General features: G+C 41.2%; 5 protein-coding genes across 12 annotated transcripts in view; 2 read left to right on the top strand and 3 right to left on the bottom strand.

The window, feature by feature from the left end:
* Nucleotides 1–4,550: 4,550 nt before the first annotated feature.
* Nucleotides 4,551–16,847, bottom strand: LOC108278072 (zinc finger protein 239). Of its 3 annotated transcripts, XM_053687418.1 has the most exons (4): nt 14,922–15,266; nt 9,509–9,718; nt 9,324–9,418; nt 4,551–6,404 (listed from the first exon to the last, which is right to left on the bottom strand). In XM_053687418.1, exons 3-4 carry the CDS (start codon nt 9,390–9,392, stop codon nt 5,649–5,651), a joined length of 825 nt encoding a protein of 274 aa, XP_053543393.1. In that variant the 5' UTR covers nt 9,393–9,418; nt 9,509–9,718; nt 14,922–15,266; the 3' UTR covers nt 4,551–5,648. The 3 variants fall into 3 exon arrangements, 2 of the variants coding, with proteins under 2 accessions (XP_053543393.1, XP_053543392.1); XM_053687417.1 differs by lacking the exons at nt 4,551–6,404; nt 9,324–9,418; nt 9,509–9,718 and adding an exon at nt 10,185–11,367 and having other exon boundaries at nt 14,922–15,329; XR_008398233.1 differs by lacking the exons at nt 4,551–6,404; nt 9,324–9,418; nt 9,509–9,718 and adding an exon at nt 12,998–13,479 and having other exon boundaries at nt 14,922–16,847.
* A 2,325-nt stretch (nt 16,848–19,172) lies between these two features.
* tmem59 (transmembrane protein 59) lies at nt 19,173–28,028 on the bottom strand. The gene is made up of 8 exons (XM_017491201.3): nt 27,793–28,028; nt 27,380–27,485; nt 27,197–27,291; nt 26,169–26,321; nt 24,673–24,748; nt 24,248–24,374; nt 23,200–23,317; nt 19,173–19,981 (listed from the first exon to the last, which is right to left on the bottom strand). The coding sequence occupies exons 1-8, from the start codon at nt 27,934–27,936 to the stop codon at nt 19,829–19,831; spliced, it is 972 nt and encodes a 323-aa protein (XP_017346690.1). The 5' UTR covers nt 27,937–28,028; the 3' UTR covers nt 19,173–19,828.
* A 1,252-nt stretch (nt 28,029–29,280) lies between these two features.
* Nucleotides 29,281–42,245, bottom strand: u2surp (U2 snRNP-associated SURP domain containing). The gene is made up of 25 exons (XM_017491125.3): nt 42,095–42,245; nt 41,229–41,327; nt 40,630–40,741; nt 40,241–40,362; nt 40,081–40,148; nt 39,862–39,950; nt 39,696–39,778; nt 37,959–38,124; nt 37,172–37,383; nt 36,473–36,516; nt 34,962–35,066; nt 34,668–34,734; nt 34,424–34,596; nt 34,174–34,336; nt 33,900–33,979; nt 33,730–33,817; nt 33,362–33,493; nt 32,688–32,868; nt 32,221–32,298; nt 32,066–32,129; nt 31,384–31,537; nt 31,196–31,306; nt 30,567–30,688; nt 30,312–30,479; nt 29,281–29,712 (listed from the first exon to the last, which is right to left on the bottom strand). The coding sequence occupies exons 1-25, from the start codon at nt 42,137–42,139 to the stop codon at nt 29,574–29,576; spliced, it is 2,865 nt and encodes a 954-aa protein (XP_017346614.1). The 5' UTR covers nt 42,140–42,245; the 3' UTR covers nt 29,281–29,573.
* Nucleotides 42,246–51,337: 9,092 nt separating this feature from the next.
* ttpa (tocopherol (alpha) transfer protein) lies at nt 51,338–58,487 on the top strand. 3 transcript variants are annotated; one of them, XM_047161302.2, is made up of 5 exons: nt 51,338–51,599; nt 55,450–55,603; nt 55,786–55,979; nt 56,220–56,237; nt 57,646–58,487. In XM_047161302.2, the coding sequence occupies exons 1-5, from the start codon at nt 51,360–51,362 to the stop codon at nt 57,838–57,840; spliced, it is 801 nt and encodes a 266-aa protein (XP_047017258.1). In that variant the 5' UTR covers nt 51,338–51,359; the 3' UTR covers nt 57,841–58,487. The 3 variants fall into 3 exon arrangements, with proteins under 3 accessions (XP_047017258.1, XP_017346675.1, XP_017346674.2); XM_017491186.3 differs by lacking the exon at nt 56,220–56,237 and adding an exon at nt 56,238–56,330 and having other exon boundaries at nt 51,340–51,599; XM_017491185.3 differs by having other exon boundaries at nt 51,343–51,599; nt 56,220–56,330.
* A 7,913-nt stretch (nt 58,488–66,400) lies between these two features.
* Nucleotides 66,401–72,089, top strand: part of asph (aspartate beta-hydroxylase) — a 21,743-nt gene continuing 16,054 nt past the window's right edge. For 2 of the 4 annotated variants that reach the window (XM_047161298.2, XM_047161297.2), the window contains exon 1: nt 71,965–72,089. This exon is cut by the window's right edge and continues 136 nt beyond it. In XM_047161298.2, the coding sequence (XP_047017254.2) occupies nt 72,072–72,089 (18 nt within the window). In that variant the 5' untranslated portion in view covers nt 71,965–72,071. Of the gene's footprint in view, nt 66,625–71,964 lie in introns of those variants that run through there. The other 2 variants (XM_017491206.3, XM_053687142.1) reach the window with 2 other exon arrangements.

Genomic DNA, 72,089 nt, shown 5'->3' with positions numbered 1-72,089 from the left:
AAGAATTTAACAATCAATAAAAAGGAAAGTGCAGTAATCCCCTTTATCTAGAGATCACACAATGTTGTTTAAGACCTTCAAAGCAGCTGTTGTAGTGCTATGTAATTTATGAAACCCTGATTGATTATTAGATAAGACTTTGTCTGCATTCTGATAACATGTCAACTGTTCACTGATAAGACTTTCTAAAATTTTTCAAAGGACACAAAGCTTTGAAATTGGGCTGTAATTAACTAATGTAATGGCATCTCCCCCGTTTAATAAAGGAACAACAAAAGCTGATTTCCAGATTTCCGGTATGACACCAGTGTCTAATGAAAGATTTAAAAAGATAAGTTAAAGAGATTAAATAATATAAGCTGCTAATTTAAAAAACACAGATTCCACACAATCAGCCTGGTGATTTGTTTATATCAAGCAGTTTGAGTGCTCTGTAAACATCAGAACTCTTAATCTGTTCAAAACTGAACTCCTCATATTCGTGATTGTGTTCGGCAGTCCAGAAAATCCGGGGCCGTCCTGCAGGATCTTTTGGAGGAGGCCTGCTTCACTGAAACACCCACTGTGCCATTCACCACCTATTATGACCAGGCAAACTGGGTGACCTCCTCCCCTAATTTCCTGCCTAAGACCAACTATGTGGTCTCCTCTGCCGATCTCCAGACAGAGGTCAACATGGCGACCTCCTCCTCAGAACTCCAACCTGGGACCCACGAGGTGGTCTCACCCGCAGAGCTCCAGTTGGAGGTCAGAGTGGCAACCTCATCCCCAGAGCTCCAGCACGAGACCCAATAAGTAGTCTCACCTGCTCATCTCCAGCCGGAGGTCAATGTGGCAACCTCATCTCCAGAGCGCCAGCATGAGACCCACGAGGCGGTCTCATCCCCAGAGCTCCGGCATGAGACCCATGACACGGTCTCATCCCCAGAGCTCAATCATGAGACCCGAGAAGTGGTCTCACCTGCCGATCTGCAACCGGAGGTCAATGTAGCGACTTCCTCTGCAGAGCTCCAACCTGAGACCCACGAGGCGGTCTCATCTCCAGAGCTCCAGCATAAAGTCAAGTTCCTGTCCGAGGTCAAAGAGGTGACCTCCTAAGCCAAGTTCCTGTCCGAGGTCAAAGAGGCGACCTCCAAAGCCAAGTTCCTGTCCAAGGTCGAAGAGGCGACCTCCAAAGCCAAGTTCCTGTCCGAGATCGAAGAGACGACCTCCAAAGCCAAGTTCCTGTCTGAGGTCGACGAGACAGCCTCTCACGGCAAGTTCTGGTCTGAGGACGACAAAGCGACCTTCCACGGCAAATTCCGGTCTGAGATCAACAATATGACCTTCCACGCCAAGTTCCGGTCTGAGATCGACGATGTGACCTTCCATGCTATGTTCCAGTCTAAGATCGACAATGTGACCTTCTACACCAAGTTCCAGTCTGAAACAGGGTTCCTCTCCCGCCTGAAGCCAACGTCACGACCAACCAGGTTCTCCTCACACCTGAAACCAACGTCACAACCAAGCAGGTTCTGCTCACGCCTGAAGCTGACGTCATGACCAAGCAGGTTCTGCTCACACCTGAAGCCGACGTCACGACCAAGCAGGTTCTGTTCACACCTGAAGCCGACATCACGACCAAGCAGGTTCTGCTCACACCTGAAGCAGACATCATGACCAAGCAGGTTCTGCTCACGTCTGAAGCCAACGTCACGACGAACCTGTTTCGGCTCAACCTGACGCCGATGTCATTACCAACTAAGATCTGCTAACGACCGAGTCTGCTGACACAGGCAATCAAGTTATCTTCACGCCCAAGTCTGCTGACACGGACAACCAGGTTCTGCTCACGCTTGAATCTGTTGACACAGCCAACCAAGTTCACCCTGCAGAGTTGATGGAGAACGATGCTCGGCTGAGAACGCCACTTTGCTTTCCTGCCCCGCCGCAGAGGATGGCACTCTGCCTTCCTGCTCAACTGAGGACGCTGCTGAGTCTACCGGTTCAGCTGAAGTCATTATGCCCAGACAGCTAGGATCACCAGGGGAGGGGAGTATGTTCTGGCGCCCTTGGGGGGTGTTCTGTCACGAATTCCCCACGAGCTAGCGCTGTAGCATGCAGCGTATTCGGAAACTCGAAGCGCGAGCCCGACATGTGAGCTCTCAGTGAACGCGCGCTTTTGGGTCTTCAGTGACATAGACTTTGTTTACTTTTGACATGTGCTTTTTTTTATATTTTATGTCCTGTCTCGGCACCTTTGTTGTCATTGGTTGTTTCCCATAGGTGTGTTATCATTGTTCTCAGTTGTCTTGTGTTTCACCCTGATTACGTTTGTCATTTAAACCCCTCATGTCTCTTTGCACTTCGCAAAGTATTGAGTGTTACCACCATACCAAACGTTTGTACCCTGTTCCTCATTTTGATTCATGTTCTTTGATCTTGTTTCTCGTTCTCGATCCTAGCCTTGCCCAATTTATGCCTGTTTGCCAATCGCCTGATGTTTCAATTCTTCTCAATTTTATTACTCTAAATTTGTTCATAATTTCCCACATAGGAAAAGAAAGGAAAGCAACACAGGGCTATAAGATAAGTTGCTATGCATGTTGTAGCCAGTATGAAGGAGCAGACAGACACATCATATATTAAATCTATGGGAATTGATGGGGTTCCAGTTCAGTGTCCAGGTGTACCCCCACTCCATGTTAAAGTAAATCAACTGATGATTATTCACCTTTTAATTTACTAGGCCTTGATCTGATGCATAAATTGAACATGTCACTCAAATTTAATGATGGGCTTTGAGTGTTCCCAGTTTCCAAATTTGACAGCGATGGTGGCATCCCTCATCCTGAACTCGCTAATATACCAGGCACATTATGGACAGGACAGGTAACATGTACACCGTATCAAGCTAAAGTAAAAAACTGTCATCCTGTGTTTTGTAAACAATACCCTCCGTCCTCAGAAAAGGAGGAAGGGATACACCCAGTTATTCAAGCATCATTACAGCAAGGTTTGATTGACTGATGACACACACACTCTCTGACTCTGCTTATGCCCATGGAGTATGTCATCAGTTTGGAGCTGTTTGGAAGCAAAGAGGTTTTAGACAAAGTAATGGAACACCACTTTAACATACTGAACAAATAGTTTAATTGATTTCTGCCATGATGATTGTACCTAATGCACTTCTCACTGTACTCATTTCAGATGCACATGGCTATATCAGGCATTAGTCGTTAACTGATCGCAGGTTGCGTTCGGAACGTAAGCCTCAAGGAGAGTGTTGAGGTAGGGAGGTGCTGTTCCAGAAAAGTTCTTGTATGTGAGCATCGAGGCCTTGAATTTGATGCGGGCAGCTACAGGAAGCCAGTGGAGGGAGATGAAGAGGGGTGTGACGTGAGTTCTTTTGGGCTGGTTGAAAACGAAGCGTTCTGCTGCATTCTGTATCATCTGAAGGGGTTTGATGGAGCTGGCTGGGAGGCCTGAGAATAATGAGTTGCAGTAGTTCAGTTTTGAGATGAGAGCCTGGACTAGTAGCGGTGTAGCCTTTTTGGTGATATACTGTAGGGTCTGATATTCTTTACGTTGCTCAGAAATTAACATACAGGCTCGTGCAGTTGTTGATATGTGGTCTGCAAAAGTCAAGTTGTCATTGAAAGTCACCCCAAGGTTTCTGGCTGTTCTGGTTGGGTTGAATGTAGCTGAGCCAAGCCGAAGGGTGAGGTTGGGACTGATTGAGGGGCAGGCAGGGTTCCCTCATCCAGTTTGAGATATCAGACAGGCAGGCAGAGATTCGTACAGAGATGAAGGGATCATGGAAGGACAAATAGAGCTGGATGTCATCAGCATAGCAGTGATATGAGAAGCCATGAGATTCAATCACAGGCCCCAGAGATGTAGTATAAATAGAAAAGAGCAGTGAACCCAGAGCTGACCCCAGGGAACCCCAGTTGTGAGTTGCTGGTTTCAGACACTCTTTCCCTCCATAATACCTGGAAGGATCTGTCTGGGAGATAGGATTCCACACAGCGCAGAGCCGTTCCGGTGATGACTAGGCTGGTGAAAGTTGACAGGAGGATCTGAGGATTCACGGTGTGAACAGCAGAAGAGAGGTTGAGTAGGATGAGCACAGATAATCTTGAGGTTGATCTTGCTAAGGCTTCAGTGACGGAAAGCAGAACAGTCTCCGTGGAGTGACTGTTTTTGAAGGCAGACTGCTTGGATTCCAGGAGATTGTTATGTGTGAGAAAAGTGGAGAGTTGATTAAAAACAGATCTTTCAAGGATTTTGGACAGAAAAGGTCTGTAGTTGTCAACTGCAGCAGGGTTAAGTGTGCTTTTTTTAAGCAGCGGGGTAACCCAGCCCTGCTTAAACGAGGTAGGGAATGTGCCGGTGGAGAGGGAGGTGTTAAAGATGTGTGTGAGTACAGGTAGTAGCGTGGGAGAGATGGACTGAAGAAGATGAGAAGGGAAAGGGTCTAAAGGAGAGGTTGTAGGATGGCTAGAGAGGAGTTTTGAGACATCAGTCTCTGAGAGAGGGGATGATGAGGACAGTTCAGAGTTACATGGAGGAAGAGCCTGTGGAGTAATAAAAATATCCCACAGGTAAACTTTATTCAAGTTGGAGAAACATGAAGGATGATTAATATGCATGAGCTTATCCGTGAGTGTCAAAGCAAAGCATCTGAAAATTTATAAATGTAACATTTCACACATTTAAAAGAAAATTACACAACTATGATTGTATTGTCTCATTTGTAAGTCACTTTGGATAAAAGCATCTGCTAAATGAATAAATGTAATGTATGAGAAAACCCATTTATGATTTGCATTGTGGAGAATTTTTGTTGATTAATAATGCACCAAGTTTATACTTTTCTTATTATACATGTGATTTACTAAAGTGAAGGAGTCATCAAACCCAGACCCCTGATTACCAGTACTCGCTAAATGCTCTATTCACTGTATATCCACGATTGTGATTGATCCTGCAGTAAAAATTCTAAGACTTGCAAGTCATACAAATATTATCTTACTTCTTAAAGGAACATATATACACAACAAAATCCATTTCTTTATCTTACTGTGTAAGTGTGTACTGTTCCATCAGAGGATGTTCAAAAGGCATATATATGGGTGAGGTGGTCAGGCATCCCCATACTTTTGGCCATACAGTATAGTTAGCTGTAGTTAAATAAACGCTGCAAAGATGAAGCAACTTGGACAAGAACTATCTCTTCAAATTGCCTTTGAACACAACCATCTTCTGTTGGCTTGGAAAGGTGTCCAGTTCGATAGTACGCACAACATGACATTTTATAAAGCAAATTCTAGCTATTTAAAATCATTTAATATGAAGAGTGTTTTGTTAGAGGGAGATATCAGAGTCATGTGTCTCACTCAGAGGTCTGGATTAGTTGATTAAAGTGGGCATTCCCACTGGTTAAATGTGTATTCCATGCTTGGAATTGTATCGTTTGTGGAAAAACAGAAACAACATAAAATCATGAATTCTGCTCAAACCCAGAGAGTAAGCACTAAAGTACCATGCAACAGAATACTACAGTCCATGACAAATAATACATTATAGTTTTATGCCGGAATGTCTCTTTACCTCCCTTTAAAAACATGCATCTTATCTTGACAAATTCACATTTCAAGGTCTCATGGCTTCACGTTAGAGCACTTGTGTGTCCTTAATGAACTTGAATGAGTATAGCTCCGCCCACATTGTCCACATAAGTACGGCTTCTCTCCTGTGTGAATGCGCTCGTGATGATTGAGATGACTCTGACGAGTAAAACTCTTCCCACACTGTCCACAGAAATACGGCCTCTGTCCTGTGTGAATGTGCTTGTGTTGATGGAGATGACTCTGATGAGTAAACCTCTTCCCACACTGTCCACAGTGATACGGCTTCTCTCCTGTGTGGATACGCTCATGTATTTGGAGACTACTCTGACAAGTAAAACTCTTCCCACACTGTCCACAGTGATACGGCTTCTCTCCTGTGTGGATACGCTCGTGTATTTGGAGACTACTCTGACAAGTAAAACTCTTCCCACAATGTCCGCAGTGATACGACTTCTCTCCTGTGTGAATGACCTCGTGTCGATGGAGATTACTCGGACAAGTAAAACTTGTCCCACATTGTCCACAGTGATACGGCTTCTCTCCTGTGTGAATGCGCTCATGTATTTGGAGATTACTCTGACGAGTAAAACTCTTCCCACATTGTGAGCAGTGATACGGCTTCTCTCCTGTGTGAATACCCTCGTGTCGATGGAGATTACTCAGACAAGTAAAACTTGTCCCACATTGTGAGCAGTGATAGGGCTTCTCTCCTGTGTGAATGTGCTCGTGTCGTTGGAGATGATGACGTTTTGTAAAACTCTTCCCACACTGTGTGCAGTGGTAAATCTGGAAAACACAAAATTATTCAAGATGCTTAAATTTTAGATTTTGTCTCCATGTGTTTATGGAGTTGTTTTTGGAAATGTCTCCTACAATACTGTAATACGGCTTGACCACCCAATCACCCACCTTTAATGGCTGTAACAGATTTTAATTTTAGATTTGTAATGTATTCCATTGATTGCAGCTCAATTTTACTAATACCAAAACCACTGTGACTGATCATTTTATAAGAGCCAGGATGAACAAGAAAATTAACCTAACTTACATATAATTTCTCATCACTAATCACACAAAAATAGTTCATGTAGATCTTCATAGATTTATAAAATTCAGAGACTAGCTATACAAAGATGACCTTGCTCTGGATGTCAGTGTTTTTTCAAGCTGAAGCACTGAATGTGTTTAGACTTCGTAAAATCTACATGGAACTTTGTGTATTTCCAAACACAATGGATTACAGCATTATTGTAATCCACACACATTCTCTGTTAAAAAATAATCTTGACTATCATTCAGGTGTGAAGTTATAGCTCATGGCACATGCATGCTTCTTAAAATTCCATTAATTCCATCCCTGGGGACTTGTATGGTAGTCGCTAGGCCTGTGTGATATAATCAGTTTGTACAGGATTTCGGGGAGTTTCTTGTCACTGTTACGGCCAATAATGCTTGATTTTGCTGAGGCTTTTTGAAAAAAATTGCAATGCAACCTGCAGAGTTTTTTATGCTTCTTTTGCGGATAATTGCATAACTGGTGAAATTGTTGTGCACGGTCTTTCATATGGAGGTTTGTAAGTAAATAAGATCTTTTAGCTGTACTCATGTTCTATGCATGTTACACGAAGAGGGCTTTGACTGAATGCACATTTTGATGATGTCACTTGATGGACCTTGGCCAAAATCTGCTGTAAGCTCCTCAGAATATTGGAGTGTGCTTGATTTTGCTTTAATTTGCATTAATTGGAGGAACTGTATAATGATGTTATCATCACTACATGTGAGGGTGGGGGTTATGGTTGTAAGTGTGTGAGGAAGGGTATGGGGGCACAGAGAATTGACTTTTTAATTCTGCTGGCTCATACATTATTCTTTTGTTTTGGTCTGTAGAAGTAAAATGGACTGGGACAAAATGGCACCCATTAAACAGCACTCTTTTCCGGCCCAACTTTATGAAGAGAAAAGACCTGAAAATACGGATATTACCCAAAAGTGGCAGAAAGTTTACAGCACTCTGGCTCTGGAGCTCTCAGAGAACAGATTACAAACTTCTGTTCAACACAGTGAAAATGTTGTATCACCCCACACTGTCGTGGATTATTATTCGGAAACCCAAGTCTATAACACTAGAATTGTATTAAACTTGTTTTATAGCTGTTGCTGAAACAACACTCGGTACGTTTACATGGACAACAATAATCCAATATTAACCCGATTAAGACGATACTCTGATTAAGAAGCTAGCATGTAAACAGCGATTGTTGAGGACCTTAATAAGGCTAAAGTCATACTCGAAGTAAACACAAATCGAATTAAGACATGGATTATTCCTGTTTTAGTCACATCAGTGACGTGCATTACAGATGCAGATACAGTACACAGATACAGGTGTACACACCTTAATCATACTATTAATGTCATGTGAGAGGTTTCACCGCATTATTTGGAATATTTTAATCAAAGTATAATTCACTCATGTATAACCAAAGTATAAGGTGTGAGAGTATCAACAAGTTATAATCAATGAAATGAGTTAGTCCACTAAAACATATGCTTAAAGAGTATAACCAAATGTTACTCAGTATACTGGTACCCGTTCATGCTGGGAATGTATGTAATCTTTTAGGAATGTAATCTTCTTTAAAGAGAGAGCTGGCTGTACCACTCAACCATTAAAAACAACGTAAGGATGGAGGCCCAAGTTTTAGAATTAATGGTGGAGCACAGCCAAGGTCTGAATAAATAAAAAAAGAGGAAAAAACCCCACCTGATGAGATCAGTGTTTTAGAATTGCATAAACATGTATCAAGGATAAGTAAGGGAGCTGATCTGCAGACCTGCTCAGCTTTATTGTTTGAACAATAAAGTCTATCTTTTGACATCAAAACCCAGAGACTCATGCAGTGCTTTTTGTTGAAGAAGATTCCATGACACTATCTAACAAGTGGAGAAAGTGCTACTCATTACCATCTAATGAACTTTATTTAGCTAGCTAACAGTTAGCAGGCTTGTTCTTTGGTTTGCTAATCTGCCAATTGCTTGCTTTTCCACTGCAGTTTAGTGCCGCCTCAGCATGGGTGCCACCTTCCACTCGCCTTCACGCAGGAATAACGTTGAATTATGAAAATCCTTTACAAATACTCGGTGAGGCCGTATTCAAAACGTCTGTACTGTTCACTGAACACGGAGCCTATTAAGGATGTAAAGTAACGGCGTTCTAGAACCTACGTAGTGCTCTATATGAATAAGGTAGATTCAGCCGTGACAGGAGCGACTTGGATAAACGTCTGTTTGGAAATCGGTAACAAGCGAGATGTAAAAATCTAAGACAGAAAGCTTTGTTGTAATTTTATGTGTAATGAGATAAATTATACATAATTTTCAATGAATAGAATATTACCATATGCAAAGTATGTATTAAATGACACGCATTTATTCAGATGCAATACAGAGCCACTCGCCATGGTGTGCGCGTGGCTCACAATTAGGATCGGCTTGGCTTGCTTTGAACCTCGACCGAGATGGTATTAAAAAAAAGTACCAGGTACTATCCACAGTGGAAAACCCCCAAAAAGCAAGCAGAGTCAAGCCAAGCCGTACCGTGCAGCAGAAAAGTGCCATAACTGGTGACGTCATCAGAACGTACTGTGTAGTTCTCAGAGTTTAAAAATTAAAAGAGAATTCAGACACATGACTAAACTTTACCTTTGAACCAGTAGCAGCAGGAGTCTGTGGAGATTTTCCTAAAGAGCGCCGTGTGGACTCGGATTTCATTACTAGAGGTGTAAAGAATCAGGACACTGGAAGAAAAATACAGGGATTCATGACTCCAGAATCTCCGCTAACCTGTTAACTGAGCAGCTCAGGTGGGAAGTTTCAGGTGAACTCACCTTTAGTGATGTTACGCAGAGTATCAGAGCTTCGAAACCCGTGTGGAGAAGGAAGCTCCGTGACCAAGTGTTTGTTGGTTTCCTGTAATGGCGTCGTCAGTGGCAACGTGAAGTTTTCAACTTCAGCCTCTTCACTCTTAAGCCGTGTCCGAAATCGATCACTCGTTCACTATCCACTCTTCACTATATAGCGAATGACAGTTGATTCCACTATATGGGGAAGAAGTGAAGGAAAATGAGTGAGTGAATTTGGACGCTGACGTAAATAAAGTGCATCAGCGAGCACTCCCTCATGGACATTATTATTGTTATTGTATCATAAAAGAGTAAAGTTCATTTTCTCCCTGTTCATTTGTCACATTTATTGTATTAGTTGATATAGAGAACAAAAAACATCTGCTGGTCATGTTTCTTTATTATTATGCTGATTTATTAAATCAGACAATGGTGACAATGGTTGAGGTGGTGGTGTGATTATAGCTAAAGTATCATAATAATAATAATAATAATAATAATCATAATAATTATATATATATATATATATATATATATATATATACACATACACACACACACACACACACACACACACACACACACAGTGAGGGAAAGAAGTATTTGATCCCCTGCTGATTTTGTACGTTTGCCCACTGACAAAGAAATGATCATTCTATAATTTTAATGGTAGATTTATTTGAACAGTGAGAGACAGAATAACAACAAGAAAATCCAGAAAAAAAAACGCATGTCAAAAATGTTATAAATTGATTTGTATTTTAATGAGGGAAATAAGTATTTGACCCCTCTGCAAAACATGACTTAGTACTTGGTGGCAAAACCCTTGTTGGCAATCACAGAGGTCAGATGTTTCTTGTAGTTGGCCACCAGATTTGCACACATCTCAGGAGGGATTTTGTCCCACTCCTCTTTGCAGATCTTCTCCAAGTCATTAAGGTTTCGAGACTGACATTTGGCAACTCAAACCTTCAGCTCCCTCCACAGATTTTCTATGGGATTAAGGTCTGGAGACTGGCTAGGCCACTCCAGGACCTTAATGTGCTTCTTCTTGAGCCACTCCTTTGTTTCCTTGGCCGTGTGTTTTGGGTCATTGTCATGCTGGAATACCCATCCACGACCCATTTTCAATGCCCTGGCTGAGGGAAGGAGATTCTCACCCAAGATTTGACAGTACATGGCCCCGTCCATCGTCCCTTTGATGCGGTGAAGTTGTCCTGTCCCCTTAGCAGAAAAACACCCCCAAAGCATAATGTTTCCACCTCCATTTTTGACGGTGGGGATGGTGTTCCAGGGGTCATAGGCAGCATTCCTCCTCCTCCAAACACGGCGAGTTGAGTTGATGCCAAAGAGCTCCATTTTGGTCTCATCTGACCACAACACTTTCACCCAGTTGTCCTCTGAATCATTCAGATGTTCATTGGCAAACTTCAGACAGGCATGTATATGTGCTTTCTTGAGCAGGGGGATCTTGCGGGGGCTGCAGGATTTCAGTATTTCACGGCGTAGTGTGTTACCAGTTGTTTTCTTGGTGACTACGGTGCCAGCTGCCTTGAGATCATTGACAAGATCCTCCCGTGTAGTTCTGGGCTGATTCCTCACTGTTCTCATGATCATTGCAGCTCCACGAGGTGAGATCTTGCATGGAGCCCCAGGCCGAGGGAGAATGACAGTTCTTTTGTGTTTCTTCCATTTGCGAATAATCGCACCAACTGTTGTCACCTTCTCACCAAGCTGCTTGGCAATGGTCTTGTAGCCCATTCCAGACGTGTGTAGGTCTACAATCTTGTCTCTGACATCCTTGGAGAGCTCTTTGGTCTTGGCCATGGTGGAGAGTTTGGAATCTGAGAGTTTGGTGCCAGGCAGATAAAACACACAGCGCACAGGGTCATACTACAAAATAAGTCCACATGTGTCAGCTATATTAAAGGATGGCAGTTGATCAGCTTATTTAAAGAGGTAATTAAATGGATACATTCATCATAGGTATTTGATAGCACAGAGACACACAAACAGAAACTATAACCCAGTATTCCCCGTATCCAAGTTGTCTTAATAGCAGTTCATAATATAAGAGTACATGATATAAGAGAATTTCCTTTCAGGTAGAATCCTCTTGACTAAAACTGAGGAAATATCCAAACTTATATATTTATCTCAAACCTTGTATATGGCCCCAAAATTAGATAAATCTGTGAAATCAGTTTTATTTAAATGTATATGGAAAAATAACACACACTATTTGCATAAATTCCAGGTGGTTAAAGAGTATGAACGTGGAGGCTTGAAAGTCATTGGTCTTGGTGCATTCAGAATAAAATGGCTTAGAGAATGTTTAATAAAGACAAATTCAATATGGTACCATATTCCAAATAATATATTTTTTTTAAATCAGCAGTCTTGATTTGGTGTTAAAATGCGATTCAGATATTTTAAATTCCTCTGAAGGTATCAAATTTTCATAAACAAGTAATGTTATTTTGGAAAATGATATTTATCCATAGTTTCCCCCTCATAACACCACTCTTTGGAACAACAGGACAGTAGTGGCTAAGAGAAAGTCTCTGTTTAAAAGCGACTGGTATAACAACGTAATTATTTTTATTCATGATGTTAGATGCTAATGTCTATTGTTTATCTCAGAGATTTCACTAATAAATAGAGTTAAAATTCCAACAAAGGGCTATGATAATATATGCAATGCTGTGCCCAGTGGACTCTTAAGAATAATACAAAGCAGTTTTTCTGATCCTTTAGCTAGGCCTGTAATTTCCCTTCCTTCTTTAAAAACATGTAATGTTGATCTTTTTGACAGTAAGTGTAATATTAAACTTCTCTACAAAGAATTTAAGCACACCATCACTGGTAAGTACCAATGTTATTTTCTGGGAGATGTTGAAACTCCAGTAAGGAATAAAGCATTTACCTTTATTTTAAATACTCAGGTGCTCTGAAGGTTAAGGAGACCCATTACAAAATCATGTTTAGGATTTACCCTGTTAGTGAATTTCTACGGAACAGATTTCATTTCGGAGTGGATCCTTGTAGTTTTTGTTTCTTTTCCTGAAACACTTGATCAGCTATTCTTTTACAGCGAAGTTGCTTCTAAATTTTGGTTTGATATAAATAGCTGGTTGTCTATTAAAATGGAGTCAACTCCCCCATGCTGTTTTACAAGATATTCTTTTCTTTAAAGTTGACTTAAATCCACTTTTTTCTGATGTTGTGAACTTTGTTTTATTGTTGATTAAATATCATATTCATACTTGTCAATGGAAAAAATGTAAGCCTGCCTTTAATATTTTTCTATGTGAGGTGGTGAAACTGTTTCGGAATTTTAAATGTCTCAGAAAACAAAGCAGAAAGACGGAAAAAAATCTCTCCATCTCAATATCTGCTACTTTAAAATAGGTTTCTTTGATCCCTGTATAATTAATTTTTTTCATATTCAATTAAGAACCAAATACCAGAAGATTTAAAAATGGCTTATTTTATTATTCATTCACAAATCCAAAAAAACAAAGGAAAAAAAACTGTCATGCACAAGTAAAAAATAAAATAAGAAATTAGAAAATGGGTCTAATGTCAGGTTTCACTTTAACATTTTATTTGTTTCGGTTGGCTGTGTCCTGGAAGTTATTTATTTCTTCAGGTGTTTTGCACTGTTAGCCCAGATTTCATATCTACCTAACAATTTAATATATTACATATATACAATGTATGTTTTAAATACAATATATTACACATTAATATATAACATACTTAAATTATTTAAGTTTGAGTGCATTACTAAAATATTTAAGTAGTCTACTAACTTGTAGACATATTTCAATGTGTGAATAATTTTAAGTTAAATGGATTAACGTTATTAAGTTTTTGTCCGGGCCACGCCTCCCCACTGGTCAGCTGTTGCAGAGTCAGGGGAAGTCATTTTCTCTCGTGGTGAATTCGAGGATCTGTTGATGAGCAGTTAGAAAGTATGTTTTAGTCAGTTTTTATTGTTTCTATTTTCCATTGAGAGGCTGTTTTTGAGTAATAAAAATAGAGTTGAAATAATTTTGGACGTGTTCTCCCGCTTGAACCTGAACCAGGCGAGTTCAGGGGACATTTTTTCATCTGTTCATTTTAAGTCTGAAAAATATTGATTGAAACCGGATTACGGATGTTTTCTCCCGCTTGAACCCCTGCCAGGTGAGTTTGGCAGACAGATATTTTCCTTTCTGTTCATTTTTAACAGTGAAAAACATTGTTTTAAACAATTTTGGACATTTTCTCCCTCTTGCTTCTCCCGGTGAGTTCAGCAGACATTTTTTCTTCAATCTGTTCCTTTCTCTGTTGGGATGTACCTGTCAAGGACTCTTACAGTCAAGCTCCAGTGGGGATCCTCTGCTTCAATCAGAAAGTCCTCAGCTAAACCCATTCAAAGTGAGCGTGGTCTTGAAGGGAGTGTGGTGATGGATGAACTGGCCGACCTGCCTCAGGCCTTCTGTGTTCTTTTCTGACTGATGTATGCCCTGTACCTGGACTATCCTAAGTGTATGAAAAACTTGTCATAGTTTCCACTTTATTCAGCAGGTAATGCTCAACCTGGGAGGTCACCTGGCACCCAAAATTCAATCTTTGAAAAATCAGCTAACAGTAAAATGGGCCTCCGGATTGTTCCACTACTGTTCCACTAGCAAGTGGTTCATTTGTAATGTTGAAGTGCATCTTTTACAATACTGATACTGACTTTTGTGGTTTGATTCAATTCTTATTTACAATGTTCCTATTTTATAGAAATGTATTTTATTTATAAATACAGTGGTACAATACTGATGTCTAGTGAACATTTCATGTGAATAGCCTCGTTGGAAATATATTTACTGAAAACGAATGTTGATGCGTCCAATACTTATTTCCCTCACTGTGTGTGTATAATTATTTATACACACAAACACATTTTTTTCAGCTACTGAATGACTAAGTCGTTCCCTTCAAATGCTATAGAAGTTAGAAACATGTACACCAATGTCGTATGTAACTTTAGAGACGGTCCCTTAATTTGCGCATATCGAACATCAAGAAGACTTTAAACCAGTCTTGTGGACTTTTGTTTCTTGTTCTCTATTTCTTTTGTTCTGGCTGTTGTGTCTTGTGGTGTATATTCAATTCCATCAATACTCACTTTTATTACTCTTCACTAACCCAAACTAAAGGTTAGAACATGATACATCTTTTATATAGATTTATAAACTGTGGTGTAACTGTGTGCACATGCTATGTAGACCTGGGGAGCGGGGGACGCTTTAGAGTGTAACACAGCTAAGCGCTATCAGCTATGAGCTAAATAAACCAGCACAGGAGAATTGATTTGGATTATTATTGTTATTATTAGCATTTCATTTTATTTACTTACCTAACGGTTTCCACAGAGTCCCTCACTTCCGGTCTGGTGAGTTCGGGATGTTAAAGGGCTCCGTGAAGTGATCTCGGTTTGAACAGAACCGGATTTAACAGAGTGTGCGTTTGGTTCTTTATCTGCCACCTCGACCCATTCTCTCTCTCTCTCTCTCTCTCTCTCTCTCTCTCTCTCTCACACACACACACACACACACACACAGAGACAGAGAGAGAGAGAGAGAGAGAGAGCAGTTGAGCGTGTAGGAATGAAGCGCATGCGCAGTGTGCTTTAAACCAGTGCCGCCATGTTGGATTCGCCCAGCGCCGTTGAAAAAGAGAGTTGCGACACGCTTTGATCTCGCCGTAACGCAGTCACGTGGTTCATATAGCTCTCAATAGTTACAAATAAGTCCGCGCCTTCGACCTGTTTGAATGGGTTTAAGCGGGACAGTGTCGCGACACTTGGTACACGGTCACCTAGTTCCAAAACTAGTCAAACCAACAGAGGTCTTTGACAGAATAATAATCATAAACACAGTAGATGAGAGAAACAAAACTCACTTTTATTGTCCAATACTAGCAGCCACCATTAGCTGAAACAGGCAAAGTGGTAACAGTATTAACTTGGAGCAATCTGTTTATGGTTTTGAACAAGTGTCTGGGATTATTTAGAATGTTTACAATAGCCTGAGAGAAGTAAGATGATCTTTCAGTCTCCATTAGTACTCGGTAATCACCCAGTAGATCCTTCCACGCTTCATAGTAGACATTCAGTCTGGTAAGGCACCATTTACACTCCACTTTCTGACAAGCAGCCCTTCCAGAGCGCAGAGTGTCATTATACCAGGGAGCAGAGCAGGTGAATGTGACCTTACGTGACCTTAGAGGAGCAAAAGAGCAGAATTTAACTGCAAAACTTTCTCCTCCAGCGGTGAGGGATGAAGATCGCTTAAGGTGGAAACAACAGAATTGGAGAAAACTGTCTGATCAATAGACTTCCACTTCCGGAAGGTTAATGTTCGGTAGGCTCACTTGGATGATACAGTTCCAAGTTAAAAAGACAGCTGAATGGTCAGACAGTCCAATGTCAACAGATGAAAACTGAGATACAAACGAGCCGATTGCGATCACGAGATCCAGCGTATGGCCCTTGTTATTAGTCGGGTCAGTTACAAACTGTGTGAAGCTAAAACAATCAATTAGCGACAGAAATTCCTTAACCGCCACAGAGTCACTACAGTCCACATGAATGTTAAAATCTCCCACAATTACAATTCTGTCAAACTTCATTCTCAACATTGACAGGAAGTCAGCAAACTCTGACATAAAAGCTGCATGTGTCTTAGCCTTAGGTGGTTTATAGACTGTAGCGATGATGGTAGATAGAGGAGCAGAAATACTCAAGACCAGGCATTCAAAATGATGAAAACTGGGGAACGGACACAGCGCTTATATTGAACTTCAGGTTATAAACCACAATAATGCCTCCGCCTCTGCCAGATAGCCTCGGGAGATGTAATACTCCAAAGCCCGCTGGAGTGATCTGGTTAAACAGGAGTCCATCATTTACTTTATGCCAGTTTTCGGTTAAAAACAACAAGTCCAGCTTTTTATCTGTAAGAAAGTCCGACAAAAGCAGCGCCTTGTTATTCACGGACCGAGCATTGAATAATGCGGCATAAGCCAGGCTCTGAAGCGGAGACGACAGTGATTTAATCTCCACGCAGGGAACTGATATTAAATTACTGTGATCAATACCAGTATGGAGCAGTTTGTTGGTCTTACATCGACAGGTAGGGACAAAGATGTTAGGAGAGGATGAGACGGCAGAACTGCGTCTCAAACCCAGATGGATATATGGTTTAGGATGTAGCAATCCAGCGTTTAGACAGAGTTTGTAAGAGTCTTTGGCTAGAAAATAAGAGCTCTGTTTTAAAGACAGAAGCTGGCGTAGGGTGTGTACCTTAATGATAATGATACTTTATTTGTGACATATACATTAAAGCACAGTGAAATTCTTTTCTTCACATACCCCAGCATGTCAGGAAGTTGGGGTCATCTATGATACATCACCCCCTGGAGCAGAGAGGGTTAAGGGCCTTGCTCAAGGGCCCAACAGTGGCAGCTTGGCAGTACTGCTTGAACCCCGGACCTTCCGATCAGTAACCCAGAGCCTAACCGCCAAGCCACCACAGCCCCCATGGTCATTGAGTGCACACTCACAAGGCCAAGGCGTTGATACTCCGAAGCACACTGTGAGCACCAAGTCGTACAGTCCTCACATGCAGCGAGGCGATGATTCCCCGTTGCACGCAGCGGGTTATCCCAGGTGGAACACAGAAGTAAAAACAGCAGTCCAAAGTACATAAAATGGCACCACCGCATCGCAATCATAGGGGCACTGAAAACAATATAACTAAAATAACTCGCTGTTATTTAAAACAATATGACTTAAAATAACAAACGAAAACAAACAAAACGGTGACAGGTGCGGCAGCAAAACGCACCAGCGGACATCCAGATAATCAATAACCGATGTTCTAGTAACTCAAAGTAAGATGAGGAACCTTGGAGTCATTTTTGATATCATCCTGTTAAGCATCCTTTTTTCCCCACCTCAGAAATATAGCTAGACTGCACCCTATGCTAAACTTCTCTGTAGCTGAAAAGCAGATAAACTAATTTGTTGTCACTCAGATAGATTGCTGTAACGCTGTTTTAGCCGGAGTTTCTAAATCCACACTTAATAAGCTCTAATATGTTCAAATCTCTACCTCCAGGATCCTGACTGGGACCAGGACATGCAAGCATATTACTCCTGTTCTGGAGTCCTTGCACTGGCTCCCGGTCAGGTTCCCTGCCGATTATAAGATTATGATGCTGACACACAAAGCATTACATGGCTTGCTCCATGCAGACAAAGAGGCTGTGCTCCCCAGTCTCAGAAATATTGAGAGAAAACTCGCAAAGAATCCAGAGCAGGTTAAAACCTACTGCTCTGAAATTCGAAAGCTTGAATCTGCAAGCGAAATTGTCAAGATATCACCGGAGGAGCCAGACAAGACCACAGACTCCTGGTTTATCCTGCATCATATGGTGCATCTTAACGGGAAGGCCAGAATAGTCTTCAATTGTTCCCTTCCAGCACCACGATCAGAGCTTGAATGAACAACTCCTTCTTGGACCGACACTGGGGTCATCTTTACTAGGTGTCATTTTGGATGAGCAGGTGACGTAGTTCTTGTTTTCGAATCGTACTGGGAGCTTCATGCTTGTGTCTGTGTTTAAATTACACGGTTCCTTTCTCTTTCATTAATAATTTTGCGCTATCGTTCTCTTTTCTTGTAGTTTCACTTTCCCTTCTGCCGTATTTTCATTTGTTCAAAGAACGTTTTTGTTTTTTTCACTAAAGACAGCAAGCGGAGTCTATAAACGTCAGATCCATCTAAATAATATCAACTTATCTTTGACTAAGGTACGTTAAACACCCAGTAGTTCTCCCAAACGACACCAGCTCTCTGTTCCCACGTCTATCTGTCAATGAATTAGCAGCTTTCTGACGGACAGGCAGCAAATTGTGAGACTGGGGAAATTCACTTCCTGCACCTGTACAATCAGCACTGGTTCCTCCCAGACATGTCCCCTCCCCACTACTGGGAAAGGGTTGGGAAAGCTTAACTGGGTTTCAGACTCAAACATGATTACTCAATCTCCATGATCATAGGAGACAGTTTGTTACTTTCTCACCCCAGTTCAGCTTAAAGATAGTCATTCATGATTTACAGAACCCCTGTTCAAACTTGGAATATGGGAGGCGTGCATTGTAGCACCTTTTCTGTCAGTGTAAATACAGTCTTCTCTACTAGGAAATGAGCCACATATCCCGAGCAACCAGACAGAAAGAGGTTACAATAGTCCAACCTGGGTTAATATCAAAGTAAGTTTTTGTATCATGTAATATAACCTGTATAGCAATGAAAAAGGCTATTTATCATATCTACATGAGTTTCAAATAAGCAACTAGAGTAAAATAGCAGTTTCTCAGGAAGAATTTAAACATCCCAAGTCACATCACAAAAAAAAAAAACTCAGGAAACATGCAGTAGTGTAAAACATTATTGTTTCAAGAGCTCCATAACCTGAAAAGTTTGGTGGCTGTGAGGAGGATCGATGCCCTTTCAGCCCTCTAGTCTCCGAGCTGTTAATCTGCACATACCTAATCACATGTCCACACAGTATACAATAACACACACACACATTTATTGCATGGTTTTATATCACTGTTTATTGTAATCATTTTAAAAAGTCAAACCCAACCTTGAAAATCTTTCACCTTTTTAAATCGCTTCTCTTATATTTATGATTAATGATTATATTGAGACGATCTGGCAACCTGTATGGAGCTTAGTAAAAGGTCATAACTGAGCACAGTATCGAACAGACATCGATTTAGTTTCATTGTTAGCTCTTTCCCACAGACACAGTCCCGCTTCCTCATTTCATATTGTAAAGGAGTCTGACAAAATTGCTAACATGGTTTTCCCACACAGTTATCTATAAACATGCACTGCTCTTTTTAAACACTTTGGCCAGATCACTTTCGGTGGAAAAGAGAAACAAACCTAGAACCTGAACCTACAAGCTGTAAATCATACGCCTCTGTACCTGAACTACACCTCATGAAGAAAAAATACAAACGGAAAACTTACAGCAGTGCACCACCCGGTGGCCATTTTAATATCCTCTAAAATCACAACGTACACACACACACACACACACACACACACTTAAAAGCATAATGTGCCAAAGAAATAGTTCCCATTAACTAAAGAATGTGTAAATTTAAGACATGAAGCAAACACTGCCTCTAATGCACTCTCTCTAAACCCAAAACATTTACACTTCGGCCAGCTCGCGCCGAGTTTAAACACTGGTCAGATCCACTTTCAGCTTATGTGGAAGTGCTTCAGCCTCACCCTCCTTCACCAAAGAGCTGACAATCAGCAGAGAGGATTGTGGGTATGGCTTCAGGTTCTGCTCCTTCATGTACTCCATGTCTCCATAAATACTCAGCTTCTGTAGGGATAACACACACACACACACACACACACACACACAGAGTGTAATTTCAATCCTGAATAAAAACAATTATAAGATCAACATTATTGCAAGATTCTTTATGGTGCTGAGGTTCAGTATTAAAGGAAAAGTTCAGCTAATGCTCATGAGATATACTGGTATCAACATATTGCACAGAAACAAGACTAAGTCCTTAACAGCAGTGAAATGGTAATAGTGCACTTAGAAATAGTGATACATGCTGAAATGTGACAAACGTGTGAAGACACTCCACGAGAGTCATTGAGCCGTCAGTGAGGTGACCAGTGTGTGGAAGGTACTGGAGGTACGAGTGAATTACAGTTTATTCAGGATCCTGATGGCCTGCAAATAGAAAGTGTTCGTCAGCCTGCTGGTTCTGGATCAAGTGCTGCAGTACCGTTGGCCTGATGGCGGTCTGATAGACAGTGTGTGTGCAGGGTGACTGTGGTCTGAGGAGATTTTGTGAGCCTTCTTCAGATATTGTGTGTGGAAAATATTCTGCAAGGCTTGGAGTTTTTTCTCTGTAAGGTCTTGCGGTCTTAGAGGGAGCACCTGCCAACCCAGAGAGTCATGCACCCATAAGGTCGGTGACGAGCAGATTTCACCACTATCTTGGTGTGAAGGGACCCGGTCAGGTCATGGTTGAGGTGCACACAGAGGAACTTGATACTCCGAACTCTTTCCGCAGCAGCCCCACTGATGTCCACGATCATCTCCTTAGTTTTGCTGATGTTGAGACAGAGGTTGCAGTCATTGCACCACTCTGATAACGCTCTGACCTCATCTCTGCATGCTGTCTCATCTCCATCCGTGGTGGGGTCATCAGCAAACTTGAAAATGATGTAGAAGCTATACTTGATTACACAGTCGTGAGTGAACAGGGAGTACTGCAGGGGCTGAGAACACATCTCTGTGGAGCTCCTGTGTTCAGAGACAGTGTGGAGAAGATGAGTCACAGATTTTCACCACCTTGGGTCTGCTCATGAGAAAGTCCAGAATCCAAGTGCACAGATGAGTGTTCAATCCCAAGTCCTTGAGCTTTGTGACAAGTTTGGCTGGAATGATGGTGTTGAAGGCAGAGCTGAAGTTGATGAACAGTATTCCCACATAGGTTTTTTTTCCTATCCAGTTGTGAGAGTGCACTGTGTATCACCCGTGCTATGACATCATTTGTCCATCTGTTTTTACGGTCTGCAAATTGGAGAGGGTCCACGGGGGCCGGAAGGGAGGAACAGATGTGGTTTTGACTAGCCACTCGAAGCTATTCATGAGTGTAGAGGTCAGAGCCACAGAGCAGTAATCATTCAGACATCTTAGGGAAAGGTTCAATGGTGGTCTGCTTAAAGCACGTGGGAATCACAGACAGTCTAAGAGAGAGATTAAAGATATCTGTGAAAACCGCTGATAGCTGGCTGGCACATGCTTTGAGGACATGGCCATGGACGCAATCAGGACCTGACGCCTTGCATGGGTTGATCGTCCTGAAGATCTGATCACATCTGGTACATACATGGATAATGCGCAGCTGTTGCAGTCCACCGGTAGTTTCACTGCAGGGAAGGTGTTGCTTGCCTCAAACACAGCAGAGACGGTGTTCAGCTCATCAGGTAGTGACGCAAATAGTCCCACACCGCAGATTTTCCCACCTTTGTAGTCTGTGATGGAGCGCAAACCATTCCATACGCGCTTGATGACAGAACCTTGTCTCTGTAGCCACTCTTCGCAGTCCTGATGTCCCACTGAAGATCATACTTAGCTTTCCGGTACGCCACCAGGTCCCCGGAGCTGTAGTCTGAAGTTCAAGCTCTAAGTTTGGCCCTGACTTCAGCATTAACCCAAGGTCTTTGGTTCATGAAGGATTTGGTACAGATTTTTGGAATTATATTTTCAGTGCACATACTGATGTAATCAGAAGGATGGAGGTGTGACCAGCTTTACCGAAGGTAGGGTGAGGGAGGGGTTTGTAGAAGTCCGTGAGTGCAGTGTAGCAGTGATCCAGCGTCTGCTCAGCTTGAGTAGGAAAATAATGTGTTGGATTTATTTGGGCAGAACTTTTTTGTTGAAATTCCCAGCAACACTAAAAACAGCGTCTGGATGAGAGTTCGCTAGACCATTAATAGTCACATACAAAATGTCCAATGCACTTCCTTCGTGTGTCTAAAGCGAGATCTAAATCAGTGTTAGAATGACCGAACTGAATTCGCAGGGGAGGAAAAAAGATCAGACTTTAACTGTAATGAATTAGACATCATGAGAGCAGTGTTCAGCAACAACTGAAACATCTGTTCCCCAACAAGAGTTCAGCAAAGCACAAACCCAGCCACCTCTGCTGTTACCAGAGTGTGGTGTCCTGTCTTGGAGATGAGTGGTGAAATCAGGCGGTGTGACTCCATAGCTTCCAGCCAGGTTTCAGTGAAGGCTAAAACACAGCAGTTCCTGATGTCGAGTTGGAACTTCATTCGATCATTAAGTTCATCCATTTTTTTGACCAGCGACTGGACATTTGCGAGTAAGATACTTGGAAGAGGGGTATTGAAGCACCTTTTCTGAGTTCTGCACATAATCCCAGCACATCTGCCTCTTTTTTGCACTTCTTTCTCCTACACTGACGCGAGTGTAAACGAAGAGATCCACAGCAAAGGGGCCGCTGCCACTCAAACTCACATGCCAGTCACTCTCAAAGTCTGTTTTGAGCGATGATCTGATGTCCAGTAGTGTTTGCAGAATATATTGTATGATCGAGGAAGAGATATTTACAAAAAGATGTAGAGTTTGGCTGGAGCTCTCTCCAGTGCAGTAATCCTGCGGCACACCAGAACCGCAGCACATTTATATACACAACCATATTTAGGTACGATGTTGCCTATGTGCGACATTTATGAGCAGCCATATTTATGTGCAACTGTGTGTGTGTGACGTCTCCGAATGACGTTCATGTTTGAGGTTGTTTATGTGCTGTTTATTTGTGACATTGTGCAACATTTGTGAGAAATTTTGGGTTAGGACTGTCTTTGTGCACAGTTGTCTGTGTGTGCGATGTTTGTGTGTATCATTTGCCTTCATGTGAAGTTGTTTATCTGCAACATTTATGAGATTAGAGTTTAGGGATTCAGGGTTAGGTTTGTGTACCTCAGCAGGGACTGGTTAGCGATTAGAGGTTAGGTTTTAGGAGATTAGGCGTTAAGTTTATGTACCTCAGCAGGGACGTACTGATCCGCAGCAGTGGCCATCGTAGCACAGCAGATCCAAATTAGAACCAGAACCGACAGAACCAGAGTAGTGGTCAAAATCCAGCCAGGCAGCCATGAGCTCCTAAAAACACACACAGACACAAACATGCTTAAACGGTAATAATGTTAGCTCTTAATGTATGAAAAACTTTTGTTACACTTCAGAATCAATAAATTAATAAAATTCAGCACTGACTTACTGACTTTTTTTTTTCATAAAGAAAAATCTCCAAGAATCTCAAGAACTAATTGTCTTTGAACACAGCTCTCCGTGCCCTCCACAAATGCTGATTAAAGCTCTATTATGCAAAGAACATGTGAACATGATCCAGAAGGGCCGCCATCTTCTCAGGCCCAAAGCTCATTTAAAATGTTCTGAGGCAAAGTGCAAAACTGTTCTGAGGTCAGACGAATTGAAATCTGAAATTCTTTTTGGAAACTATGGACTATGCGTCCTCGAAACTAAAGAGGACTAAAGAGGAGAGGGAGCATCCGGATTTTTTTATCAGCGCTCTGTTCAAAAGCCTGCGGCTCTGATGGTATGGGGTGCATTAGTGCCTATGGAATGGCCGGCTTGCACATCTGGAAACGCACCATCAATGCTGAAAGGTATATACAGGTTTTAGAGCAACTCAGCAATAAGAAATTCCACAACACCTTTATTTTCTGCAGAGAGAAGCTCAATCTTAATATCTGTGATGTTAAACATTGGGTCAACGCTGACAGCATCACAGTCCAAAGAGCTAGAAGATGGCGAGGTTCCAGCAGAAGAAGCAGGCCTTTGTGGCGGAGCCGACACACTACCACATCCTACTACATCGTAAACCAAGCCGGAAATACCGGTTACATAACTCTATAAACTTTAAATACACAAATAAATCTGTCCAAACTCCGCCTTCAGACTTTAGGCAATGCCCTCTACCTGAGTGTGTTTGTCTCAGTGACTTTTTTCTCTTTGTTTCCCATATTTATAGCAAACTGTGTCCTATATGTTTCTTGATCTGAAACACACCTGGAGAGACAGCTGAAGAAGTTGTAGTCATCCTGTGAACTGCTTTGATCCTGGGCCACAACACCAAATCTCTCCTGGCCGAAGCTCCTACTGTATTCTCTGTAAAGCGGCTCGTTAATCTCAGGATCTGTAATAGTGAAACAACATGCAGCTTTAAATCAGATGTGTGACCACATTATTATTATTATTATTATTATTATTAATATTAATAATAATAATATTACTATTACTGTAAACTCAGGAACAGGGGTGCAGTGAAAGACAGTGCGTTCGATAATGTTTATAATCTCATTACATTCTCAGGCATGTGACGGCATTTTTACAATTTCTGATGGAAATGAATGTACATGCAAGTGAAACAGAATGGGGAGGGGGTGTGGGGAAAATGCAGGTAGAATAGGCTTTTTATGATGAGTTATTTGTACCTGAACTCTGAGGCTCCTCCTTCAGCTCCTCCCCCTGCAGGTCAAACTGAGACACGAACTGAACCTGTGGCCCTGTCTGTAAACACAACATGAATAAATGTCATTACTAAAGAGAGCCACATCTCACTGGTATTCCCTTTATGTAAAGAAACGAGTTTAACTTTTGATTAAAGTTGTTAAGTGACACTGGGCTTTTGAGAGTGATTAAATTAATAAACTCAGGATAAAGTTTATTGTAATTGTGACCTTGGGTTATGAGAGAGCCATGTGTGTTAATAATAATGATAACATCACGTTACATTACAGCACAGTGAAATTCTATTCTTCGCATAGCCCAGCATGCCAGGAAGTTGAATGTTCATTCTAAACTTATTATATAACAAGAAAACATTGACTTTAAGCAACCTTAAAGTATAAAACACTCCTATAATCTGTGTGCTTACATGTAATCAGTTTTGTTGCACGAATGTAGCAGCAGTTTAAATCTCTAAAAGGTGTCTATGATTTCAATAATGTGCATCTACATTAATCTACACTACAGCGCCCCCTACTGGTCATGAGGTGAGTCACTGTGAAATGCCTGAAACTGTCTGGAAGTCCATCCTGTTTTTTTAAAGTGAAGTTACTTACTACAGTAAAACAATTGTCATTTCTCCTACCTCCTCTGTGGGATTTTCAATGCTGTGTTTGCGCCTAACCAAGTCTTATAAAGTCTTATAAAGTTGTGTAATACAGGAGGATAATCATGTACTTCTGAGTTGTTTGGGATAAGTGTCTGAATCTGTTTATTGGCCTGGTATCCAGCAAAAAAGGATGTTGAAATTTTGTCCCTGTAAATAATCCCCTTTAGCTAGGACGCTGGTAATTATGGGATAATCGGTCTCTAAGGATTCGAGTGCTCGGAGGGAGGATTTTCAGTCTGTATGCTGTGTGCTCTCTATCTGCTCTAGGCTAGGAGTAAAGCCTCGGCTGCGGAAATTGAGTTTTGTTCAGGAATACAAATAACGAGTCACTGTTGTCCGAACGCTACTGCTCCAGACACACTAATGTCCCTCCTAGACCCGTGTGTATATACGGGTTTATGAAGTGGGGAAACGGCATCTTATGTCTAAGAACTGTTGTTTATATTCATTTGGGTGGGTCACCATCTTCTTATGTTGGGTCAGGTCCATTGTGTTTGGTTTCTTTATATTCCAGGGTGGTACAGGGCATGTATGTGTGTGTGCTAGGATGTCCAAGTTAATATCCCTGTTCTTGAGATGGGGTTTTATGTGGATCCCAAAAGGACCAACAGGTTTTGAAAGTAATATGAAAATAAAGTAATTAGTAATGAATTAGTTCTGAATTTTTTATTTATTTATTTTTTTTTTTTTTACATGCAGTAATCAAAATTACAATTTGAGCGTAGTAATTAGTAATCTGTAGTGGATTACTTTTTTTGAGTAACTTCACCCAACACTGTTAATAATTTACTGATTTATGGTGGAATGTTTCACCTGGAAAACAATGACTTTCCCATCATCTGCCTGCAGGTAAAAGGTCCATGACGAGGCGATGAACTCATGGGCTTGGTTCATCATGTCCTCCCAGAATCCCCTCACCAGCGTCAGGGGGTAAAGTAGGTGGATTCGGGGCATCATGGCCAACAGCTTAAAAGAAAAAGCTCCAAAAAGTCAAAAATCTCCTGGCAAGGTTATCAAGATTTAAAGTGTGATGTGAGGAAACTAAAAGCATTTACAATTCTTATTAGTGGAGTTCTCATTGTCATGTGAGGCTTTGGCTCCTCACTGTGTTTAGTTTAAATATAGAGATAAACCCGACAGCCACTGTTTCACTTCCTACTGTGTTTATTATAATATTAAGCCTTATCTCCCTTCAGTTCTCACCTGGTGTCCCACTGAAGATAAGCAGGGTTGAGTCTGGTCAGTACCTGGATGGGAGACCTCCTGGGGAAAACTAAGGTTGCTGCTGGAGGTGGTATTAGTGAGGCCAGCAGGGGGCGCTCACCCTGTGGTCTGTGTGGGTCTAATGCCCGAGTACAGTGACACTATACTGTAAAAACAGCAGCGTCTTTCAGATAGGACGTTAAACTGAGTTCCTGACTCTGCGGTCATTAAAAATCCCAGGACGCTTCTGGTAAAGAGTAGAGGTATAACCCCAGGGTCCTGCCCAAATTCCCCCATTGACCCTTCTCCATCATCCCCTAGTAATCTCCATCACTGAACTGCCTTCATCACTCTCCACTCCACTAATAGCTGGTGTGTGGTGGGAGTTCTACCGTCACATCTTCCAGGTGGAGGATACACACTAGTGCTGGTTGAGGAGGACCCCCCCAATATGATGTAAAGAGCTGTGAGTGTCTAGAAAAGTGCTATATAAATATAACTTACTAAACTTCATTTTCTGTATATTAAACAGATTTATTTCCTCTGTAACTCACCCTGGGTTTTATTATACAAAATAAACATAAAAACAACATAATACAATATAAGAACTACATTTTTATGTTATGTTTGCTCTGTACCTGCTCTTGTCGCTGCTCAGCGAAGGGAAGTTGATTCTGACAGCCCAGACTGCAGGCGAACTCTTCATCTACTTCATCATACGCTTCATTACACGCTGTGGAGGAAATAAATCACTTTTAATGTGAACACATAGACATGTGGAGCTAACACCTAAAACTCTACTTCAGTTATTTCCTCTGTACCAGAGTCACACTCGGATTTGGTCTGATTCAGATTTTCACTGTCACCGACAAACTGGCAAATGGAGAAAAGTCTGCATCCTCTCTGACAGGCGAACAGCTCCACCTCCTAAAAACAACAACAATAAATCCAGTCACTCATCATTTAACTACAGCTAAAACTTTAACAGTGAAAAATGCCAAGTTAATTGGGCTAAAATGCCAAACTTCCTTGTGTTTATTATTAATGATTCATATTGTGACCAGAGAAATGATTACGCTTCAGTTATTTATCAGTTCCAGTTGAACAGATTTAACACAGAGAAGCGGTAGACTAACACAAACACAAAGGTTTAATAATTTCGCTGCGCAAATTCACCTGTTAGCTGCGTATGCTAATTAGCAGCAATGCTAGCACTAATGCTAGCAGGACTCACCCGCGGGTAGGTGTGCAGGCTGTAAGTCATTCGGCAGGTTTTATGGCAGGAAGCTGTGCTGCCTAAAACTCCGTCGAAAGCCGAAGCCGAACAACACAAAAAAACTGAAAGAAGGAACGTCAGAAACAGCCAGACGCACTTCATCTCAACTCCGTTTCTGCTCCAGATCCTGCAAAACAAACACAGCAGAAAACAACAAACACACCGCTCCACTTCCGGCTGATGATCCGTGATGTGGTCTCGCGAGAAAACGCGTGACTTCCGGGTTCGTGGTCAGAAGACGTTTAGCTGTGAAAACACAAGCGCACGGAACATTGACATCTCAGTTCATTATTTAATAACAGTAATTATAGTAACTATAATCAGTGTCTTTAATGAAGAGACATGGAAATTAATAAATAAGTAACGAATCTACTGCCATAAAAACAAAAGTTAATGATAATCTAATGTACATTCAAACACCCCAGACTCAGTTATTCAGTTCAATAACAGCATAGGTCTCTTTTTGTATTGTTAGAGAACTGGAAATCAAAACACCTTTATCAAAATTACAATAATTATTACAGAGGTTTTACGTGTTTTTGGTGGGTTTCACTGTCCATGTGAACGAAGTGCTTTAATCCAACCCCCCCCAAATTCATGTGGAAGAAGTAGGTCTATAAATGTCAGCCTGAATCTCCTAAATTTAACTCTGCAAGTGGAAAGTCAGAAATTAAAGACTAAAGCAGCTTCAGCTTCTCTCCCTTGTTTAAAAACTGCTCAATATTGGATAAAAAGAGTCCACTTTTTTTTTTTCACCACATCGTGTCCTCAACAGTCTTTAAAACTTAAAACATTAATATGCTGTTGCATTTTTGCAGTTCTGGGGGGAGAGAGAGAGCTTAAAACTATCCTGCTGCTTTCAAAAGAATTCTCATACACACAAAAAATCATATTACAGGTAATATTAAAAAAATAATAATAATGTTCACAGCCTGCTAAAGGAACAGTTTAGCAAAAAGTGAAGTGTTCGCCTTTACTCAAGATGTGGTGAATCAGCTTGGACATGTTCAGTATGAGAAGTTTGCTTGATTAGATGTGCACTGGAGCTACATGGATAATGGAGAGAAAAGTAATCAGCGCTTTTACAGCCACCAGTTCAGCATAGTGCATTATATATGCCTGTGTGAATCACAGGAACACTTAATTTTTGCCCAAACTGTTCCTTTGACTAAAAGAAAACCTCAGCAGCCATCACATGCGAGTTGGTTGGTGAACAAAAGTATGGGATTGGCTTCACCGTGGATAACCAGCAATGCACACGTGTCCAGATCAGAGACAGTTTGAAGACGGCTGTCCTTCACAAGGCTCTTTTCTCCCTCAAACTCTCTGACTGTAAAGGAAGCCACTTTAGTGTCCACTGTAACATCACAGTAAATGTGATGATCAGATAAGAAAAAAAACGCAGTTCCATATAAAATACAGAAATCAGCATGTCTCAGAAGAAAGTTCACATACGCTGTGTCTTTATTGAAAATCAAAACATCTATACAACTGAAACATACACTATTTTAATTTACGTCATTTTTGCAGGGACTAAAAACCACGAGCAAAAATACCACATTGTTCTGAGAGCACTTGAGCAGAGCTGGCTGGCATAAACCCCGGTGTAGAGCCCTGATCACACGGAACTGCAGGCGTGCTTGTGGAATTGAACCTCATGGAGGAAGAGGAGAAATGTGGACGCTTCCTACACGCACTGACGAGATGAAACTGAGGCACAGAAGAGATGAAGACATTTCTCAGTGTTTGCTCTTTTTGGATTTTTTGTGTGAGCGGTGCGGTGAGCGGGAACGGGAACGGGATTTTTTGGAGGATTTTTTGGGCGTTCGTGATCTGGACCTGCGGGAGCGTTTGGGTGTGGCGGAGGGAGAAGGTGATCTGCACAGTAAAGGACAGAGAAAGGGGGAGAGAGTGAGTGAGAGAGAGAGAGAACATGAACACACAGCACAAACACAATTGTCAGAATTACACAGATAAGAACAGATCTAATGGACTGTACCATTCCACCACGTGGGTGTGTTGATAATCAGCCCTGGAATACACCATTATATTTAATATATCTGTATACACCGTTATTGGATTCTGTAAGATTACTCTACATAATGCCTTTCTGGATCATTGTAAAAGCTTATACTTTTCTTAGTGTATAAAGTTTCTATAACATATCGAACTGAGCGTTCATACGTCACTGATGCTACAGCTGGAGAGAGAGAGTACAGATGGAATAAAGAGACATAAATAAAGGTGCAAATACAGGTAACAATGGGGTTAACAATGGAGAGAGGTGGATGTAAAGATAGACGGTAGGGATGGAGAAGGAAATGGGCAGAGACAGGAGATAGGTGGAGACAGAAGGAGACACATGGACATAGAAACAGACAGGTGGAGGCAGAAATAGACAGGTGGAGGCATGGAGCCAGACAGGCGGAGACAGAGAGGTGGAGAGACAGAGACAGAGAGGTGGAGGGGAAGCAGACCGTTTGGAGGATTTTCGGCTGCTGTCTCTGGGCGAGTCTCTGTAGGTGGAGCGTGAGCTGTCCTTGGTGTGAGAGCGGTCGGAGCGCTCAGAGCGCGGTGATGGAGATCGGACACGGCGGGCACTGCTGCTGCGACTCGGACTAGGAGACGGACTGTGTCTGCGCTTCCTAGCCAATCACAACACAGGGATTTCATTTGAATCACTTTCAGCTTCAGACGCTGATTCCCCCCCGACACTGGTGTGGGTCACTTACTTTTCTTTTCTGTTGGACGAGGAGTCCTCTTTTTCCTTCTCTTTATGAGTTACATCAGATTTGTCCTTGTCCTTTTTCTCTTTTTCCTTCTCTTTGTCTTTCTCCACTTCTTTTTCCTTTTCCTAAAAGTTATAAAACAGACTTCAGCATATCCCAAACACTCCCGTATTTCCAGCAAAGGAACATTTTCAGGCCCTGCCCCAGTTTCTGACTTCTTGGGACGGAGCTTGCAGTGCTAAGTGTTGATTGGTCAATAAAGATTCAGGAGAATGACTGATTCACTCTCAGCCTGAATTTATTCAGCTACATGTGTTTTATTGCAGTTCAGCCAGGACACAGGAATGTTTATACCATGCTTTTATAAAAATACACAAGAGTCAGAAACATGGTGTGTGTGTGTGTGTGCGTGCGTGTGTGTGAGAAAGAGACATGCTGCTCTATGAAGAAATATAGCTGCAGTATGAAATTACACTCACTGTACAGCGAATATCAAAAGTGGCATTAATGCTGTATTTACACAAAGTATTTTATATATACACAAAATACTGACCCCTGCATGACCACACCCACACACCCCTGCATCCACCCCCGTACAGAACACCACACCCTCTATCAGAAGTGTGACTGACCCTCTGCAGTAGTTTGTCCCTGTACAGCTCCACCTGTTCCTGAATACTCTGGCCGGATTTTTTGGGCCGTTTTCCGGATTCCAGCTCGTCCTGAAACTTCATCACTTTGAGCTGTAAACAGAAGCGTAATTAAACATCTAACAGAGTTCCTGGCTGTACATGGAGCAGCATGTGATGAGCAAATTCACCTCAATCTCCCGTAGCTTAGCGCGTTTCTCTTCACTCATCTCTGAAAGTTTGGCCGATTTAGAGTCCTGCTGATGTTCCTCTTTAGCAGGCTGAGACTGCAGTTCTGCCGAGGAACTCTTCACAGTCTCCTTCACATCGCCCTCGTGTGTTTTCCTGTTATGTACAGTGTTTTAGTCACTCACAAGCAATAAGACAGAAGTGGTCACTATGTCCTGAAACATTCAGCAGTTTAAACGCTAACCACACAACATCAACAGTATGGAGGACCAAAACTGCAGAAATTAAATATAAATACATAATAAACAAAACAAGACACAGAAGTGTAAGTGTAAATACAAACATAAATAATTAATTAAAATGTTGAAATAAATAAACATGGAAATAAATACATGCAAGTATAAATAAATATAAGTAAAAAATGAACCCATGAATAAATAAATAAAACAAATGGAAAAAATAAATAAAAGAATAAATTAAAGTTAAAAAGAATAAAAATAAAATAAATACAGGATTAAATTTAACAAAAAATAAATGATTTATATTTGTTTTATCATGTCGTTTATTCCTAATTATTTTCCCATTATTACACGTGTTTGTTTATTTTTAAATTCCTGCAGGTTTGGTCCTCCATACAACAGATGTTATTAAATAAAAATAAAATAAACGAGCTTTGATTTTTACCTCTCGCCGCTTTTCTCAGACTCCTCTGGCAAATCGAAGACTTCCCACTTTGACGTAGTTATAGCTGTGAAACAAACATCAGTATAAAATCTTAAAGACACGGAAACAGAGCTGAGCACAGAGCTGACGGACGTGAGAGAAATCTCCATAAATACCCTGAGCCTGGAGAGCAGATCCGTCCACTTCCTCCCACTTAGATGGAGCCATTTTAAACCCAGGTTTCTGTCCGTCCACTAAACAAGTAAAGCTCAAATCAGGGATTATTTCTACACAAGAGTTTCTTTTTCATGTAAATCCGTGTCATCTGATCCGTCTAAACAATCATGTTGAGACTGAAACCTTCCTCTTCTACTGTATCCAATAACCTGTTTATCAGGGTTTAAATCCCATCAGTTTCACCCCCCTGTATAAAAGGATTTTTAAAATTCCTGGCAACTCGCCCTGGTTATCTCACTACATTCTGTCTGTTACTCCGGACACATGGCTGAAGGGGCGGAGTCAGCTTTTAGTTACTATGGCAATGAGCTCTGACATTCTCACCCTGAACATCTGAGATGTGTGTAAAGAGTGAAGGGGTGTGTGTGTGTGTGTGAGAGAGTGAGAGTGCGCAGGTGTGACTCACGAGGAAGGCCGTCCAGCTCTTCCTCTGATCCTTTTATTGGAACCCCGTCCAGGTCGTCCAGTACAGCACCATCTAGTGGAGCTCCATCGATTGGTGTTCCATCAACATCCTCTAAAGGTGCTCCATCCAACTCCTCTTCCACGATGGGGGCACCATCCAAATCCTCAACCTGTTCAGTGGGCTGACACACACACACACACACACCGAGACTTTATTTCTGATTAACTAGCTTATTTTATTACATCAGGGACACCTTTGATGTAAATAAGGTTAAAAATGATAATGAGTCTTTATTGATCACATATGCATTACAGCAATGTGAAATTCTTTTCTTCATATATCCCAGCATGTCAGGAAGTTGGGGTCAGACGTCAGGGTCAGCCATGATACAGTGCCCCTGGAGCAGAGAGGGTTAAGGGCCTTGCTCAAGGGCCCAACGGTGGCAGATTGGCAGTGCTGGGGTTTCAACCACCGACCTTCTGATCAGTAACCCAGAGCCTAAACCTCCAAGCCTCCACTGTGTCCGTCCCCCCCCCCCCCCCCGTCCCCCCCCACCCCACTGTGTGATTAAAGATTTAATCACACTTCAGTCAGGTGGAGGTCAAACTGAGGGAAAGAGGACAAGAACACATTAAGGACAGAAGTGGAACATGGCTGTGGTGTTAAACCCTCACCTCAGACACTTCTGCCTCCTTTTCGGGATCGAGACTGACGAGACCCAGGAAAATGTTCTGGAGTTTGATGAGGAACGGATCAGGATACACGGCCCAGTCCTCCCACGCTCGGAAACATGACATCACTCTTTGCTGAGAAGATAAAAACCGGTATTAAACAATTTCCATTTTAGTGTGAGACTCAGGCAGGTCGCACACGCATGCACGCACACGCACGCACGCACACGCATGCACGCACACGCATGCACGCACACGCACGCAGCAGAACAGCAAGTAAACACACACTGCTCACAGGATGCCAAATTCAGGAACTCTGGCTCTCACACAAACAGCTGCTTAACATATTTAAATATAGCAGCAATGTGTACCTTAAAATTCTCAGACTGTAAGTGGCCCTGTATCGTCTTAAAGGTGGCGTTGAGATCAGAGAATATCTGACACAGTTTAATCTCAAAGCTGGTAAAGAAAAAGAGCAAATTAATGACATCATGCTGCTTACAAATTGAGACACCGAAAAATAATTACGTAATTGACATACAATTTCCGATAATAGGAGGCGTTAGCGACTTTAGCCGAGGAGTTATACAACACATCAGACACCAAATATAACCTCGCAATCTGTGAAGAAATTATAAAAAAAAAAAGATTATTAATCAAAACAGAAGTAACACTAAATATCTTTACTTCCTGTCTTCTCTTTTTTGTTTCATACAAAATACCAAAGAAAACAATTTCTTTTTAATTTAAACTATAAATACAGTAAATTTCGCAATAATTAACAGCATATGTGTGTGTGTGAGAGGTGTTCTGACCTTTTTAGGAAGCGGGGTTTTCAGGATGGACAGAGACTCTGTGATGCACTCGACAATCTCCTCTGCAGCGTCAGCGCGAGTGAGACAGAACAGCATGGCCTCCGCAACGTCACTCCTCCTGGGGGTGAGACCTCGCAGAATCTCCTCTAGTTTATCTCTCTCACTGTAAACGTAAACACACACGCGTACGTGTTAATTACTATTCCTCCTTCTGTTTGTTTTATGCCTTCATGTGTATTAAGTATCATACTCGTCTTTCAGAGATCCTTTCTTGATGCCTTCTTCCTCCTCATCTTCATTCTCCTCCTCCTCCTCCTCCTGAGGTGTGCCGTGCAGGTACGGGTTCAGAGGAGGCGGTCGCCACAACGAGCCGTTCTTAAACAACCTGAAGTCCTCTGTCCTCCACTTAGTCGGAGAATCTCCCTGTGTGACATTTCAGAGTTCAGTCTCAGCTCAAACACACTGGGGGGATGTATGTGTGTGTAGTGACTTACCTGCAGGATGGAATACAACTTCCAACGATAATACACGTGAGCCGGGCTCTGATTCTCAAATAAAAACCTGCACACAAACACACGTGTAATTTATTTAAAAAGATGTGAAGAGTGAAGCCTCTTTATTGCCACGGCCGTGTGAGGTTCATAACTGATTCATGTAAGACTGAGTGTTATTTTGATTCTCTATATGTTAGACTGTATAATTCAGAATGAATGAAAGCCTGTTTATTGAAATTAAATGCCATGTAAAGAGCTTAGTGAGAAAAAAAAAAAACAGGTGATAAAGCTCACCTGTACAAGGGGTTGCTAATTTCTCTGTTCATGATCATGGCCTCAAACATAGGACCTTCACGCACCACAAACTCGATCATCCGGTGGATTAGAGAGAGCAAATTCCTACAAAAGCAACACAGTTAGACACGGATTCAGAGCCATCAACAAAACACACACACACACACACACACACGGTCATATCCACTTGTGCACGCACTCTCACACACACACACACATACACCCTACCTTACTGCATTATCTCACACAACTTCTCTCTCTCTCTCACACACACACACACACACACGACTGCATTACAGTACACTGAGTGGTGAGTGAATAGTGAACAGTGCAGTGTGTAAGGTTTAAAACTGACTGGCAGTGTAACAACACACACACTGTGAGAATGAGGACAATGGCACTATGCTAACAGCACTGCTCCCTCACTGTACATTGCCTTTAACGTCACCTGTTCATGCTAATGGTTTCGTTACCAGGCCAAAGGGACATTAATTCTTGCACAAAACTATCATGTAAAGGTGATTTATTGCTTTGGGTCAGAATGTAGAAAATCACAGTCACAAAGCATTGGAGCCGATCATACCGATGTCATTCTGTATACTTTCCCCAATCCTCAGTCCTGTGACGTTTTCCTGGTCCCTCGCTGCTGCAGTTCAACTGGTGCTGCTCACCAAGGCCAAGGTCAAAGGTCACTGACACTACAGGGATTGGGTGCTGCGCTTTTGACCCACACTACTGCAGCGGTTCAGGTGAGCATCAGCCAGAGGCAGGTGTGCAGGTGTGTGTGTGTTGGGGGGGTTGTGTGTGTCATCACTGTGATACCGCTCTATTCCAGAGTTATACAATGGTGTAAGTTCTCGAGTAGACACTGCAGCTCACGCTGACACGGATCCAGCCGTGTGTGTGTGTGTGTGTGTGTGTGTGTGTGTGTGTATATATACAGTCAGCACTACTCTTACTGACAGCGTTATCAAACGCCACAGCACACATTTTGTGGAGAAGAAACACACAGTTACTGACACATTAAATCTTCTGCATACATATTTAAATGCTGCTCTGTGTGTGTGTGTGTGTGTGTATAAACTTTATAACACCACTGAAGGTCCCATTATCAATACCCTCTTCCTGTGGGGAGATGTGTATAATCAGAATATACATAATTTAACTATCCGAGTCTCATCAGTTACAAATAAACAAATGTATAACTATTTATTTATTTTACACTTTTACCCAAAAACACACACACATTTAAGCTTAATACACTTCAAGTGCAATAACATTAGTTTAGCTCAGGACCAATTTTAATGTGCACTTTCATCAGCTTTAGGTTTTTTTCTGTGTGTGTGTGTGTGTGTGTGCGTGCACGTGACTGCGTGTGTGTATATTTATGCTCTGCCTCAACTGTTGCTCAGCTGAACAGCCTGTGTAGCGCTCACATGTCCAATGGTTTATAAACTACAGAGATTTTGTCTACATTTGATAAGAATTTGGAGAAGAAGAGAAACATGTACCTTTCTGTTGGGATAACCACTTTGACTATGGCTTGCGACAGAGTCTGGATATGAAGTCACATCAGATAATAAACATAGAATAGACGTGAGTATTGTTAAAAAGGAAACAAGCATAACACTATATGCAACATTAACCTACAACAAAACGTCTACGCTGGTCAGTTTTAAAACTTTATAACTGAACTACTGACACTTTTACACCACACTGTCTACAAACATCTTAACGCAATTACATCTCTAACAACAAAACCAACATCATACAGCTCTGAAAATAACATCAAGACCTACAAATGAGTGAAGGTTCACTCTACATGACTTACCCGTGTATATCAGTGTATAGTGTTTATTCTACTCTACACTCACAGGGATTTCACTTTCACTGGGGTTTATTCCTCACAGCAGCCTCATCAATTCCGTCTGAGATTATAATCCGACAACATGGTGGTAGAATTATTCACTCGGAAGAGGTGTGTTGGGTTTTTACTGCTTTTTTTAACTAATATTTTAATAATATTGAACTACTCATACCGATCCACATCATCAATCAGACGGTGATAAATCTCTCAGAGATCAGACTGATGTGAGGGAGCTGTGAGGAACTCACCCCAGTGTTCAAAATAAACCTTTGTTCTCCTAACTAACTCGACAGAGCTAATTACAGCTTTATTGTTTTTGTGGCGTCCGTGTGGAGCGAGTTACCTTCTCGAACTCGTCTTTGTTCTTGGGAGGTGGGGGCATGGGGGCGTTGGGGTTCTTCAGCCTCTCTTTGGGCTGAGCGTTGAAGGGCAGACCAGAAGGTGGAGGAGGGAGCGTGTGCTCCATCATGGATGGAGGGATGTAGATGGGGTGGGGGGGAATTGGCACGCCTTTGCCCCATCCCAGCTTCATTTCAAAGTTCATTATCATTTTTCCTGAAAGGACATAACCAGAATTAAATGTTAAACACTGCAGGGGGATGAAGCTCCAGTTCCCCACACACACACACACACACACACACACACACACACATACACCTGTTTGAAAAGTGGAGAAGAAATCTGTTTTCCAGCATGTGCTGCAGGTGAAACATTCAGAGTCACAACATTTACACTCGGGCATGAAGGAAAGTCAACCATGTGGTCTGAACTTAATAAGAGACTCAAACTAAAACTAACGTGATGAGAAAAAAAAAAGATCAGATTTCATTTCACGTCGTTATTTAAAAAAAACGGCTGGAATAAAATGTGAATAAGTTAACAAGAACAACAGAACAGGTGAGGTGTTAAACATTCTGTGGAGAAAGCGGCACAGCGAAGAGCAACGCGATGAAGAGTAATACGATGAGTGATTAGTGAAGAGATGAGTGATGTAAAAAGTGACGTGATGATGAGTGATGTAAAAAGTGACGTGATGATGAGTGATGTAAAAAGTGACGTGATGATGAGTGAAGTAAACAGATTGGTATTTTTACATGCTATTTTTACACTAATGTTTTACACACACACACCATTTAAGTGTTTAAGCGCTCGTTCTGCATCTCTCCTCGTCATGAAGGCCACAAAACCACAGTTTCTCTCTCGGGCTCTCTCCTCATCAGTCCTGGGCCACATGATCTTCACACTCGCCAACGGCCCGTAGCGTCCAAACTCCTGACACAACATCTCCTCGTTCATCTACAACACAAACAGGACCGAGTCGAAAATCAGTGACCAAAAAAACCCAGTGCGACTGGACGAGGGTCACATGACCATGACATCAACAGTACATACCTTTTACACACACTTTCCCACCACTTAAATTTTAAGAGCATTAATAGACCATTGAGGACGGTGTACAGTGTAGAGTGATATTTGGGGTAAAGTGTTTATGCAGTGGAATCTGAAAAAGCTTCATTACTCCAGTGCAGGTCATGTAGCAGTGTGAGCTTTCACACAGTGTTTATTAAAACAACCGCGCGTGTGTGTTCCAGTGACACTACACACTCAAAATGAACTCAGTTGCTGCTTACATTATTATTATTATTATTACTTTGTTATTATCATTAGTCAAAACTGCATAGCAGATCATATTTACACTGATACACACTCACTGAGCACTTTATTAGGAACACTATACTAACACTGAGAAGGGTAGAGTCTCCCTCTGCTCTCAAATCCACAATTCTTTATGGCAAGGGTTCTACAAGATGTTCCTTTGAGATTCTGCTCCATGTTGACATGGTCGCATCACACAATTCCTGCAGATCAGATAGAGGCGAGTTTTGCTTTGTGACATGGTGCATTATCGTGCTGAAGTAGCCGTTCCATTAGAAGATGGTAAATTGTGGCCATGAAGAGATGCACACGGAGAGCAACGATACTCAAATACGCTGTGCATTTAAACCGTGATTGATTTGTCCCAAAGTGTCCCAAGAAAACATTCCCCAGACCATTACACCACCTCCACCAGCCTGGACTGGTGACACAAGGCAGGTCGGGTCCAGGGATTCATGCTGTCGGAGCCAAATCCTGACCGGACCATCTGGGTTCCTCAGCAGAAACCGTGATTCATCAGACCAGGAAGTTCATCCAGTCTTCAGCTGTCCAGTGTTGGTGAGCCTGTACCCACTGCAGCCTCAGCTTTCTGTTCTTGACTGACAGAAGAGGAACCCGACGTGGTCTTCTGCTGTTGTAAACCCATCCGCCTCAAGGTTCGATATGTTGTGCATTCTGCGATGCTTTTCTACTCGGCACAACGATACAGAGTGGTTATCTGAGTTACTGCAGCCTGTGACAAGTCTGGACCTTCTCCGTCGATCTCTCTCATCTACAAGGTTGTTTCCGTCCTCAGAACTGACGCTCACTGGATGTATTTTCTTTATCACACCATTCTGAGTGAACTCTAGAGACTGTTGTGTGTGAAACACAGATCAGCAGTTATAGAAATACTCAAACCAGCCTGACTGACACCAACAACCAGGACACGCTCAAAATCACAAATCACATTTTATCCCCATTCTGATGGTTGATGTGAACATTAACTGAAGCTGCTGGCCGTATCTGCATGATTTATGCATTGCACTGCTGATTGGCTGATTAACTAACTTTATGGATCATAAAACTGGAACATAATATATTCCAGTGTGGCTTCTAAAGCTATGGATTCAACAGTGTGTGTGAGTAAAACAAGTTCATACATGTATAGTCCTCTTAATAAAATTAAATCAGGATAAAATACAGTAAAAATAATCATGAATGTAAATGACCTGAGGGTTTATGTTTCCCAGGTACAGGTTTGTGGTTGTAGGATCTCCAACATCATGTGAGCCTGGAGCAGATTCATCTAAAACTGGAACAGCACAAACACCTCATCACCAATCCATGATGGTACACACACACACAAATACACAAACACACACACACAAAACTTACAGGAGCGTCTTCCCTCCACGTTGGGCAGAGGCTCAAATCTACTGACTCGTCCCTTCATCCGGTGGCGTTCATCCCGCTCCTCCTGGATTCTAAACACAGGGGTTTTTTTTTTGTTTTTTTTTTTTAAAAAGGACATTTTCTCTGTGTGTCTCTCTCTCTCACACACACACACACACACACACACACACACACACACAGAGAGTGAGATAACACACTTACTGTTTCAGCTCTTCTTTGAAAAGCTCCAGATTGCTCTTTTTCTTCTCTTTCTCCGCTTTCTTTAAAGCCTTGAGAGAATTTAGGAAGATCATTACCTTTCCCCCATATGAATGAGAGGAAGTGAAAAGTAGAAGAAAAGCAGGAATGGAGTGAAACTCACGTTGCGTTTGTCTAAGGTGAGAAACTGGGGCGGAGTCTCCAGCGGTAAAAATGTTTTCGCCTCCAGAATTTTGGATTTGGGTTTGTAAAGTTTTCCTCTCTTATCATCGACTGTAGCTTCCTCTGTACATATAAACCGTGTAAACTTAGGGTTAGGGTTATACAGTGTGCTTCATCACTGACACACACACACTCCGGCTTAACCCTCAGCAACCACATGTGCTTTATTCTGTCACACACACACACAGTACAGCTGGAGTTTAATGATGAAGTGTGTTAATGTTAGAGCTGCTGTTCAAAGAGTTTTAAAATGTGGTGCTGGTTGTGTCAGTGTTGATGTGTGTGTGTGTGTTTGTGCGGGCGTGTGTGTGTGATGTTGGTGTTTATTACCTTTAGTAGCGTTGGCGATTCCTCCTCGGACAAAAGTTTTCACTCGCCCTTCACCTCCCTCAAAGGCAGCCAGGAATTCCTCATAGATTTCTGCAGCTGCTTTCTCGTCCTCCTGTTCAACACACACACACACACACACACACACACACATTAATATAATTACTCGATATATTATTTATATCCTGCCGTGTTGTCAGGGTTCTGCTTCTGCATGCTTCAGCTCTTGTTTTTAAACAGCCAGCATTACAGATGCTACAACACAATCTCAGATAATAGTGTTACGCTCGTGCGCGCTGTGTGTTGGTGGCATGCGAGTGTGTGTTGGTGTGTTAGTGGGGTTGTCGTGCAGTGACTGGGGTCCAGTTGGATGAAGTCCTCACACACACACACACACTTCAGGAGAGAGCTGTGTGTAAATCACTGCACTAAACACCAGCCACAACACAGCGAGTAAAATCTAAATTCTATATAAATCTATACACTGAATAATACACCATGCTGACGTGTACACACTCTTTCTCTCACACCCCCGCTCACATGCTCCCTCACACACTCTCTCTCTCTCACACCCCCACTCACATGCTCCCTCACACACTCACCTTCTTCTTCAGTTCATCCTGTTCCTTTTTACTCAGAGTTCTTTTAGCCACAGCCATTTTCCCGATGCTGAAGGCCTTCAGTTTACTTTCCAGCAAAGCCTGAAGAGAAAAACACACACACACACACACACACACACACACACACTGTATACTAGGCCTGAGAGAGGGAGGGAAATGTTTTCCTCTGCTGCAGGCTGTTAAACTGATATTAAACACACACACAGAGTAACACCTGCACTTTCACACCACACACTTCCTCTGAATGTTTCTGTAGTTTTTAATAAATACATAAATGTGAAATTTGGACACAGAGATAATTCATTAGCATAATCAACACCACTGTTTACGCTAACACGTGTAGAGGAATATTTACAGACTTAGCACTTTAGTATCTTACTAAATCACATACGACTTAAAATAAAATACATCCTATTTAAAATACGTTCAAGAAGGATTGACTAAAAGAAATATTAGCAATTAATGCTGAATATTAGCAATACACCGGGAAAGTTAGCATGCTAGCCAGCTACTAGTAAATTCCTGAGCAGCTTTGTAGTTAAAATATATATTAAAGACGTTTTCATTATTATGCCATGGTTTGTATAGTTTTACCAGAAACTGCTATGTTAATGTGTGGGTTTTATTTATAGTAATATTATGTATTTTGAAGATGATGTTAGCCAGTTAGCTATCGACAACAACGTCATTTTATCCTTTAGCTAACAGCCCAGTGTTAGCGGGGTGTGCTAACTAAAGCTGAAAAGAACCACAGCAGCAGAGCAGGATGTGTTTCTGGTTTAAAACCCACACACTGCTGAACTGTAACACAGTCACAGTGTAATTAATAAAAATGATTATAAATGTACCTTGGAGCTGGCCTTCGGCGTCCCGCCTGGCGTTTTGTCCGCCATTTTCCCACAGCAATGCAAAGCGCTGGACCGCGTCCCAAATTACAGCCTGTCGCAGACTTAGTACACTATATAGGATAGAGAATACATGATGCCATCAGTAACGTAGTGCCCTTTCATAGGGAGAAAGGATGCGTTTGGGATTTAGCCTCATAGCAGAGCCTGAACCGTGCAGATGATTGTGATAGAATGAGAACGTTAACGTCCTACAGGGTGAAGATTAACTCGCCCCCTACAGGACACGAAGTGCACTAGATAGGGATATGAAGTGCACTTGTGTATGGAATAGAGTTTTCGGAATGGAATTTATTTGGGACTTAGCCAGACATATATGCGTGTATTGAAGGGAACAATAATATAATAAATATAATATAATATAATATAATATAATATAATATAATATAATATAATATAATATAATATAATATAATTCAGTTCTGCTAAACGCTAGCGCAGTCAGCGTGAGGGAAAATGGATATACGCAGGTTATTGTTTATTTAAAGCAGTAAAGGAGTTGAAACTGAAACAGAAACATCCTCTGATGCTGAGCAGGAAAACAAGGCGTGTAAACGTCTATATGAGTTCCAGTTCACGTGAACATGACGTGAGCAGAGCAGAAGGAAAGATAATGAACTCTACGTGACTCTGTAGCAGCTAAACCCATACAGTGATAGCTTAGCTGTGTCTCCTCTTGACTAGCGACACCAAACTAGCCTAGTTAGATAAGGTTTATATTTTATCGCTCTGGTAGTTCTACACACAGCGACACGCCCGAGGAAGGTTTTATTATAAATCCAGCTTTTTCTGATCGTGTCATACGCGTCACTGTGTGTGTCATCACTGAGTGTCACTCCACTCGTCTGAGTTCACCACGTAAAATTACACTTCTAGAAACAGTTGACTGAAACAGTACAGTAGAGTTAGTGAGATCATCAGCAGACGTGGCAAACAATAATTTTTTCATAAATATAGCTTTTGACTTTTGATTAAACTCTGAAAGCTCGTCAGATGGAGATGAAAAGCAGATGGAGATGAAAAGAAGATGAGATGAAAATGAGATGGAGATGAAAATGAGATGGAGATGAAAGTGAGATGGAGATGAAAGGGAGATGGAGAGGAAAAGGAGATGGAGATGAAAGGGAGATGAGATGAAAATGAGATGGAGATGAAAATGAGATGGAGATGAAAGGGAGATGGAGATCTTCTTTGCCTTCTATTTCCGGTAGCAGAGCAAAAATAAACAATGTGTTTGGCCAGATTGTGTCTGAAATGTCAGTTATTCGATATTTCTTTCTTTCCCGTGGCCTCGTGCCTACAGCCCGAATCACAGCCAAGCAGATGTTCAGTAACCTCGCTCTTGCTCGTGTGATATAGCTTAAATATAAAGGTTCAGTATAGTACACAAAATAGTCAAAACATGACATTTTCAAGCTCGCTCTCCATATGTTTCCTCACGTCACTGCTCTCCTAATAACAACTGCTGCTGCACACATTAATCTTATATCCATTGCTGTTGAAGTGTCTTGCCACTGGAAAGGAGAAATCCTTCATTCTGATGGTGTGAAAGTGCTCGACAAAAAGATCAGCCAATTTCCTCCTGGTTTCTTCAACATATAGCTGATTACATCTCTTACAGGAAAGAAAATAAACAGCTTTTACGGTTATTTACAGTTGTAAATATTCAGATCCATGCTGCTATAGTAAATTAAAAAAACAAATATAAAAAAAATAAAAAAAACATCTTCTGATTGAAGAATTCACCTGTGCTGTGGTATAACTGTGCTCAACACACACCCTCTGTGAAAAGAAAGATAACGCCCACCACATTATAACTCCTAATGTAAACACTTCTCTGCGTCTCTGCATTATAATCGTTTTTCTTTCGTTTTTGTATGAATGTATTGTGAATACTCGATGCATGTAGCCAGACAAACTGTTCCAACTAGTACAGCTACATACAATCATATGGATATCAGGCATCTTAAATCTTCACCCCACATCTACGCAGGACAGAAGAGAAGACCATTATTTCTAAATTATGTAGGTAATTAATTCATTTTATCTTCAGTAACATGCAGTATTGTTACAGATTTGTCTGTGTGTGTATGTGTGTGTGTGTGTGTGTGTGTGTGTGTGTGTGTGCATACTGTTTGTTGTGTTTTTGCGAGTAGAATATACTCATTAAATATGCAGTGTTTATGATGAACACATGAATTCAGTGTAGTTCAGTGGTGTCGCTATCAGTTTAATTCAGTTAGCTAATGTAGATAAGTTGTGTACGTGTCTCTACTTCCATGTGTTTAATTTAATGAGATACCATAGACACAGGACAGGGCAGGGCAGGGCAGGACAGAGCAGGACAGAGCAGGACAGGACAGGACAGGATAGGCTGGTGTATGTTCTTATGGCAGAATTGTCACTTTATATTGCCTTTATATCACTGCACAGTAAACTGATAACACTATAAAGTTTTGTGTTGTTAGAGTGCCTCACGACACCCCCTTCTGTTTACTGACATTCTGTTACGTTACCTTTACAGTTAATAAACCCAGATTTAACTGTAAATGAACTTCATTAACAATGTTTTCACAGAGTTACTGCAGGATAAATATCACATTGTGCAAAAATGTGAAAAAGTTATTTTATTGCAAAAACTAAATTCTTTCACACTACACCATCAGAGTAAACACATCAGAGTAAACACATCAGAGTAAACACATCAGAGTAAACACATCAGAATGAAGTAATTAATAAACATTGTGTGTTACAGTTTAATCTATTAAAAAGTCATACTTATGAGCTATTTATAAACTTAATATTCATGAGACGAGTGAGTTCCTGTTCCCACTTACGTTATAGCAGCTATAAACACTTTCCCTCACCATCCCTCTCTCTATTCTCTCTCTTTAGTCCCTCTCTCTATTCCCTCTATTCTCTCTTTATTCCATCTCTTTATTCTCTTTATTCTCTCTCTCTATTCCCTCTCTCTATTCTCTCTCTCTCTATTCCCTCTCTATTCTCTCTGTCTATTCTCTCTCTTTATTCTCTCTCTCTATTCCCTCTCTCTATTCCCTCTCTATTCTGTCTATTCTCTCTCTTTATTCTCTCTCTTTATTCCCTCTTTATTCTCTCTCTCTTTATTCTCTCTCTCTTTATTCCCTCTCTTTATTCCCTCTCGTTATTCCCTCTCGTTATTCTCTCTTTATTTTCACTCTTTATTCTCTCTCTCTTTATTTCCTCTCTTTATTCTCTCTTTTCCCTCTCTCTCTATTCTCTCTTTATTCTCTCTTTATTTTCACTCTTTATTCTCTCTCTTTATTCTCTCTATATTCACACTCTTTATTCCCTCTCTCTTTATTCTCTCTTTATTCTCTCTTTTCCCTCTCTCTCTATTCTCTCTTTATTCTCTCTTTATTTTCACTCTTTATTCTCTCTCTTTATTCTCAATCTTTATTCACACTCTTTATTCCCTCTCTCTTTATTCTCTCTTTATTCTCTCTCTTTATTCTCTCTTTATTCTCTCTCTTTATTCTCTCAACCATGATTGCAACCTATCATGTTACTGAGAAACCGCAAGAAACTTGACGTTGTGGTGTGAGTGAGAAACAGTAGAGAAGTGTAAACTTTGTGATGAAGATTTGGGAAAACGTAAAGTTACAGCTTCACCTCTGACTGTTACACAGCGCTGACACTGGAGACTCCTTCCATAAACATTACATAAAGAACATAAAAATTAATCACATCAACTATTATTTTTTAATCAGTTTATTATCAGTGGAGCGTGCGCTGTACACATCCCTGTGAACTAGCCGTTACTATAGAAACGATAACGTATTAGCGCGAGCGCATTAATATAAACCCGTTATAAAGAATTAATAAACAGCTCCTGAACCAATCACAGTCCAGAACTCAGCAGCTCTGCCAGAATAAAATGCTGGTGATGTAGACAGATATAAATACAATATATTATGAAATATTATGAAATAAATGTATTAATTGATGTAGTTGAGGAGGACAGGAGGCTCCGCTCTTAGCATTCACCGCGTGCCTTAATTGATTAAACATTAAATCAAGGTGCGCTGCGAACACGCAGAGGTGGAGTCTGATACGTCTAATCAGTCTGTGTGTGGTACAGAATCAGACTTTAATAAAGACTAAATATCAGACTGTGATTCTCTTACTGAGCATCCATTTTATACCACATACTTCTGAAATTCTGATGTTCAGCATTAAAAATAGATCACACATCTATCAAATTCCTTCCTGATCAAAACCCTACACGGATTAAAATCATATACCGAAAGGTGCATCACTGATCTACAAACACTACATCATACATATACACACACCTTACATATACACACACACACCATACATATACACACACACCACACATATACACACACCTTACATATACACACACACACCATACATATACACACACCTTACATACACACACACACCATACATATACACACACACCATACATATACACACACCTTACATACACACACACACCATACATATACACACACACCATACATATACACACACCTTACATATACACTACACCATACATATACACACACCACACATATACACACACCACACATATACACTACACCATATACACACACCATACATATACACACACCACACATATACACACACCTTACATATACACCACACCATACATATACACACACCATACATATACACACACACACCATACATATACACACACACCATACATATACACACACCTTACATATACACCACACCATACATATACACACACCATACATATACACACACACACACCATACATATACACACACACCATACATATACACACACCTTACATATACACACACCTTACATACACACACACACCATACATATACACACACCTTACATATACACACACACACCATACATATACACACACCTTACATATACACACACCTTACATACACACACACACCATACATATACACACACACCATACATATACACACACCTTACATATACACACACCTTACATACACACACACACCATACATATACACACACCTTACATATACACACACCACACATATACACACACCACACATATACACTACACCATATACACACACCACACATATACACTACACCTTACATATACACACACCTTACATATACACACACCATACATATACACTACACCATACATATACACTACACCATACATATACATTACACCATACATATACACACACACCACACATATACACTACACCACACATATACACACACACCACACATATACACTACACCATACATTTACACACACCTTACATATACACTACACCACACATATACACTACACCATACATATACACACACCATACATACACACACACCATTCATATACACTACACCATATACACACACCACACATATACACACACACACTATACACACACCACACATATACACACACACACACACACACACACACACACACACCACACATACACTACACCACACATATACACACACCACACATATACACTACACCACACATATACACACACCTTACATATACACACACCACACATATACACTACACCATATACACACACACCACACATATACACACACCATACATATACACACACCTTACATATACACTACACCACACATATACACTACACCATATACACACACACCACACATATACACACACCATACATACACACACACCATACATATACACACACCTTACATATACACACACACCATACATACACACACACCACACATATACACACACCATACATACACACACACCACACATATACACACACCACACATATACACTACACCATATACACACACACCACACATATACACACACCATACATACACACACACCATACATATACACACACCTTACATATACACACACCATTCATATACACACACACCATTCATATACACTACACCATACATATACACTACACCATACATATACACACACCCTACACATACACACACCACACATATACACTACACCACACATATACACACACCACACATATACACACACACCACACATATACACTACACCACACATATACACTACACCATACATATACACACACCTTACATATACACTACACCATACATATACACACACCATATACACACACCACACATATACACACACCATACATATACACACACCACACATATACACACACACCATTCATATACACTACACCATACATATACACACACCATACATACACACACCATTCATATACACTACACCATACATATACACACACACCTTACATATACACTACACCATATACACACACCACACATATACACACACACACACTATACACACACCATACATATACACACACACACACCATACATATACACACACACCACACATATACACACACCACACATATACACACACACACACACACCATACATATACACTACACCATACATATACACACACACCACACATACACTACACCACACATATACACACACCACACATATATACTACACCATACATATACACACACACCATACATATACACACACCTTACATATACACTACACCATATACACACACCATACATATACACTACACCATACATATACACCACACCATACATATACACACACCACACATATACACACACAGCACTCATATACACACACCACACATATACACACACACACACACACCATACATATACACTACACCATACATATACACTACACTACACCATACATATACACACACACCACACATATACACACACCACACATATACACTACACCATACATATACACACACCTTACATATACACACACACCATTCATATACACTACACCATACATATACACACCCCATACATATACACACACACCATTCATATACACTACACCATACATATACACACACCATACATATACACACACACCATTCATATACACTCCACCATACATATACACACACCATACATATACACTACGCCACACATATACACACACCACACATATACACTACACCATACATATACACACACCATACATATACACACACCACACATATACACTACACCATACATATACACACACCACACATATACACACACCACACATATACACTACACCATACATATACACACACCACACATATACACTACACCATACATATACACACACCATACATATACACACACACCATTCATATACACTCCACCATACATATACACACACCATACATATACACTACGCCACACATATACACACACCACACATATACACTACACCACACATATACACTACACCATACATATACACACACCATACATATACACTACACCATACATATACACACACCTTACATATACACTACACCATACATATACTCACACACCACACATATACACTACACCATATACACACACCACACATATACACTACACCATACATATACACACACCATACATATACACTACACCATACATATACACTACACCATACATATACACCACACCATACATATACACACACCACACATATACACACACAGCACTCATATACACACACCACACATATACACACACACACACACACCATACATATACACTACACCATACATATACACTACACTACACCATACATATACACACACACCACACATATACACACACCACACATATACACTACACCATACATATACACACACCTTACATATACACACACACCATTCATATACACTACACCATACATATACACACCCCATACATATACACACACACCATTCATATACACACACCATACATATACACACACACCATTCATATACACTCCACCATACATATACACACACCATACATATACACTACGCCACACATATACACACACCACACATATACACTACACCATACATATACACACACCATACATATACACACACCACACATATACACTACACCACACATATACACTACACCATACATATACACACACCATACATATACACTACACCATACATATACACACACCTTACATATACACTACACCATACATATACTCACACACCACACATATACACTACACCATATACACACACCATACATATACACACACCACACATATACACTACACCACACATATACACTACACCATACATATACACACACCTTACATATACACTACACCACACATATACTCACACACCACACATATACACTACACCATACATATACACACACCATACATATACACTACACCATACATCATCAATAACATCATTCAAATATTCATAGAAATGAAGAGAAAATGGCAATTGTGTTTGGGTGAAGTGTTTAATCCCTCAGCAGCTTCATTCTTCTCAGTCATGGAGGATCTGCTGAATAAAATCACCTACCTGACATGAAGAAGGAATCTCTCTCTCTCTCTCTCACACACACACACACACACACACACACACACACACACACCACTTCCTCCTGAAATCAAAAGAATAAAATAAAATAAATTAAAAGGGAAAATAAATGAGAAATAAACCGAGGCTCTGCGCTTAAACCGAAACCGCACGAGGGAGCGATGCTGCTGGCGGTGACGTCATCATGCAGCTCGACTGATGCGCGTGCAGGAAAAAGATCCCGCCGCGTGTCCCGAGAAATAAACACAAACACGGCGCAGTGACTCAACCCGAGGCTTTACGAAACTATCCTCCTGGGGCAAGATGTCCCTTTTCACTGCAGGAATGTGTGTCTGTGTGTATGTGTGTGTGTGTGTGTGAACTTTGTTTTTGTCTGGGACTCAAAACAAAAAAGATTTTAAAATATGCACTTTTAGAAAACGAGAGACATTTGGAGAACCCAAGAGGAAATGTGGGAAGATTTAGTGCTTTAATGTGAGGACTTTACACCACTGTACACCACTGTACACACACAGATGACAAATAAACAACACACACACACACACACACACACACACACACACACACACACACACACACACACACGGGACAGGGGTCTATACTTCTCTGTTTTGTTAAGCATTGCGCAATGAGATGTGTGTGTGTGTGTGTGTGTGTGTGTGTGTGTGTGTGTGTGTGTGTGTTAGGGGTGAGGGCACTGTGTGTAAATGTTTTACTAAAACTCCAGCAGTTTGTGTGTTTAAGGGTAAAGTCATGTTTCAGACAGCTGGATCCTCATCTGATCCTCCGATGGTCATGAAGGCTTCAGAATCTGGAAGTGTTACAGAATTAAATGACCTTCCTGTGGAATCCAAGCAGATTAAACCGTATCTGCTGGAGCTGAGATGCAGAGCAGAGAAGGAGCCTGTTGTTAAACCACATCCTCATTTATCTGATAACTTCCTGATCAGGTTTCTGAGAGCCAGAGACTTTGATGTGGAATTGGCACTGAAGGTCAGAACATCTGTACATTTATTTATTTATCATATGGAAACTCTCTCATTGAAATAATAAAAACTTTACTGTGTGATACTGACATGTGAAGACATTCTGAAGACACGTTTTAAGATATTTGAAGAATTTCTGTTACAACTAACACAATGCTAATGGTGTGATAAAGGTCGAATAAAATCAAAAACAGACTAAACTCACCACTCTTTTATTGCCACACATCAGCGCTGGAGGCTTTTGGTTTCAGTTCAACAATAAACAGTAAAGTGCAGGAGCAGACAACACTGGACATGAGGATTTAAGACTACACCGGATTTAATCCACATCAAATAAATAAAAATATCAAATGTTTTATTTGATTTTATTTTCAGGTCAGATTGGTTGACAATAACTCTATCAAAACAACAAATTTGAGTGCTTCACATGTATGTATGGATCATATGGTGGTTTTATTTAGTATATTTCTTCACCATCGTGAAATTCCTGGCCACTCCTAACGTGATGATTTTCTAAATAATTTTTAGATGTTTTCAGTCTGATTTGCAGGAAGTGTAGTAGATAGGGTTAGGGTTGATTTGAACCTGTGTACAGTGCAGAATGTGGCATTCGCTGCAGATCTGGTCGTACGCACCAGTCCGCAACTCAGATCACGATAGTGGCTTCAATTTCAATTCCATTCGGTTTGATTTAATAAAATTTTGAACATAATTTGAATGAAGATTTTGACTGAAAACACTTCTTTTTTATTTCTTATTCAAAAAAAGTGCAAAACAATGTGTATTTTTGTCTGTATAAAACTAAATAAATCAAAAACAGCTATGAACAGTGTCTTAATATTGTAAACAAGATGTACAACAGGTTCACCATCTTAAATAAATGAAACTATAAATTCTCCGAAAAATTTGCTTGAATAAATAAGGTATTTGACCCTGATAAAAGGATTGATTGAAACATAACGATCTCCGTAGCAGAGCCCATTTTACCTGGAAATAGAGCTCCAATGTCGTTAAAATTGAGTTCCCCAACCTTCATCTCAAGCACCGTAGATCACAGCAGCGTGGAGCTGGTGTCGTCAGAAAGCAACTGAAGAGCTCTGTGTAACTGTTATAACGTGGTTGTGTAACTGAATTACCTGTATTGCATGCAGATCAGTGTGATCCAGAGATATTGGACTGATATATATATATATATATATATATATATATATATATATATATATATATATATGTGTGTATGGTTTAACTCTATGGGTTGTGCAGATTAGGACCTCTGCTGTTCAGACAGTGCAGTTGCAATAGATGCAGAATTAAAGGGGTCATAACATTATTTTTCCTGTTTTTCTTCTGTTTGGGAGTGTAATGTACAAGTGTAATGTATGTGTTTGTGCATGTATAAGATCTGTAAAGTCCCGAAACACATAAACCGAAAGGGGTTTATTTTATCTGACAGAGAGCACTGCTCCAGACCCGCCCGAAACGCCTCGTTCCAAGTCCAGATTTACTTCCGTTAATTCTCTACGTCACAGCGTGCACTCTCAGCACAATCCCGCCCAAAGGCAGGCGCGAAGAAAGAAGGCGGGGCTTCAGTGAATTCAGGCGCCATGTCGCAGAGACGCTGTGTGTTTCGGTGCGAAAGCAAAACCTCTTTGTTTATCCTTCTGAAAACAGACGAAATCAGTGGTTACTGTTTATTTATGACGCTGTTCCTGAGCAGTACAACCCGAGCGTTTGCGTGTGCACCGTGCGGTTTACGCAGGACGGCTTCCTGAATCTGCGCGAGAACTACGCAGGCTACACACGAAGACTACTCCTGAAAACTGGAGCAATTCCCACTTTACTCAGACAGTCTTGTGTTTCTGAATCAGAAGCTGTACGTGTGTTTGATTATTTTATGAAGTCTCTGTTGACTGTTCACATGCGGAGTTTAGTGTTGTGGCTCAGTCGTAGACCTCTGCTAAGCTGCTAGCTAAAGTAAATGTGTGTTTGTATGTTGGTGGTCTGACAGAGACGCTGATTGTAGCTGCTGTTGTGATTGTATCTTTAGACGGTTTATATCAGTCCAATCACAAGAATAAACGCTAGCTTTCAAAGATATATCGCAGGAGTACCGACACACACACAGGAGCTGTGTACAGTACAGTTAGTCCCGCCGGCGGGGTCGGAAACTTACATCGCTGCTCGCCGGTTTGGGTGTTTATGTTAAAATTTCTCTTTTTAACGACCTCCTGTGAAACCTTTTTTTTTTTTTCAATTTATGAATAATGGACTTTCCTTCGTGTGTTTTGTGGCACCGTATACTGATTTCCTGATTTCTTTGTGCAGTTGAAAATCTCGTTGGTCTAACTGCAAGCCCATGCTACTTTGAATGGTACAATAGCTGGTGTTCTGTCGATTTGTCCTACCTTGTCAGATTTACAATGAGTGTGCAGCCTTGGGAATTTTACATTATCCACGTTATGTTCATCGAAGATCTCCTCGTAATCGTTTCAAGTGGACCTCGGCTGTCTCCTCAGAATCTCATTACATCCCGGCAATCTGGTCCTCATCTCGCTGAATGAAACCAGGCAGCGGGCCATGTCTGGCAAGGGGAACAGACTTCATATAAAACCATAATGAACTTCCCTTTACTCTCACACTATCCAATGTTACCCAGATGAGGACGGGTTCCTTCTGAGTCTGGTTCCTCTCAAGGTTTCTTCCTCATATTGTCTCAGGGAGTTTTTCCTCACCACCGTCTCGCTCAATAGGGATAAATCCACACGCTTAACATCTCTATCCTGTGTTTATATGTTTCTGTAAAGCTGCTTTGAGACAATGTTCATTGTGAAAAGTGCTATACAAATAAAATTGAATTGAATTGAACTGCGGTGGGTCTTGAGTTTGGCATGAGCTTTAGAGGAACTTACCATTGGATGCTCTGCTTCATGGCCTTACGAGAGGCTAACTATTTGATAATCCATGTCTCTGACCATGACACAGTCCAGGGACATGTCCTCAGTCTCTCCTGTATAATAGCAGACTGCAAGCAATTTTTGGTTCTACTTTAAAGGCAGTTTAGGAAAGCAGTGCTCTCCTGATGCACCGTAAGAGGCAGTGTGAGGTGGGAAAAATATATTGCAGATTGCCTGAAATGATTAAAAAATCTTATTTTTGCTTGGAAAGCAGATCAATATCAGTATGTAGACACTACATGGTTCTTTGTATATATTCCTGAGTTCTCGCCCTAATTCAATTCAGTTCAATTTTATTTGTCTAATATAGGCTACTTCTTACTTATCAATCACGCAGCTGACTTGAACAGAAGCTAACCGGGGCCCCGTCCGAGCTCAGGCCCACCGAGCCCCTATTATAATCCGGGTCTAAATGTGCATTGAGTCACAAAGTGAAAATCTACAGAGAGTATGTGACTGTGAAGAACTTGATAGTGGAAACCTGACTGTGTTCTCAGAACCTTCTTTATTGTTGCATTGTTTAAAAAAATAGCAATAAATTTGACTGTAATTTACTGGCAACGTAGGTTTACTGTAAAGTACTGTAAAACATTTTATAGTCATATTTACAGTAAAATACTGTAATATCTTAATGTTGTATAAAATAACACATAACCCAGTATACTTGCTCATTTGGCTGATGCAGGACCCAACTGTGCTGAAAGGTATGGGTCTTGCACAACCTTGACAGCTTTCAGTGCTGGGATTTGAACACAGAACCTTCTGATCAGTGACACAAAGCATGAACCACATGCCACTCAGGTTACCAGTAAAATACTGTAAATACAGTATTTTTTTTTTTACAGTGATGTTTATATATTCATGGTTTATATATTACACATTTATGATGATGTTTCTCCACAGTTATTGATTAATTATCATAAATGGAGAGAAGAGTGTCCTGAAATAAGCGCTAATCTGCAGCCGTCCTCCATCATCGGCCTCCTGAAAAACAATTACCACGCAGTTCTCAGGTCCAGAGATGCTGCCGGAAGCAGAGTGTTAATTTACAGGATCGGTCAGTATTCAGATATTCAGAATATTCATTTATTTTGAATAATATAGAAAATAAAAAGAGCTGATGGTGAGATTATTTTACTAGGATAACATAAACGTGTAAAAGAGGTTCAGGAAGGACAGAGAGAAAAAGCGTGACGTATAAAAACGAACCGTGTCTATTATTTATCTGTCTGTTCTCAGGTCAGTGGAATCCGAAAGAATTTTCAGGGTATGAAGTTTTCCGTGTCAGTCTCATCACATCTGAACTGATTGTCCAGGAGAGTGAGACCCAGAAAAACGGACTCAAAGCTATTTTTGACCTTCAGGGCTGGTGTTTCTCTCACGCCCTCCAAATCACCCCCTCACTGGCAAAGAAGATCTCCTGTGTCCTCACGGTACAACGTTATAAACGGTTCTCTACCTCAGTATTTTACTGGAACAGAAAGAGGATGTTAAGGAGTTAATGAAGTATTTATAATTACTGCTGGAATTGTTTGATTAAAACTCCAAAAACTCTATATTTCGCCCTCACTATCTCATATTTACACTAGCTATCCTCCTGCACTGTTCAGTGAACAGATAATAGTATTTTTTAACTTACATGTATAGTCATGTTTTCCTTCTTGTTCACTCAGGACTCGTTTCCTTTAAAGGTGCGTGGGATCCACTTCATAAACGAGCCCCGATTCTTCCGTCCCGTGTTCAGTATGATCAAACCACTTCTGCCTGACAAAATTAAACAGAGGGTCAGCAAACTTCACCTTTCACTCTCCACCGTTCTTATTTCACACTTCACCTTTCACAGTTTACCTTATACCTATCATTCTTTCACCTTATGCACTTTATCTCTCACACATTGTTCCCTACTCATTAATAATAACAGTGTCCCCTGAACAGCTTGCACTGTAGTTCTGTGAACCACAGGAAACTACAGTACCAGTGGTGGTGAGGATCACCTGAACACTCATGCCAAGACCTTCAACAAAGTCACAAAATATGGCTTTGAAATATGCAGATGTTTTCCCTAGAACCTTCTTACTGAGCTGGTGTAGGATCTGTAGGACAAGGAACCCTGGTGGATATCCAGAGTTCCTAAAGTATGTTAAGCCCTTATCCAGAGAGAGAGGGGGGGTGGTGGGGGGAGTTGTTCAACCTTGTGCCACTCTGAGATTTAATATGGCTGACTGATACAACATTGTTTGGGAGAACCAACATGCAATGATGTCTCAAGACTGGTAAGAAGAACTTGAGGACCAGATGGAACACGCTCAATTCCCTTTGGTGGATGTAGTCTGATCTTACACCAGGGGGCAGTCGCCCCATAGCCCTATGGGACCACACTGCTACCCAGCATATTAATGCCCATGTAATGATCTCTTTCCGATAGGGTAATGACCCCAAACACAATCCGTCTATTAGGAATACCCTGAGACAAGGCCCATGGTGATTCACAGGTTTTCCTTCCAAGAACAGGCGCTCCAAATCAATGTCTTGACTTTAGTATCACAGGTGTTTTCATAATGTATGCAGAGCCTTAGCCGTGTCTCCCCTGATGGCCACTGGCATCTACCCAATATCAAAGAATGAGAAAGATGTCTATATGATCACAATATGCATTAAACTCCATCTGGTTTTATTTATATAGCACTTTTAACAATTGTGATATTGTCACAAAACAGCTTTACAGAATTCTGGATCTGTAATAAACAAGGCAGAATTTATACACCAGATACCACAATCATACATACACTTAGTTACGTTGTAGAAGGTCTCTGTATGTACCGTTGAAGACGTCCAGGTGATTCTCACCATCCCTCGTGATTAGGAGGGGTGAAGAAGAACTTTATTTAGAGTTTCACCATTACTGAGTCCTGTCTGGATCATCTCAGGAAATTTCACAATTACACCAATTTAACAAAGAAGACTTAAATGCTGTTTATGTAACACTTTCCTCCTCAAATTCTATAAATACCAAGCCACTGGGTTAATAATTTTAGCATTCAGTTGGTGAGTGATAATAAATGAGAAGGTGTTTATAACAGACCTGTGTTCGTTCTGTAGATTCACTTCCACAGCAGCTTGTACACGATGAGCCTCGCTCAGTTCTTCCCTCCGTCCATCCTCCCGCTGGATCTGGGCGGCTCAGGGCCGAGTGTAGACGAGCAGTGTGAGGAATGGACACAGCACATTCTGCAGGCTGAAGGCTACCTACAGAGTCTGTGTGTGGATTTAGGAGGCAACTCGTCTGAGAGCTGATGATGTCACCCTCACGATGATGTTCTGACTGAACGTCACACTTTTACAATATTACAGAAAGGAGAATTTATTAAATGGTTGCATCTATTATTCATTGAGTTCATTTATAGCAACAAGTCTTTAGTGTTTTAGGGTTTGACTGACATGAGGATAAACACACATGCAGGCCTCTGCCAATAATAAACTGATTTTTCAGTGCAGCTTCTGTTGTATTCTCAGTGCTGTTAGTGTTGATTAATTTATGTACATGTGAAAATAACTGAATTTCTTTTATTTATTTAGATAACAAATATTGTCATTTCTCATGCTGGATTTATTTTACTGCATCAGAAACTTTGGCAGTTCATTGCAGAGATTAAAAACTTCACAAAAAGCACTATTTTGATGCATAAAACACCAGAAGTCCAGAAGCTCAATCAAAAAGGTGTCTATTATGCCTTAGAAAAGAGAGAGAGTGTACTCTCAGTGATCTACACTACTTCAATTAAATTCAGCTAACAACACCTGAGGAAGAACACAAACACTTAAGTACACAAGAGACCACAAAATTAATGAACCTAGTTTCCACAATACACATATCAATTACTATGAATGATTTTCTTTGGAAATGCTTGTAATCATGAACAATAAAAACAACATTATAAACATTTCTGCTCAAAGTACAGTCAATGAATGAATAAGAACTCTGAGTATATAAACATAACACTTACTGGTCCTAAGAAATGTATAAAGAAATTAGAGAAGTTTTGAAATATGTCTGTATCTGATTCCATCAGTATGTTTCACAACAATAAGGTTGTGAAGGTCATGGGAGAGCTCTTTGCTTTTACCCATCATGAGATGTTTCTTGGGTGACACCTTGGTAACGAAAAGTCTTTTTATAGACCATCAATTTACTAACCCAGCTGATATCAATTTACTTACGGATTTCAGCTGGTTCCTCGCGTTACCTTGCCTTGGAGATCTGCTTTTTCTTAGTGTGTTCAATACTTTTTTCCCCGTGTCATTCCACTTTATTACACATAACTTTATTTATGCACTTTAATGTTGTGAATTCTTTATATTTCTGGATTTCTTGAGTTTATACTGACGTCTGGTGAAAAGTTCATGTGAATAACCCCATTGGAAATATATTTACTGAAAAAAATGTTGACACGTTCTATACATATTTCCCCCACTGTATATGCACAGGTGTCATCTATGCTGGAACATAAAAACCTAAGTCTTTAGCATTTAGGTAGAGATTAGATAACTGCACTGACAGAGGAATAAGAGGACCAGAAGACACCTCAGAATTAAGACTGGGAGTGTTAAAAGCCATGTTCATTACTTATCACGATTCAGCAGAAGGCACAATGAAAACCTCATTCAATAATAGGCAGGGCAGCCTGTCAGATGTGGTGACATGCAACACCGGCGCACCTCAAGGAACTGTGCTTTCACCCTTTCTATTCACCATATACACCTCTGACTTTAGCTACAACTGTGGAACATGCCACCTCCAAAGATTCTCTGATGACTCCTCCATCGTGGGCTGCATCAGTGAAGATAAGGAGGAGGAGTACAGAGGCGTAGTGGAGAGCTTTGTCAGATGGTCTGAGAATAACCACCTTTAGCTCAACATCGGCAAGACCAAAGTACTGATAGTGGACTTCCCCACCTATTACCATCCAGGGGGAGAAAATAGAGATGGTGGACTCATACAAGTTCCTGGGAGTGCACATTAACAGCAAGCTGGACTGGTCGGAAATCACCGAAGCTCTCTACCGGGAGGGACAGAGCAGACTGTTCTTTCTAAGGAGGCTCAGGTCGTTTGATGTGAGCAGCAAGCTACTGCAGATGTTCTATCAGTCTGTAGCAACCAGTGCCCTGTTCTTTGCTGCAATGTGCTGGGGAGGTGGAATTAAGGCTGGAGAGGCTGATAAACTCAACAAGTTGGTGAAGAAGTCCAGCTCTGTTGTTAGTCACAAACTGGACACTCTGGAGACAGTGGTGGAGAAGAGAATAAGAAATAAAATCAGGTCCATTTTGGGAAATCCTCTTCATCCACTGTATGCTGAGCTACAGCAGATGGAGAGCACCTTCAGCCACAGGCTCATCCCCCTTCAGGTGCAAGAGGGAACGCTTCAGATGTTCCTTTGTACCGACCGCCATCAGGCTGTACAATACCTAGCCACCGCCCCCTTGACCTTACCTTACTACATTACATATGTGCTGTTACACTGCTGTAATATGGGTACCGTATTGTACTATTTACACTGCTTACACATCACTGCCTCATAGTTATTGTTATACAGTATCTCACAAAAGTGAGTACACCCCTCACATTTGTGTAAATATTTGATGATATCTTTTCATGTGACACACTGAAGAAATGACACTGTGCTACAGTGTAAAGTAGTGAGTGTACAGCTTGTGTAACAGTGTACATTTGCTGTCCCCTCAAAATAACTCAACACACAGCCATTAATGTCTAAACCGCTGGCAACAAAAGTGAGTACACCCCTAAGTGAAAATGTCCAAATTGGGCCCAAAGTGTCAATATTTTTATTATTACTGAAATACACTGAATCAGCAATTTTTCATTTTGTCCCACCTAATTCTTACATTAACAATACACAGTTTATAAAATATAAATGCGTTATGAATGAACACATTTAGAGGTATTAAATGAGCGCATCATCAGCTGAATGATCAACATATTTAGATGTTTTGCATGCTGAAGACATTTTTTGGCTGATTCAGCTGATAATTTTTTATCATCATAAATCTTAAATCAAAGGTAACGGATGAGTAAAACTTCGGTGTTTGTGTTAAACTGAAAATTGCACCAATTTTACTGAATGCAAAATAAAATATTACAGTATTTGTTTTCCCGATGATGGTGGTGTTGATGGTTTTGCTGATAAAACACACTACAATAACACACTCTGAACTCTACGTCACTCACACTGGTGTGTGTTTAGGCGGCAGTGAATGCTTCAGGAAGTATAATTTAAAAGGAATTTAAAATGAAATCATCTGGTGATTTAATTCAACAATTTCCTTTAGTTCTGTAATGGACTAAAGTCACTAAACACAATTTCAGCCTGTTCTCATCTCATCTGCTCAACACGTGGTGTATTCTAATTTAATTTTATCTTCTTTTATAGCTAGACATCGGAAATTCTCTCTAGATAAAATGTTCAAGTAAACAGTGATCCAAGTTGAAGCCCCTTTGTGGTTTATGACCTGCAGTGAACTTGTGCATGCACGGTAAAAAAACAAAAAAAGGGAAAAAAAGAAAAGTTGTCTTAACTTAAAATTTCAAGACAACTTGCTGCACAGCTTTTTTGAGTTTACTCAAGGTTAAAAACTGAGTTACATGAAATACTTTTCTTTTTTTTACAGTGTGAAAGACACCTAACATCCTATTAAGAATATCAAACTTTCAGTACAAGCGTGAAAGTGAGAAAAGTGTGAAAGTGAGAAAAGTGTGAAAGCGAGAGGGGTTTCAGCTCCGTCTGGTCTCCAGTCTTCAGGATGGAAGAGGACAAAAGGGCTGAAAGAGAAGGGACTCCAGGCTTTGAAACCTTCTGTGCTGAGAACAAAATGTTCAGGAACTGCAACTCACCATATAGGACCTACAGCAAAGTCCACAATTTCCATTGTACACGCTTACACACACACACAAATACTGTACTGTACTGTACGTTACTGTACTGTATTGTATTGTACTGTATTGTATTGTATTGTACTGTACTGTATTGTACTGTACTGTACTGTATTGTACTGTATTGTATTGTACTGTATTGTACTGTACTGTATTGTACTGTATTGTACTGTACTGTATTGTACTGTATTGTACTGTATTGTATTGTACTGTACTGTACTGTACTGTATTGTACTGTATTGTATTGTACTGTACTGTATTGTACTGTATTGTATTGTACTGTACTGTACTGTATTGTATTGTACTGTACTGTATTGTATTGTATTGTACTGTACTGTATTGTATTGTACTGTATTGTATTGTACTGTATTGTATTGTATTGTACTGTACTGTATTGTACTGTACTGTACTGTATTGTACTGTATTGTATTGTACTGTATTGTACTGTACTGTATTGTACTGTATTGTACTGTATTGTATTGTACTGTACTGTACTGTACTGTATTGTACTGTATTGTATTGTACTGTACTGTATTGTACTGTATTGTATTGTATTGTACTGTACTGTATTGTACTGTACTGTACTGTATTGTATTGTACTGTACTGTATTGTACTGTATTGTACTGTATTGTACTGTACTGTACTGTATTGTACTGTACTGTACTGTATTGTACTGTATTGTATTGTACTGTACTGTACTGTATTGTATTGTACTGTACTGTATTGTACTGTATTGTACTGTACTGTACTGTATTGTACTGTATTGTATTGTACTGTACTGTACTGTATTGTACTGTATTGTATTGTACTGTACTGTATTGTATTGTACTGTATTGTATTGTATATTATTGTATTGTACGGTACTGTATTGTACTGTATTGTATTGTACTGTACTGTATTGTATAGTACTGTACTGTATTGTACTGTATTGTACTGTATTGTACTGTACTGTATATTACTGTATTGTACTGTACTGTATTGTATAGTACTGTACTGTATTGTATTGTATTGTACTGTACTGTACTGTATTGTATTGTACTGTACTGTATATTACTGTATTGTATTGTATTGTACTGTATTGTATTGTATTATTGTATTGTATTGTACGGTACTGTATTGTAGTGTACTGTACCGTACTGTATAGTACTGTACTGTATTGTATTGTACTGTACTGTATTGTACTGTACTGTATTGTATAGTACTGTACTGTATTGTACTGTACTGTATTGTATAGTACTGTATTGTATTGTACTGTACTGTACTGTGTTGTATTGTACTTTACTGTACTGTATTGTATTGTATATTATTGTATTGTACGGTACTGTATTGTACTGTATTGTATTGTACTGTACTGTATTGTATAGTACTGTACTGTATTGTATTGTACTGTATTGTATTGTATTGTACTGTACTGTATTGTATAGTACTGTACTGTATTGTATTGTATTGTACTGTACTGTACTGTATTGTATTGTACTGTACTGTATATTACTGTATTGTATTGTATTGTACTGTATTGTATTGTACGGTACTGTATTGTAGTGTACTGTACCGTACTGTATAGTACTGTACTGTATTGTATTGTACTGTACTGTATTGTACTGTACTGTATTGTATAGTACTGTACTGTATTGTACTGTACTGTATTGTATAGTACTGTATTGTATTGTACTGTACTGTACTGTGTTGTATTGTACTTTACTGTACTGTATTGTATTGTAAAGTACTGTATTGTATTGTACTGTATTGTATTGTATTGTACTGTATTGTATAGTACTGTATTGTATAGTACTGTACTGTATTGCATTGTACTGTACTGTATTGTATAGTACTGTATTGTATTGTACTGTATTGTATAGTACTGTATTGTACTGTACTGTACTATGCTGTATTGTATTGTCCATCCATCCATCCATCCTCAACCGCTTATCCGTTATCGGGTCACGGGGGCAGCAGCTCCAGCAGGGGACCCCAAACTTCCCTTTCCCGAGCCACATTAACCAGCTCTGACTGGGGGATCCCGAGGCATTCCCAGTCCAGTGTGGAGATATAAACTCTCCACCTAGTCCTGTGTCTTCCCCGAGGTCTCCTCCCAGCTGGACGTGCCTGGAACACCTCCCTAGGGAGGCGACCAGGGGGCATCCTTACCAGGTGCCCGAACCACCTCAACTGGCTCCTTTCAATGCAAAGGAGCAGCGGCTCTACTCTGAGTTCCTCTCGAACAGCCACGCTTCTCACCCTATCTCTAAGGGAGAAGCCAGCCACCCTCCTAAGAAAACCCATTTCGGCCGCGTGCACCCACGATCTAGTTCTTTCGGTCACTACCCAGCCTTCATGACCATAGGTGAGGGTAGGACCAAAAATTGCGCGGTAGATCGAGAGCTTTGCCTTCCAGCTCAGCTCTCTTTTCGTCACAACGGCGCAGTAAAGCGATTGCAATAACGCTCCTGCTGCTCCGATTCTCCGGCCAATCTCCCACTCCAATGTCCCCTTACTTGTGAACAAGACCCCGAGGTACTTGAACTCCTTCACTTGGGTTAAGTACTCATTCCCTACCCAGAGTAGGCACTCCATCGGTTTCCTGCTGAGAACCATGGCTTCAGATATAGAGGTGCTAATCTTCATCCCAGCCGCTTCACACTCAGCTGCGAACCGATCCAGTGAGTGCTGAAGGTCACGGACCTATGATGCCATCATGACCACATCATCTGCAAAAAGCAGCGATGAGATCATCAGACCACCAAACCGCAACCCCTCCCCACCATGACTACTCCTCAATATCCTGTCCATGAATATCACAAACAGGATTGGTGACAAAGTGCAGCCCTGGCAGAGACCAACCTCCACCTGGAACGAGTCCGACTTTTTGCCGAGAATCCAGATACAGCTCTCGCTTTGGGCGTACAGAGATTGGATAGCCCTAAGAAGGGAACCACTCACCCCATACTCCCTCAGCACATCCCACAGTAAACCCCTGGGGACCCGGTCATACGCCTTCTCCAGATCCACAAAAAACATGTAGACCGGATGGGCATACTCCCAGGCCCCCTCCAAGACCCTTGCGAGAGTAAAGAGCTGGTCTGTTGTTCCACGACCAGGACGGAATCCTCATTGTTCCTCTTCAATCCGTGGTTCGACTATTGGCCGAACCCTCCGTTCCAGCACCTTGGAGTAGAATTTACCAGGGAGGCTGAGAAGTGTGATACCCCTATAATTGGCACACACTCTCTGGTCCCTCTTTGTGAACAGGGGAACCACCAGCTCAGTCTGCCACTCCTTGGGCACTGTCCCCGACTTCCACGCAATATTAAAGAGGTGTGTCATCCAAGACATCCCCTTTCAGCATTTCTGGATGGATCTCATCAATCCCCGGGGCTTTGCCACTGTGTAGTTGTTTGACTACCTCAGTGACCTTCACCAGGGAAATTGATGATGCTCCCCCATCAGCCTCCACCTCTGCCTCTACTGTAGAGGGCGTGTTAGTCGGATTCAGGAGTTCCTCAAAGTGTTCCTTCCACTGTGCAATTACCTCCTCATTTGAGGTCAACACCGTTCCCATCCTTACTGTACACAGCTTGGATGGTTCCCCGTTTACCCTTCCTGAGGTGGAGAATGGTTTTCCAGAAACACCTTGGTGCTGACCGAAAGTCCTTCTCCATGTCCTCTCCGAACTTCTCCCACACTCGCTGCTTTGCCTCTTTCACAGTAGAGGCTGCAGCCCTTCGGGCCTGTCGGTACCTTGCAACTGCCTCCGGAGTCCTCCAGGATAACACATCCCGGAAGGCCTCCTTCTTCAGTCGGACGGCTTCCCTGACCACCGGTGGCCAACTCGATGTTTGAGGGTTACCGCCCCTTGAGGCACCTAAGACCTTGAGACCACAGCTCTCTGCCGCAGCTTCAGCAATGGAGGCTTTGAACATAGCCCACTCAGGTTCAATGCCCCCAACCACCACAGGGCTGCCAGAAAAACTCAGCCGGAGGTGTGAGTTGAAGATCTCACGGACAGGGGCCTCCTCCAGATGTTCCCAGTTCACCCGCGCTACCCATTTTGGCTTTCCAGGTCTGTCCAGAGTCTTCCCCCACCCCTTGAACCAACTCACCACCAGATGGTGATCAGTTGACAGCTCTGCCCTTGTATTGCATAGTACTGTATTGCACTGTATTCTACTGTATTGTACTTTACTGTATTGTACTGTACTGTATTGTACTGTATTGTGTCCAGTCTGGGGTGAATGCTGTAAAATCTGTTTTCTTCAGTACACACCTATCTGTCTTCCTCAGTCACACACACACACACACACTCACACACACACACACACACACACACACACACACACAAATTCTTAAATTCTGTTAAAGGAAGGATATACTATACTAATACATAATTAATTCAGCAGTACATGTGTTCAATTAACAATTTGATGTATAATATTCTGAAGGTTTGTCTTAATTATACAGTTTGTTAATACACACAATATAATTTAACTATAATTATAGTAACCTGCGTTTATATTTTGCTGATTTATTGCACATTTCGAATGTTTATCCTAATCTAAAACCACTCAGAAAAACACTAAACAACGCGCTAAACAACTAAACGTCTACATAATCTTAAAATAAATAAATATAAAATGTTTAAAAATTGTATAACACTTTTTCTAGTTTAATCTTTAATGGAATAAACGGAGCAGGAGAAATCTCGCGATAAGTGAAAAAAAATAGATGTAATATCGCGATAAGTGGAATCTTCCATCTTGCCACGTTCCAGAGCATGCAGTGGGCGGGGTTTAACCCGCGGCTATCCACACGATTGAATCAAGGCACACGCTTCTGAGCGGTTATTGGCTGAATGCTTTTTCGCCGCCCCGCCTACAGCTGCATTCCGCGGTTATCACTGGCTGAATGCTTAGTCACTCAAACACACTGGTCGGGTTGCTACGAGGCTCCAGTTTGTGCAGGAGGAGGGATCGCTTTTGATTTTACTGGGTTTCATTATTTAGATCTCTACAAAACTTTGTCACGTTAAACTCAGAGTGAATTTTAGATTAAACACCGCGAAAAGAGACAAACGCCAAGAACGGAGAAGAGAAAATGGCCGCGAAGAAAAGCCCCCGAGGACAAGGCAAGAAAGGTGTGTGTCCTCATTCCCGCAGGTTCCGAGTGGAAACAGAAACCAGAGCAGATTCCAGTCCGGATTAAATCCTGCAGAAAAGAGTTCGGGATTAAATCCTGCAGAAAGATTCATGCGTTTATTAATGCAGAAGTGATGAAGACCAGCACAGAGCAGGTTTACAGCACAGAGATGATTAAAGGGAACAGAAATGAAGATCAGCTCATCGTCATGCAGCTCGAATACAAACCACATGCAATAACTACATTTACATATAAACAGCTATATATCATTATATTTTATCAACATTATTACTGTCCTGATCTGCTTTAGGGTGGAATTTAATAATCCGTAATTATGTGTAATATTTCCTGTCTGTGTTTGGCCTTCAGGTGTGTGCTGGGTTTATGATATATTTATTATATTTATATTAAGGACAGTGGTGCTCAGTGGTTAGAGCTCTGGTTACTGATCAGAAGGTTGGAGGTTCAAGCCCCAACACCGCCCAGCTGCCACGGTTGCACCCCTGAGCAAGACCCCTAACCCTCTCTGCTCCATGGGCACCTTCTTCCTCTTCCTTCTTCTTCTTCTTCTTTTGAAAGGTGTGTGTGTGTGTGTGTGTGTGTGTGTGTGTGTGTGTGTGTGTGTGTGAAAGTCTGGATCTTTTCTAAGTTTAATCTCTTTCATGTGTGTGAGCAGTTTTTGGAGTTACACGTGGCCTTCAGCTCTGGGACTCGGACCCTCCTCTTTTCACTTCATTACAGAAAACTCCAGTTATACTTCCACTATTTTAACTGTTTTCATCTTTTAGTGGTTTCTGACTGCACAGGATTTTATTCTGTTTTCTGTCAGTTATAACATTGTAGTTAATAATTAATAATAATTAATGTAAGTCATTTTTTTTAAACCTTAGGGTTAGGACTATTCAATCTTTATATTGTATTGTTGTTTACAACATTATTTATTCTCTTGTAGTGTAGTAATAATTTGATTATATAAAACACAGGATTAATAGCCGTGCTGTAAAGGGTTTAGCTGTAATCCTGTAGAACTTTTTGAACTAACTGCAGTTAATCACCTGGTTCTTTCTTACATGTGGATGTTGGTGATTATTAGATAATGAAACCTGTTTGACACACACACATTACAGCACAGCGAAATTATAATTCATCTGTTGCATTAAGAAGTTTGGATCAGAGGTCAGGGTCAGTGGTGATACAGCGCCCCCTGGAGCAGAGAGGGGTAAGGGCCTTGCTCAGGGGCCCTACAGTGCAGGGGCGTGAACCCCCGACCTTCTGATCAGTAACCCTGAACCCTTACCCATGAGCCACCACTGCTTTCAATCATTTATCTGTTTACTACATGTTTTAAAATGTACAGTAAATTTTAGCTTTAATAATCAAGCATTTTTAATCCAGGTAACATTATACTGTACCTGAGCGAGTGAATATTTGATACTGTTTTATATCTGAGTAAATCTCCATCGTATTCTATTATAAGTCTGAAACACTTGCAGGAAGTTTAGAAGCATGTAGAATATTTTGAGTGTTTGTGTGTGATAGTATTTCAGTAATAGTCATCATAAAATGCTAAATATACTGTATATAGTGTTATGATATTTCTTGTACCTGTGTAGTGACTCGATAGTTATTCTGTACATTCTGTACTGAAATATAGAGAGATACAGAGTTTATTTTGTAATGTTTATGGAATAAACTCTGCTGTAGGTGTACATTGGTGTATTCTGTAAATCTTGTTCATACAGACATCAGTGTTGATTTGAGGAATGTATGATGTCGTATGAGTAATGTTCTGTTCCTGCACCTTCTTCCAGTCTGTGATTGACTCTCCGGGGCGGAACATGTGGTAAAGCGTGAAATCTGTCATGACCCATTTTCCTTCATTACATAAAACCTGTTGCCACTAAACACCCTGCATGTGTGGGGATTTAGATCAGATTTGTGGGTGTGTTTCACTGTGTACTTGTCCTAGTGTGTATACACAGAGTGCAGGTGTATACTCACGCTGGTGTGTACGTGTTGTGTGCTTGTTTTCTGCACGTGTGTGTCGAATGACTAGGTATGAACACATGTCGGGACGGAGACGTGCCATCGTGCACATGTGCATTGAATGACTGGGTGTGATACTGAGTGTGCACGCATGTTGTTCTTGGTGTACACATGTACATGTGTCATGCGTTGGTGTGTGCATGTGTGTTGAATGACTGGGTGTGGATGCTGAATGTGCACTTGTGTTGTGTGTGTTCGTGCGTGTGTGTGTGTGTGTGCACATGTCGATGTGAGAATGTGTGCTGGTGTACGTGTGTCAGCGTGTAAGCCTGTGTGTGTGTGTGTGTGTGTGTGTGTGTGTGTTGATGTGAATTCGTGTACTGAACACCTGATTGTATCTCCTGACGCTACAATCTGTATTGCTATTGAATTGGTATATGCGTGTCCCAGTGTACATGTGTTGGGGTGTGTGTGTGTGTGTGTGTCAGTACACACACTTGTTGGTGTGAACGTGTGTGTGTGGGTCTGTGTGTGTGTGTGTCAGTACGCATGCTTTTTGGCGTGAGCATGTGTGTGTGTGTGTGTGTGTGTCAGTACGCACGCTTGTTGGTGTGAGCATGTGTGTGTGTGTACGTGTGTGTGTGTGTGTGTGTCAGTACGCACACTTGTTGGTGTGAGCATGTGTGTGTGTGTGTGTGTCAGTACACACACTTGTTGGTGTGAGCGCGCGCGTGTGTGTGTGTCAGTACACACGCTTGTTGGTGTGAGCGCGTGTGTGTATGTGTGTGTCAGTACACACGCTTGTTGGTAGTGGTAGTGGTGGTGGTGCTAGTGGTAGTTGTGGTAGTGGTGGTGGTGCTAGTGGTAGTTGTGGTGGTGGTGCTAGTGGTTGTTGTGGTAGTGGTGGTGGTGCTAGTGGTAGTTGTGGTAGTGGTGGTGGTGCTAGCGGTAGTTGTGGTGGTGGTGGTGCTAGTGGTAGTTGTGGTGGTGGTGGTGCTAGTGGTAGTTGTGGTGGTGGTGGTGCTAGTGGTAGTTATGGTGGTGGTGGTGCCAGTGGTAGTGATTGTGATGGTAATGGTGGTGGTGCTAGTTGTGGTGGTGGTGCTAGTGGTAGTGTAGGTGGAGGTAGTGATAGTGGTAGTGGTGGTGGTGGCGGCACAGCTGCTCCGGTACCTTCTGCCAGATAGCAGGTGTATGAAGAATCCGTAAGAGGGCTGAGAGGGTCGTGTTAGATGCAGGGTTTGTGGAAAGAGCTGTGAGTAGGGAGACCCCGATAATCTTCTAAGCTGTTCTCACAATCCACTGTAGGGTCTCGTGGTCTGAAACTGTGCCGTTCCCGTACCAGACAGTTGCTATGTAATTCCCATGTAAGATCATGATGCTCTTTATTGTCCCCCCTGTAGAAAGTAGTGAAGATGGGAAGGGCAAGACTTGTGCTCTCCAATATCTAAAGGAAGTGAAGACACTGCTTCCACAGTTCCTCTGTTGATATTGAAAGAGAGATTGTCTTTACTGCAACCTGGTGCACCTCCTCCCTGTATGCTGACTTGACTCTGTAGGTGATGAGACCCACTACTGTAGTGTTATCAGCAGACTTGATTTGAGGTGTACTTTGCAGCACAGTGGTGAGTCAGCAGTGTTACCCGGCAGTATCCAGGTTAACTCTGGACAGCTTTGCTGACGATTGAGCAGAGATCTTAGTCAGTGGATGTTGGGGTAGTTCTTGTTGCCAGTTTCTTGTTTTGTTCCTCAAACCATGTGTAGAAATCATGACGTGCATTTGGGTGGAAGGCATTCTGACAGACCTGTGATGCAGCTTTGTAGTCTGTAATAGTCTGCTGTATATCACCACATATGCCGTGTGTCCAGGGATTCTTTGCGTATAGTTCCGGTTAACCTCTCTGATAGCTCTCTGATAGCCTGGGACAGGTTGGCTCTTGCTGTGTGGAGGGCTGACTTGTTGTTTGACCTGAAGCCAGTGTCTCAGGTTTTTAGTAGGACACGCACTACTGCTGTCATCCATAGCATCTTCTTATTGATGGCCCTGATTGCAGTCACATTATTTATGCATTTGTTAATGTGGACAGTCACTAATGCTGTGTATTCATCCAAATCTGTGACCTGGTCGTAATAGCAGCTTCCTTGAACATGTTCTGGTCGGTGTGCTCAACACTGTCCTGAAGGACTTTTGGTCTGCTCTGTAGGAAACCGCTCGGTTTCATCAGCATGAACTAATATTTCTGCATCGTGTAGTGCCATTAAATGTCTTACCTTAGCAAACTTTCTGAGATGAAATAAGGCTATTGTAGTAATATTATCTACATGATATTTCATTTATCTCATTTATACAACTGAGCAGTTGACGGTTAAGGGCCCAGTAGTGGCAGTTTGGAAGTGCTAGGATTTGAACTCACAACCTTCCGATAAGCTTCTGTCTGTCCTCTGGCTTCGCTGAAACATACAGCTGTGTATCATCAGCATAACAGTGGAAGCTAATTCCATGTTTACGAATAATTTGACCTAGAGGTAGCATATATAAAATAAAAAGCAGTGGGCCTAAAACAGAACCTTGTGGAACACCAAATTTAACCTCGGTATGCGTGGAGAAGTCTCCATTTACATCTACGAACTGATAACGATCGGTCAGATAAGACCTGAGCCAGGAGAGGACTGTTCCCTTAATACCAACAACATTTTCTAATCTATCAGGGAGAATAGTGTGATCTATAGTATCACAAGCTGCACTAAGGTCGAGTAACACAAGCAGCGAGACACAACCCTGATCAGAGGTCAGTAGAAGGTCATTTACTACTTTAACCAGCGCCGTCTCTGTGCTATGATGAGTTTTAAACCCTGACTGATGAACCTAACTACTATGCTAGAACTAAAGTTATTTAAATTATCTGTGAGCAGTGTGGTGTGTTCTGAATGTATGAGAGCAGTATGGTGTGTTCTGATTGGATGAGAGCAGTGTGGTATGTTCTGATTGGATGAGAGCAGTGTGGTGTGTTCTGATTGGATGAGAGCAGTGTGGTGTGTTCTGATTGGATTAGAGCAGTACGGTGTGTTCTGATTGGATGAGAGCAGTGTGGTGTGTTCTGATTGGATGAGAGCAGTATGGTGTGTTCTGATTGGATGAGAGCAGTACGGTGTGTTCTGATTGGATGAGAGCAGTACAGTGTGTTCTGATTGGATGAGAGCAGTGCGGTGTGTTCTGATTGGATGAGAGCAGTACGGTGTGTTCTGATTGGATGAGAGCAGTACGGTGTGTTCTGATTGGATCAGAGCAGTAACAAGAAATACCAATACACACACTCATGCTGTTATACTAAGACACACACATTCTCACACTAACACTCTCACTCACTCTCTCTCTCACACACACACAGACTCACACACACACAGATACACACAGGTTCACTGCTGGTCTAAAAATAACCGGAGGGTTGTCCAGATTCCATGATAAATTGTTTTGGA

The sequence above is a fragment of the Ictalurus punctatus genome, chromosome 17, assembly GCF_001660625.3.
Source record: "Ictalurus punctatus breed USDA103 chromosome 17, Coco_2.0, whole genome shotgun sequence".
Taxonomy (NCBI): Eukaryota; Metazoa; Chordata; class Actinopteri; order Siluriformes; family Ictaluridae; genus Ictalurus; species Ictalurus punctatus.
This window is presented reverse-complemented; position numbering and strand designations above follow the sequence as displayed.

Bases quoted from the DNA above. Each gene is read 5' to 3' on its own strand.
- LOC108278072 (XM_053687417.1), bottom strand. From the start codon at position 11,350: ATGGCCAAGACCAAAGAGCTCTCCAAGGATGTCAGAGACAAGATTGTA.
- u2surp (XM_017491125.3), bottom strand. From the start codon at position 42,139: ATGGCGGACAAAACGCCAGGCGGGACGCCGAAGGCCAGCTCCAAG. The intron at 39,779-39,861 runs GTAAGTTTTGTG...GTGCTGTTCCAG, and splicing joins CGTGGAGGGAAGACGCTCCT to TTTTAGATGAATCTGCTCCA. The intron at 37,384-37,958 runs GTGTGTGTGTGT...ATGTCCTTTCAG, and splicing joins AGCGCTTAAACACTTAAATG to GAAAAATGATAATGAACTTT.
- ttpa (XM_017491185.3), top strand. From the start codon at position 51,360: ATGTTTCAGACAGCTGGATCCTCATCTGATCCTCCGATGGTCATGAAG. The intron at 55,604-55,785 runs GTCAGTATTCAG...GTCTGTTCTCAG, and splicing joins AGTGTTAATTTACAGGATCG to GTCAGTGGAATCCGAAAGAA. The intron at 55,980-56,219 runs GTACAACGTTAT...TTGTTCACTCAG, and splicing joins AGATCTCCTGTGTCCTCACG to GACTCGTTTCCTTTAAAGGT.
- tmem59 (XM_017491201.3), bottom strand. From the start codon at position 27,936: ATGAAGTGCGTCTGGCTGTTTCTGACGTTCCTTCTTTCAGTTTTTTTG. The intron at 27,292-27,379 runs GTACAGAGGAAA...TTTCCTCCACAG, and splicing joins CAAATCCGAGTGTGACTCTG to CGTGTAATGAAGCGTATGAT. The intron at 26,322-27,196 runs GTACAGAGCAAA...TTTTCTTTTAAG, and splicing joins CTGAGCAGCGACAAGAGCAG to CTGTTGGCCATGATGCCCCG.